At 35.1% G+C, this 72089-nt stretch overlaps 1 protein-coding gene across 1 annotated transcript; it reads left to right on the forward strand.

Annotated features, from left to right (window-relative positions):
- Nucleotides 1–22563: 22563 nt before the first annotated feature.
- LOC143397495 (hyaluronidase PH-20-like) lies at nt 22564–51762 on the forward strand. The gene is made up of 5 exons (XM_076853566.2): nt 22564–23517; nt 23991–24080; nt 28215–28619; nt 30974–31129; nt 51688–51762. Exons 1-5 carry the CDS (start codon nt 22564–22566, stop codon nt 51760–51762), a joined length of 1680 nt encoding a protein of 559 aa, XP_076709681.2.
- Nucleotides 51763–72089: the final 20327 nt, after the last annotated feature.

The raw sequence follows: 72089 nt of genomic DNA on the forward strand, positions 1-72089 counted from the left end.
GCCCAAGGATGCTCTAAACACAGTAGAGGTTATGATGAAAGTCACTTGGGAGAAGGTTGATTAATTGATTAGAAGGTGGATTTAATTATAAGTTGGCAAATTTTCTGGAGAGAATCTGAGACATAGAATTTGAAGGCCTAAGGAAAAGAAAAATTAAGACACTAGCATTAGGAACTGCTTCTTCAAAGGAGATGGATTTTTTTGTATAAATCTATGGAGAAATATATTCGTCAAGGAATTCCTCTGTTGTTGAAAATAATAGAGCAATCGGTACTTTACTAATAGAGCTAAACAACTGGGTGTAGCAGGGAAAGAAGTAAAGAAAGCCCTGATAGCACCATGGTAAACTAAGGCATATAAAAGGCTACCATTCTAAGGAACAGCATCAGGGACTTTACATTGCTGGAGAGATAAATATCACTACTAGAATAATCCAGCCAGTTGCTAAACTAGTAAACTAACAAATAAAAACAAGTCCTGGGGTAGTTATATGGGATAAGGACCCAAAGTTGCCACAATGTATTATCTAAAATATCCCAACAAAAATTTATGGGATGTGCAAAGCAATAGAAAAAAACCTGTACGTACTTTGGGGGAAAAAAAAGAAGGAACAAACAAGCAAAAAGTCTTTCTGTGATATCTGGTCCTATAAGTGATCAATTGTCATAATTCAAAGTAGCCATTACAAATATTCAAAGAACTAAAGTCATGCTTAAAGAAGTAAAGGAAGTAAAGGTGACCTTATGTCTCAACAAATAGAAAGTATCAGTAGACATAGAAATTACTTTAAAAAGAAATAAATGGAGATTCTACAGTTGAAAATGTAATAACTGAAATAAAAAAATCATTAGAAAGATTCAATAGTAGAGGGAACACAGCAGGAGAAATATAAGCACATTTAATAATTAATAATCAACAGAGTTTAAGCAATACTAAGATAACAAAGAAAAAAGAATGATGGAAAATTAAAGAGCCTCAGAGAAATGTTGGACCATTATGTGAAACAACATGTAACAGCAAAAACAAGAGGCCCAGAATAGCCAAAGCAATTCTTAGTTTGAAAAGTGGTGCAAGAGGAATCACAATACCAGACCCCCCAAACAACAGCATGACATTAGCACCAAAATAGACCTGAAGGCCAATGGAACAGAAAAGAAGATACACACCTACATAAATACAGTTATCTTAGCCTAGACAAAGGCACCATAAACATACATTAGGGAAAAGATAACCTCTTTAACAAATGGTGCTGGGAAAACTGGAAATCTATATGTAATAAGATGAAATTGTACCCCTATATTTTACCCTGCCCCAAACTCAACTCTAAGTGGATCAAAGACCTAGGCATTAGACCAGAGACCCTGCACTTACTAAAAGAAAAAGTAGGCCCAACTCTCAAACATGTCAGATTGGGAACCGAATTCCTCAATAAGAAATCTAAAGCACAAGAAGTAAAATCAAGAATCAGTAAATGGGACAGTATCAAAATAAAAAACTTCTTTACAGCAAAGGAAACAATCAATAATGTGAACAGAGAGCCTATAGATTGGGAGAAAATCTTTGCTACCAGTCCCTCAAATAAGGCTTTAATTTCCAAGATATACGAAGAACTCAAAAAACTTAACACCAAAAAAATAAACAACCCAGTCATTAAATGCTCAAAGGAACTGAACAAATACTTCACAAAAAAGAAATATGAATGGTCAAAAATATATGAAAAAATGTTCAACATCTCCAGCAATTAGAGAAATGCAAATCAAAACTACACCGAGATTTCATCCACTCCTGTCAGAATGGCAATTATAAAGAATACAAGTAACAATAAATGTTGGCCAGGATATGGGGAGAAAGGTATTCTCATACATTGCTGGTAGGACTGTAAATTGGTACAACTACTATGGAAAGCAGTATGGAGAGTCCTTAGAAAATTTGGAATGGAACTACCATATGACCCAATTATCCCACTCCTTGGTCTATACCCAAGAGACTTAAACATACTAGAGTGATGCAGCCACACCCATGTTTATAGCAGCTTGACTCACAGTAGCCAAGCTATGGAAACAACCTAGGTGTCCTTCAATGGATGAATGGATAAACAGAATGTTCTATACATACACAATATAATATTATTCAGCCATAAAGAAGAATTAAATTATGGCATTTGCCCTTGGATATAATTGGAGAAAATCATGCTAAGTAAAATAAGCCAAGCCCGCCCCCCCTCAAAAAACAAAAAACAAAAAACAAAGGCTGAATGTTCTCTCTGATTTGTGGATGCTAACCCAAAACAAGGGAGGTTGGGGAGGAATAATGGAAACAGACAAAGGATAAGGAAGAAAAAGGAGGCAGGAAGGGAATAGGAAAGACAGTAGAATTAATTAGTTGTAACTCTCCTAGCCTTGTATTCCTATATATGACCAGGGTAATTCCACATCATGTATGACCACAAGAGTGGGAGCCTAATAGAATAAGTTATACTTTATATAGGCATATTCTGCCAAAATATATTCTACTGTCATGCATAACTAAAAAAATATGTAACAGCAATCATAATTTCATTTTGTTTTATGCAACCTATTTTAAATTAGCTTACTTTTCCAAGTTGTCCTTCATAAAATTAATTTTTGTTTTTTTCTTTCCCCAACATTTTAACTTTTAAAAGAAAAAATCCTTTAAACGACTGAAATTATAACTACCAGAGTAAACTCCCGCCAGCTGGCTGGGCTGACGAGATGAGCTGGGTTCAAAGTTGCTGGCTGCAACAACAAAGAAAATGGCAAAGAAACCACGGAACACAGGGTCGTAAGTTTCAAGGATAGGACTGCTCTTTGACCCCAGGGTCAGCTCTGTGCTGGACAGAGCTGGAAAGGGCAAAAGAGAGAGTGCACCCAGGACCCCCCTAATTAGTGGGGAGAAGACATTCAATAGAATATTCCACCCAAATAAGGCAAGAGACAAGGTTTCAAAAGGTGGAGTCTTGCTTGGTGATGTCTTGTGGTCAGTAGATTGATTGATTGACATCTTGGCAATCACACCCATCTCAGGTGCTGTGTGGGATCACAGGCAGAATGAGAGGAAAGGCACACTTGCATGGCACAGCCCAATCAGCATGCAGAGCCAGACCAGTCACCTCATGTACTCAAAAGTGATAGCTCACACACACAGCCCATGGGTGGCTTGTGACAGTAAACTATTCAAGGAAAGGGGGCGAGGGGGATAAATACTGGTCACCAATCTTAGGGGATCACCATTTCAATGTGACTGTACTATCTGAGAAAACATCCTTGTCATTTACTGAGTCATTTCTGAAACCTTCTCCATAAGGAAGATTGCTAAAAACCACAAGAACATATATAAGCTTCAATTTAGAAAAGCAAGAACCCAAAAGTGATTGGCAGGCTACCTTTAGATCTCATGATGTCAAAAGCTGGTGAATATGATCCCAGCACTTTCATTTTCTTGATCAAAACTGAGCAAACCAAGTCAAAGCATAAAAAATAACATCATTGCTATGCTAAAATTTCTAATCACTTGGGGGTAAATGAACAACAAAAATTGCTGGGTAAAAATTAAGATGAGCCAGTTACTTTTAAAGGAGGTATCTAAATTGAAAACAGGCAAATGTTTTAAAGGAAAGTGCTCTGTACTGGGGTCTAGTTAATGTATACCTTTGAAGATATTTAGACTGAATTTTAATTCCTTTTTTGTTTTTCAAGTGATGTTGATTCTAATACCTAAGTGTAATGATTAACTATGCAGCAGAAAGATTTCTATCACATATTGTATGGGACAATTAAAATATTCAGTCTTCCTTCTCTTGATAATATTCTGTTTGCTCATATTTTTATCTCTGTAATAATGACAGTGACTCAGTTACTAAGAGTAGCTAGAATTGGGTTTTCTAGCTATGAATTGGGGGAAAATTACTGAATTTTTTCTAATGTTTATTTCCTCATTTGGAAAATGAAGATAATTTTTTATCCCAGAGTTTTAGTGCAATATTTAAATGCAATAATTAAATGTTTACTGTACTAGAACTTAGATGGTTTCATAATCAAATGTGGACTGTCAGATTTTAAAATTTGGTAGAAATTGCTTTGTAGTTAACAATGTCTCGATGGAAATTCAATGAAAGAATTGCTGTATTTATTTTAACATTCAAAATTATATCAGATAACACATGATTGAAATAGTTTAGAGCATTGGTTAATGTTACATATAGATTACATTTTTAAAACTACAGCTATTTCATGTTAAGAATTAAAAGCAAAAAAACAAGCCACACACTACTGAATTACAAGAATATATATATTTTTGTCAACCATAAACATCTATTAAGTAGCTAAAGTACTAATTAGATGCAACTACAGGATAATCACTGCCCTGTAATTATATTTACAATTGAGCATGTGCCTTTTGAAGTTTCTTCTTAACCTTTGAAGTTATCTTGCTAGCTATCCATTCTGGGGCTTTTATTTCTATTTTTGTTTTTAAACAAAGGAGTAGGTTTTCCAAAGATCTTGTCTCCATTTTCCAACCTCAAACTTGGTTCAAACTCTTCAAAAATTCCAAAGCAGAAGAGTTCCCAAACCTAACAATATTCTCCTGCATATTTTCACAGCTGATTTCCCAGATCCTCTCAGAGTTCCTTCCTTTTCTGTGCCTTCTCCCAGTTGGTGAGTCTCAGGGACACTCCCATCCTGTCATTAACTAGGCAGATTCTTGGTTGCCTGTTGCTCTAGCAGGAGATCCTGTTTCTCTTGTCTCAGGTGAGAATCATAGGGAGCTCCTGTCATCCTCTGTTCTTGGGGAGGAGACAAACATTACTGTCTGCTCTTCTCATTCCTATGGGTAAATGTCCGCACATATTTATGGAGTAGTGCAAAGGGGCAGAGATAACTATGAGTAAAACATTGAGTTGCAGATAATTTTTGTCATACATTTCTCCTGAATGCTATATGCTAAATGTATTGATTATTTTAATAAACGAAAACAATAATGATTATTGATGATTACTCATAGATGTAAAAAACATGCTAATAGCCAGAGTTAAGTTGGTTTGAGTTTAATATTGAGAAATAATACTAACTTTTGCTTCTTTGATTTTTTCATAGCTTCTCTGCCCCCCTCTTGTGAAATAGAAGCACAAACGGCCTGGTTGGTGATACTATATTATACAACCACCAAACACTGTAAAAATATCTGAATTCTATATCAATAATATGTTTTGCCGCTATTTGCTTTAAATGCCACCTTACTTCAATGTTGTTTATTCCACAAAAACAACTTAAAAGACTAAAGACTTTCCAGATAAGTTGCAGTTTAAATGTCAGAAAAATAATTGAATTGGGCTGAGGAAAGGCAGTTTGAAGTTCGAGCTTAAAGAGGGTGTTTTCTTAGTAGACTCCTCTCAAAGATGCAAAGAGACAGTCAAGTTAATGCAGTTCACACAGAGGTGCAAGTCAGTCTATCTGCTGATAGATTCATGATCCGTGAAGACCCCTCCTGCAGGTTGCCTCTCAGGAACACACTGTGTGCCAAAGCTCATATAGGGCTATGGTCAGATGTGGCTCCACGGCAGTATGAATTTGCTGAGTATTTCATTTCTACAAGTGCAATTTGTTAATGGCTCACATATTGAGATTAAGTTTTTTTTTTTTTAATTCCTAGGGAAGTATTTATGCTACCAGGTCTATATGAATCATTAAATCGTCTTGGGCTTTGTGTAAATTTTGCAAGTATGGTACTACTTTACATATAGAATAGGGTGGGGGCAAGGGATAATAATATTAATAAAGATTAATATTTTTTGGGTGCTTTCTGTTTGCCAGTTGTAAGGAAGAAAAAACAATTTTCCTCTACTCTTAAAATCTATGGCGAGGGTCTGTGCATCCAATTGACAAAAATCAGATTAGCAAGAGAAAAGCATGTGAATTTATTTAACATTTTTATATACCATGAAATCCTTCATAGGAATAATGAAGACCCAAGGAAGCATTTAATGTTAAGAGTTTGTATAAATTTTTAACAACAAAATAATAAATTACATAGAAGTAACAGAGGAAAAGTGATGTAAGTTTCTAGGGCAATTATTTTTTGGAAGGGCTTAGGAGTTATTTGGGAGAAACAATGAAAGATAAAAGTTATATTTGTATTGATCCCTTTCAGCATCCACTGTCTTCAATGATATGAAGATTCTCTTTTTCTTAGTACCGAGGTGGTACCCTGTACATGAGAAAATTTATGGCTAGTCAAGGTCAAAGAGACCTTCCTGCATCTGCTGTTTCTGTCATCTTTAGTTCAAAGGCTAACCAAAATGCCAAAGTGGCATATTTTAGGATGGCATGTTGTGAAGACTTGTGTAATTTTTCCTGCCTGAAACGGTCATATAATTTTTCTCACAATAAATGCTGAATTAGGGCTGTAACTGAGTGTTAAGAGATATGAAAAGGCAGAGAAGAATGTATACTAGAAGGAAAATAGTTCACAGAAAAGAATAATTCAAAGCACATTTCCTCATATCCTGTTTTCCCCTATATCTCCCAAATCTGGGAATGGGTCAGCTCAATAAAATGGCTGAGTCTCACTTGTTTGATGGATGGTGTTAATCTTCTCTGTTCAAAGGTAAAAAATTAGTCACATTGTCTTACATGATTCACATAGAAGCAGCATTTCCCACCAGTGATTACATAAACTTCTTGTTGGGCAGTCATGTATCTAGGATGCAAAAATTTTGGAGCTCAACAGAGGCTAAACTATTAAATTCTGATTGGTGTGCTTCCTGCCTTTTCATAGTGGTACTGAACTGTCAGATTCCAAAACTTGGAAACATGATCTTCAACACTGAAAATAACTTGGAGAAGCAACATACAAGTAAGTCTCAATGTAGGCTCATCTGTTTATGTTCCACGACTTTCTGAATGAAAGTTCCTGAGTTGGAATATCTGGTGACAGAAGGAACTAGGTATCTGAGTCCCCATTGCCCCAACAACTCAGGTAGGAACACTTCATATAGCTTATTGCCACTTGGTAAAAATGTCAGAGTTATTCCTGGGCATGGCGAGGGAGGAGCCTGCAGGCCCCTGGGTCCAGTCTCATGAACTTTGTCATCAGTCGTGTTGGTATCTTCACACCTCCATGTGCCTGGTACGTCGGTAAGAGCAGTACCTGTTGTGAAATATTTGACACCAGACGCCTGAAGTCTGATCTTGACTACGGTAAGACTTGGTTTTGTCACCTGGCCGAGTTAGTCCAGATTTGTGTTCTACCAATGTAAAAATTTTAAATTCTGGAGCATAATCAGGGGAGCAGCAGAGCATAAGAGTGGTCTGTGAACCAGACGAAACATTTGGAGACTTGATAAAAGTTTTTACCATCCAACAAGGTGCTGGAATCATTTGTGACCTCCGAGAATGGTTTGAGGTGCAGTCATAGCATTTGATTGCAATAATGTCTTGGTTTATTAATTAGGAAGAATCCAGTATCATATTTGTGTTCAATACAAAGGGAAGAATTCTCTTCCAGTGTTTTCATCAGGCTAAGGGGCAACCTTGAATGTTCATAAAGGTCTTTCTTGGCCTGATGACCTCTCCAGAAGCACAAGCCGAGTGATGTTTTTCTGGCCATGTATACCCTACATGTGTCCATCTTCTCAGTGGTTCCACCACATGCTGTCACTGGCAGAAATCACAACGTTCTCAGGTGTTTCTAATCTATTAATATGTTGTTGTTGTCAGATTGAGTAGGTAACAAGGCTACAGTTTAGAAAACTGGTGTAAGGGGCAGTGTCAGGTTTGTGCTTGACTTGCTAAGAAAACAGTAAGACTGATAGGAGGCAGACAAGTTTGAGAGCCCACAGTGGAGGATCACAGGGAGAGCAGGTTAGATTGAGACAAGCAAACTCCAGTCAACTTTTCAATAAGCAGGTCGGGGGGGAATGAAAGGTTTTGTTTAAAAAGGCTTCCCCCTCTTTTTTTTTCATGAAATAAAAGAGACTTAAAAGGGGAAAAAAGATAGAAGCAAAGTTTCTTGATCTGTGATCTTGAGAAGGCTGTCTACTTTGTGATGTCATCTGATTCCAGAGCCTTGGAATTGGCTTGGAAATCTATACTATGAGGTGGCTGTAGGGACGGTGTTCTAGTTATCCTTTAAGGGATGATCTGAGTCTAGCTTGGTGTGGATCACATGAGTCCAGAGGATTTTTCTTCCATTTTGATGGCAGTATAGGTGGTTAACGGTACTTCATAAGGTTCTTCCTAGCAAGGTAACAGTATATACTTTCCTCTAAAAATCTTGGTGGATACTTGACCTCTTGGTTGAAAGTGATGGCAAGGTTTGCTAGTCAGTGGAGGCCATTGCTTTTTGATTTAATGAGAGACCACAAGTATAAAAGTTAGTTCTCATGTATAGCAAATCATCACATCACATCACTCAACTCAAGTCCCCCTAACATTCACTCTATACAGAAATGAGAGGATTAGAGATGCTGATTGATTCAAGATCACACAAACTATTTCAAAAGGGGTTAATTTATGTCTCCTAATTGAAGAAATCTGGATTTTTATAAGGTCCAAAGGTAATGCTCTGAACCATTTAAGTCTTATTTCTTGTCAAATATTTTCCCCCCAAATCCTTTTTGTTCAGAGTTTTACATTCTCCTTTGCCCTGATTTCATAAGGTATGAAATTTTAAAGAGTGCCATAGAATTTTTGTGAGCAAGTGGTTTAGTTTTGCTGAAAAAATGAGTTCCTTAGTCTGCTTCCATTTGTAAAAGAATGCTAAACTGAGAAATAATCTCAGTTGTTAATTTCTTTGCCATTGTCATGGTGTCAACATCTAGTTGGATAGCATTCAGTTCATCTACCAGACATGTGGACATCTTCCATTATTGGGAGCAGCCTAAGCCTTGTGGTAAAGCTAGAAAATCCACACAGAGTATCATAAGGGAAGTATGGGCCATGGAGGATTCCTACGGGTAGGTTAATCACTTCTAGAAGTTTGGCAAAATTTATAAAGAGTGCATCGGGAAGTAATTTGGCCAAAAATTCTGTGAAAAATAGGGCAGAATCATTCATCTTTAGTTCCTAACTCTCCCTGAACCACATGTATGTCTCATCTGATGGCAGATAAGAGCAAGCTCAAAGATCACAAGAAAGTAGATTACAGGAAGTCTGTTTGGCCACCATATAAACATTCTGGTAATTATTTGAGAGTCTAATATGTTCAGTTTTTTTTTCAGACTGCCAGCTGATCAATAATATCAGGAATAAAAGAAATCTATGAACTAGGTGGAGAAAGAAAGAAAAGGTGCCCATTTTCCACCACATATTTCTAGCTTGTCAGCCCTTTTGTTCTCAAGAGACATATTATCAGTGTCCTTGGTATGAGCCAGACAGTGAACAAATAGCAATTTTAGCTGGAAGATGAACAGTTTGTAAAAGGGTAGCCATTATATGCCCAAAGGCAATTGGAGTATCAGAAGAGACTAAGAATCCAGAGGATTTCCAGATGATGTCATTGGCATGACAAAATCCAAAAGCATATCTAGAGTAGTATTAGTAGGGAAAGTTCCTTCTGGTCAGTATGTACACTACAGAAGGAGAATAGGTTCACTAGAATAGTAAGGTTCACAATAGGTTCACTTCAGGCTGAGATTCTGGAGGCTGATGTAAGAATTTCACTATTTGAAGGCTCTTGTCAGATGTCCCCCATATCTCAGCTGTAGCCTGTGGAGTAAGCAGGGTATCCCAGGCAGTAATGCCTTATTCTTACTTTCAAAACTGAAGGATCAAAAGATGAATCTTCTGTTGCTGTCCACGGTTCTGTAGCTGGAGCCTATGAATTGAACTGACAAAAGATAGATTAGCAGGAAGAAACCAAACAAATTTTATTTGGTATTTTTACATGTACCAGGAGCCTTCATAGGGAAACAGCAAACTAAGACCCAGAAAAGCTTTTAGGACCAATAGCTTATAACTTATTTAAAAAGCAAAACAAAAAACAAAGAAAAAAGAGGTTTAATCTTTTAGAGGGAACAATTTGTGGGGAAGTGACTAGGAGATATGTGGGGAAAACGAGAGGAAAAAGGGCTATTTTAGTAGGTTTGTTTATGTCAATTCATTTAAGCATCCACTCCCAATGTCCAGTGGTAAGAATGTTCTTTTTGTAGTACAGAGAGGGTACTCTGTACATGAGAAATGTCTTGGAGAAGGTCAAAGACCCATTCCTGCAACTACTGTTGCTATATCATCTTTAGTTCAAAATAAACAATACGCCACAGTAGCATGTTTTAGGGTGGCATTTTCTGAACCCCTTCACATGTATTGTGCTGTTTCCTGAACTTTTAAAATAATTTTATAATTGATTTATATAGTTGCTTTATTTTCCACAATTTACAGTTAAAAAGCATACAAGTAAAACAAAACAAAACAAAAATAGCAACACAAATAAAAATCTCAAAGCATAAAGTACAGTAAAGAAGTCAAGTCAAACAGTTCTGGAAAAGGTAAGTTTTAGATTGACCCAGATACTATGCCATTTGGTTCTAATCTAGAAGATCAAATTATCTAGTTCAGTAGTTTATACACTTATAGACATTACTTAAGGAATCCTCAGGCAGATAAGAATTCTCTTTTGATTGTTGAAGAGATTAAATTAAAGAGATTAAGTAACATAGCTTAACCTAGTTAACTGGAAAGTGTATGCTTTTGGGATTCAAAACCTAGGTGTCTCCAATGCCAAAGTTTTTGTGTTGCAAAATTATTTGATTGATTCTACAGTGAAAAATTAAATATTTTACACTGTCACTCACTATACCCATATATAAATATATAACTTTGAAATTATAATATATAAATTTTAGTTTTCATCTATAGTTCCTGGCTCATAGTTTCCTTCCTAAGATAGACCATGGAAAGTAGAGTTTTTCTTCTTAAGGCAGTTCATAGAAATGATAATCATAGACTGACTTTCTGTCTTTGTGCTCACTATAAATTCTAAGACCCACCCCGTCCAATAGTAAGTCATGTGCCCCTCCTCTTTCCAGAGGTGTCCAGTCCCATAGTATGGAGGAAAGCTGCACAGAGAGAAGAAGAAAAAGAGGAAGAAAGCTGAAACAGCCTGTTCTGCTTGGTTCCCTCACCTAGTTTGTTGGTATTAGATCACACTCTTGTTGTTCAATCACTTTTTGACACAGTTGTGCATTCTTCAACTATGTATGTAATGAAGTCTCTGTAAAAACCCAGAAGGACAGAGTTGCAGAGCTCCTGGGTATCTGAATACACAGAAGTTCCTGGAGGGAGGTGTACCTGGAAGAGTGCAGAAGCTCCACACCCCTTCTCCCATACCTCATGCTAAGCATCTTTTCATCTGTGGCCTTTGTAAGATCCAGCAAACATAAGTGTTTCCTTAGTTCTGTTGGCTGCTCGAGCAAAATAATTAAATAATCAAATCAGGAGGATGTTGTGGGAAACCTAATTTATAGCACAGAGTAAAACAACCCGGCAGCTTGTGACTGAAATTTGAGTGTAGGGGGTGACTTGGGGTCAGAGCCCCCAACCTGTGAGATCTGATGCTATCTCCAAGTTGATGGTGTCAGAATTAAATTGGATTAGAAGATACCCAGATGGTATCCACTGAAGAATTAATTGCTTTCTTGCAGGCAGAGAGAATTCTGCACACCTTTTGAGTTCACATACTTCTTATATGTTTGTTGTTGTGGTGTGTAAACAGAAGGAAAGTAGATACTTTGCTCTCCCAATGCAAGATAACTGAGAGAAGAGCTTTATAGAATAATATCCTTGTTAAATACCACGGCACCTGGTGGTGCTTTCTATCCTATGCCATTCTATTATTCTCTATTTTACTCATTTTTTAAACAAAAACTCATCATAGACAATTAAAGTGATTTTGTGGCAAATAGGTTGTGACCTTCAATTTGACTAAAATGCTAGGTGTAGGCTTATAATCACTTTCTTGGATCATTGTGCTTGCAGTTACCCTCCATTGTGCCTAAAATACATAGGACTAATGCAGTGATATTTATTTAGGGTATGCTCTGAAAGTGCTCTTTGTAATAGGCTTTGGCCAGAGATGATCCCAAATGTGGAAGAACTGACAGAGCCCTCCTGTGGAAGGTTTTACTTCACTATTCTATTTTCCCTTCAGCACAGGCCTGTGATATGTTCCAGAATGTTCCACAATTGTCTGAAACCCTGAATAGTACCGGATTCAAAATATACAGAGTTTTTACATATATACACAATAAAGTTTAATTATAAACTAAGCATAGTAAGAGATTAACAACAATAATAGAACAATTATAGCAACATAGTGTAATTATAGAAATCATTTAAAATGTTCAAATGGTTTATTTCTGGAATTATTCATTTAATATTTTTGGACAATGGGCATTAAACTATGGAAAGCTAAATCACAAGTACGAAGGGACTGCTGTATAATTCACACTGAGTTTCTACACACTGAGATTGATTGAGCTAGGTGTGACTTTTTTACTATCCCTTCTGTTTTGTTGTAAACCTAAATTCTTTAAAGGAAACTTAGATTATTGCTATTATCACAAAACATCTCGGCATTGCCCAACCAGTGTTTCTGGTAAATACTTCTGTGTAATTCTTGGGTTAGGAATTCATCTCCAGATACTCCTAATCTAATCATGTGCATTGAAAGAATTCTCCACACCTGTTACAGCTGCATTGCTTATAACTTGAAGTAAATGCAAATGAACCATGAGAATAAAGCAAGATTTCAATGTATTGGTGGTACAAGGGAAATAACATTGCACTTTAGACTTACATATTTTTTTTATAGAAAATACCTTAACAGGTATCATTTCACACATTATCACAGCATTCTTGGGAGTTGGATAGATCTGTGTATTGCCAATATACCTTTAAAAAGTCAAGTGATACTTAAAGTTTGAATAATTTGGGTCCTCCAGCTATTGCATAATGGAGTTAAAAATGGAAATAAAGCCTCAGTCTATCTACAGGTCTGGTCTCCTCAATACTTTCAGGTATGTGTGTCACCAGTCTCCAGGTTCTTCTGGGCAGATCAAAGACTCAGTTAAGAAAGAAGGGAAAAAGTGAAAAGTAAATGAGAGAAGAGGTAACAAATGATATTGTGAAGAAAGCACTGGTAAATGTTTCTAGTTCTGCATTGCATTGTAGTACAGATATCCAGAGGGTGTACTACATGACATCATTAACTAAGGAGAGTGGTGGCAATTGGGGACTATCTGAAAGAATAGGATTAGAATAGGGGGGGAAATTATCTTTAAAAGCTTTTCAAATTGTAACCTGTAAAGTACATCTTCAAGCCGGGCATGGTGATGCACACCTACGATCCTAGTGACTTGTAAGGCAGCAGGATCATAATTCGGAGGTCAGTTTGGGCAAGTTAGTGAGACCCTGCCTCAAAATAATAATAATAATAATAATAAAAAAGGGCTGGGGATGCACTTTGTAGTTCAGTGCTAGAGACACCCTGGGTTCAATCCCCAGTACTGGAAACACACACACACACACACACACACACACACACACAAAATCTTCCATCTTCCTAACTATATAATAAAATAAGGTTAAAAGTAGCTATTACTAGTTTTCACTTTTCAACTCCAAATCTTGTTAATGTTTAAAATATTGGTCTGAATGTTTATGCTCTCCCAAAATTCATGTGTTGAAACTTAATCCCCAATGTGGTAATATCAAGAGGTGCGGCCTTTTGAGAAGTAATTAAGTCATGAGGCCTGAGAGTTCCTGAATAGGATTAGTATAAAACAGGTAGGAGGGAACTTGCTTGTCCCTTCCATCTTGTGAGGGAGCTATAAAAGTTCTATGAAGAAGAGACATCAAATAAGCTGGCGCCTTGATCTTGGAATACAATCCCAGCCTCTGAAACTGTACGAAATAAATATCTGTTGTATATAAGCTACCTGGTCCATGATATGTTATGGCAGCCCAAAAGGACTAAGCCAGACAGGGCAAACTGCATTGTGTCTAATAGATGTCCTTGTGCTTTGGTAAGAGATTAAAAATAATTTTGTAAAACTGTAGAAAAAGAAAACTCATTTGGTCATTGTGTTCATAGATGAATACTTTCACTTATTCACCCATTCAATTAAAAAATGATGGACTTCCTTCTATGTACCAGGCACTTTCCTGGGAATGAGGGCAATGATAGTGGGCTTACAGATTGTTGTGAGTGATGTTAAGAAAATAGGTACAATTTTTGTGAGAACTTTGATAAATTAAAAGTGGCTTTGGTGATGATTAGAATTAAAGGATTCTGTAGATCTTTTTGGAAAGCCTGCATTAGTAGGAGCAACCTTGAGAGATATATCTCTAGGCTCAGAATAAAGACTAAAAATAAAAAAAAAAAAATCTAGTTCAAAGAAATTTATGCAAGAGGTGGTGCAAGGCAGGATCATGGTGGCAGAAACATTCATTCTTCATTTTAACCCCAAAGAACTTATAATCACCAAATCTTCCTTCCTCTAAGAACAGGAACTTTCATATTAATAACAAAAAATTTGAATTTTTATTTTCCTGTAGATTCTGACTGAAAAGCTGTCCTAGACTCAGTTCCTACACATTTCTTAAAAGTGGGCAAAGATATATGGTAGGAGGACATTTGGTTGCTAAAGATTTTAGCCGTTTTTCTTTTAAAGAGTGCATTCTTCAGGTAGACATCCTAGCATGTTTTTTTAAAAGAAGTTAAGTAATAAACTGGTTAAAAATCTGGCAAAGATTTTTAAATTAGTCCTCTTTTTAAAGAAAAAAAATAGTACTCCATTTATAGGCTAGTATGGAGATAGTCTCCAGGTACTTTATTTAAGAAGACAATTACCTATTGTATTATCTTTAGAAGGTGAATAGGTATATTTTCCTTATTTATTGCCGCATTCCGGCTGCAGCAGAATAAGCGGGGGGTGACGAACTACTGTGTAGATTGATGCAGCAGGAATGGAAGCCGTTTATTGCAGGATCTGAGCGATATTTATACATTTTACACAGCTTATCTAATTAGCATAAAATAGATACAGCAGTCAACCAATAAGAAATATTCACACTTAATGGCTTGCTTTTGATACTTCACAAACCACTCCCTCTGGCATTTTGCCAGGCACTATGCAGACTTGTTTACAGACACTAACATTTCTCTGGCAAAATGCCAGGTACCATCCTGACTTGTTTACAGACCTTAACATTTTATCTTCTACATTGCTTAATGTATTCAATAACACCTGATGAGGTCAGGTCCCTGGTGTCTTTGGGCAAAGGATTATGGGAGATAGATATTTGCTGTTTGTGTTTGACTATAGTAGCCATTTATATCTTTAATATAATCTCAATTTTCAAAGATTTATTAACCACAGCTTTGGCTCTTCTGAGACATAAAAGTAGACGTTATATGAATGGTTGAGAGAAGATAAACAGAGGTTATTATTAATAGACTTGTTAACTCAATGCTCATACTTTTTGGTCTTAGTGCTTTTGTGAATTTCATTGATGCAATGTACCAGTAATAACAATGGCGCTCGATATTCTTCTTAAACTTTTATCTGGCTTGGTACTAAGCCTTCTTGCTTATGAATGTTAGGCAGCTGAGCCATTGTAATCACTGAATTGGTTTCAGGTTTGTGAGGGTAGGATGCTGAGTTCACTGACAAAGTCTGGTATTACCTGGGGCTCAGCAAGTGCTATTGCAGAGAGCATAGAAAAACTATTGTGTTTATACCTACTGTTGTGAATTTAGAGGCTACTGGAGATTTTATAGTCTTTATTCAATTACTTGGGCTGTCATGTCTGGGTGTGTCAGCCTCATGGTTGACCATAGAAGACATACTTGTCTTCTGAATAATGCTGGAGCTGTGGCTTCAGTTTTTGTTTGAACATCTTTCTTTTAAAGTAACATTGTGGCTAAAATTTCGAGTTTACGGGAAGGCAAAGTTCATCAAGTTTATTTAGTTAGTCAACTAATTAATGCTTTTACATGCACAAGAGGGAGAACTGACAAAGATTCTTTCCTTGACAGAACTTGACTCAGGCTCATCTTGCACTCTTTATGATTAGGTCTCAAACCCAGGACTTCTGTGTCCATCCTTGTAGAGTCCAGTTCTAGCAAGAATCCTGCCTTGTCAGTTCAGCAAGAGTCCCAGAGCCTTCATATCAGTCCCTGATCCACTAGAGCATTCTTATGCTAATTTACCATGCTTGCTAATCTGCTCTGCCATAGGCACTCCATAACAGATTGCCCTTATAGGGGTAAGGATAGTTTCCTCATCCTCCAACATCCCTAAGTGATAGCTTATCACACCTTGTCCTCAGCAAGCCAGAACCCCCACTTATCTTAGATATTTTATTTTAGTAACTCTCTATCCACTGACACCCCCCCCCCCCGCTGCTTTGTGGATATGAATCCCCACTTTTCCTTGTTGTAGCTGGAATTGAGCTCAGTTCTAAATTGAGGTTTCATTTTTCCTATTGCAATAGTTTTTGTGACTAAAATCTATTTTTACTACTTTAATTAAAAGCCAGCTGTGTTTCTTTTTTTTGTTGTTGATTGTTTGACAAACCTATGGCTTCTGATTGGCGGGCTTGGATTTTTGTTTGAACATCTTCATTTTTACAGTGTTAGCATTGGCCATAATTTTGAGTTTACTGAAATTCAAAGTACGTCGGGTTCTTTCCAGTTGCTCTGGAAGTTAAACAGTGACCCAATCCTATAAGTAAGTGTATATTATATATCATAAACTCCGAGGTAACAAAGATATTTTGGAAATAGAATATTATTGGCATCCTCTCCAAAAGAATTCCCTCACAAGAATATAATTACTTACTTTCTTATTTTCAATAAAACACCTTTGGTATTGACTACACATGCATTTTTAAAAACTGAAGTATGAATATTTTGTAACATGTTGATTTAATTTGCTTAAAATTTTCAACTTTTTGATTCATGTTTAATCAGACTGTGGTTTACAAGCTTCTTGGTGTAATATTTTCTAATCATATCATAGAACAACAGAATAAACTTACTGCAAAATTCAACATATGTAAATTTTGTTCCATGTTCCATCATAGTCATTAAATACAATCTGATGCTGAGAGCTGTTCTTGAGGGATTTTATTATTTTTCTCCTTCTGTCCTTTACCACCTTAAGGAAAAGAATTCACAAAACAAGTATTTTCCTATGACAACATATCAAGCATGGCTTCCTTTATCATTTTGAAAATACTAATTCTAATTTATAATTTTCTAAGGAGACATTATTTTTACATTAAATGCTGTCCTTTTTTTTTTTGAAAACAGTTCACTCTTCACTTGTATTACACTGCAGAAATCTGTCATTAACAAAATGCTGAGCAATTAAAACAACTGGAATGAGTGCTTGTATACCACTGGCCTCTTAAACTCATTTCAAGTGCTAATAAAAATTTATAACATTCTTATGTTAATTTACCATCCTAGCTAATCTGCTCTGCCATAGGCACTTGAATTTGCTTAGATTAAAACACCAAACACACACACACACACACACACACACACACACACACACTCCCAAGCACACTCACACAGGTTTCCTTTCCCATCATAAAGTAACATAGCAAAAGATTAAGTCTTTCTGTAATTGACTGGACAAAGGGCCACCTTTTCTCACCCAACAGGTTAAATATTGCATAGCTAATAGATTGGAGCAACTTCTGATCTGCTGACATCACAGAAGAAAACTTTGTAATTTTTACTTCATAAGTAAGTCATCCGTTTTTCTTTCTATAGTAGGGAAAATCACGTGTAGTTTGTGGAAAAATATTAGAACTTCTGTAATATGCCACATTTTTTTCTTCAGACAACCTCCTTCATTTTTTTTTAAAAGAGAGAGAGAGAGAGAGAGAGGGAATTTTTTAATGTTTATTTTTTAGTTTTCGGCAGACACAACATCTTTGTATGTGGTGCTGAGGATGGAACCTGGGCCGCATGCATGCCAGGCAAGCGCGCTACCGCTTGAGCCACATCTCCAGCCCCCTCCTTCATTTTTTTGAGAAGCATTTCTGGTATTTCATTATATCTGGTAGTGGTTAAAAAGATTAAGGATTAGCAATTTCTTTAGCTTTGACAATCTCCAGGGGTTCAAAACATGTCTGGTAGACACTCAGAAAGTTAAAACAAAGGCAGGAAAAAAACAATGAAGAGGAATAATAATAATAAAGGATAACAGGGAAGAAAAAGGAGTTGATAGAAAGTCACTTCAAATGGCACTTATTTCTCTTGTTGAGTTGTTTATAATATTAATTTCTGGCCAAATTATTTATAAAATATTATGGTTTTAAGAAAAAAAATTCCTGGAAAAGTCTTGCTGAAATGGTAAAAAACACATGTAAATTTTTTAAGAGAAGAAATCTGCACATTTCCTGATTTTGCTTTTATGCTGACCTCTTATGTTTGTTCAAAATGCTTAGGTTGGATTCCCTGAAACTTGTAACTGGAGGTGATATCAGCCTCCTTATTGAAATTGTGAACCAAGCACTTTGTACTAAATGTGATTAATCTATAAGGATAATAACTGTGGGGCCTGTTGCTAACAAGGGATTTTGTTTTTATATATCATTTTAAAGCATGACTCCATCATATTTATGAAGTAATTTATATTAAAACTACCTTCATTATCCAGAGGCTTCCTAAACTGAGGGCTATTTGTTCAGTATTGTAACTATGTGTATTTGTCCTGGGGATATAGGGTAATGGAGACTAAGGAGGCTCCCTGTGAATAACTTAGACCTTGGGACACTCTCCTTTGCCCTTTGCTCCTTTTGGTAATGCTATGCTTTTTCTTTTTTTTTCCCACCAGTTATAATCTTGTCTTAATCAACATTTTCCCATATTTCTGAAAATTTCCCTTTATGTGCATAATTATAAGTCTATGGTAGTTTTAATGACAGGAAGGTGTGTCTGAATTCAGTTCTTAAGTCCACTGAGGTAACAGATACATAGAATGGAAATACCAAAAGGATAGATTCTGGAGAAAGTGGCCTGACTTCTTTATCTGTTAGTCATGATTCTCAAGAAGAAAGCATTTATCACAAAAACAAATCATTTGCTGTGGAAAAGCAAAGCAAAGAATTAACCAAGAAATTTGGTTTCCTTTATTCCCCTCTGTTCCCAATCTCAAAAATTTGACCCATCCCATAACATCATAATGTATACCTTAAATAAATACAATAAAATTTAATTGTAAAAAAAATACCAATCACCAACTCCTTTTTCATAAAAACATAATCTCCTTCTACAAACATTCTGATGGGGAATAGAAAATTTATGGTCATTATTTTTTTCCTGAGGAAGGCAGACAGTTTGTCCTTGCAACTAATTTTTAGCATTAAATTTTGTTTTGTTTCCTCTTCTTATTTGAGGAAGTGTATGGTAATTAGATGAAAGAAGATTAGATAAAAAATATATAATGGATTCTCAGAAAGTATGAATATTATTTCACATATCTGAATTTTTTTCAGCTCCTTAATTATGGGCTTACATGTTTTTGTATGCATCAATTTAGAGTGTAAGTGCATTTTTTTAACTTTAATTCACACAGTAGTTTAGGTGAATACCTTTGCATGTTACTTCACTAACTTTATGTTGCTTCATTAGCTGCACAAATTCCCTCAGTCTGAAGTATGGCATTTAAGCATTTCTTACCATTAAGTATTGAAATTACTTTTTATCTTTTCTCATTTTATAGATTTACAATACACAAAGATGAATACTACATATGTAAGTATGTACAGAGAGCTGTATAATTTTTATAATAAACTACTTTTGGAATTCTTCAGACAAGACATTCCTGGTTCAAAGGATTTAACCAGCATGAGGTCCAGTGATAAAATTTCTTACAAAAAGAGTCTAATCTTAAATAGAGTTGCAAATATATTCAGTTCTTAAGTTCTTAAATTTTGAAAAAAAAAAATTAAGGGGGTGTAATCGGCTTACCAATGTTTTAAGAAGACATTGCAACCAAACTGCTTCTTGCCTTGAAACTAACTGCAAGACAGGTGCAGCGGTTGGCTGGACATAGAAAGCAGGCTTTTGGACCAGTACCATTGTTGGGGTCTGGTGAATGTCAAGACTTAGCTGGAGCACTTTAGAAACAATTATTCCAAAAAATGGGCAAGGAGGACACTGAGGAGGCAACTTTAATAGATTTAGATTGAGTACAGATCTTAGGATCTTAGTACAGAAACACATGAGATAAGAAGTGACATAGATTCAATGTATATGGAATATATACATTCAGATTCCATATAAATGTATATATACATATGCAATAGATGTATATTAAATAAATATATCCTTAGGGATTGAACCTAAGGTCTCACACAGGCTAGGCAAGTGTTCCATCACTTTAAAAGCTGCACTTTTAAAATAGTTTTGTGCATGGACCAGGTTTCACAGTGTGGAATTTTTTACTTGTAGCTTGCTATTGGTGCTCAAAAAGTTTGGAATTTTTGAGCAGTTTGGATTTGGAATTTTTAAATTAGGGGTGCTCAACCCCTGTGCTAGTGGATAGATAAGGTCAGCTATTATCTGGGGTTAAATCAGTCCCAAGGAAATGAGGTTCTTTAGCAGATACTTTAAATAAAAAGAAGGCACTGTTCTGTGTCTAACTTCTAAATCTGTCCTCAGTTCTGTGCCCTGAAACTTTGTTTGAAGAATTATATTAAAGAGACATTTCATCCAGTTGATTTTTGAAGAAGTGGCGACCCATTCCAATCTTATCAGTAGGTTCATTCTACTTAAAAGTTCATATTTTTACTTTTTAATATCAAATGATCATATGGAGTTGAGGTTTGAATGTTAATTTCCCAATTTTGGTGTTTCCTCTTTCCCTGAGACACAGGAAAGCTAACTCTTTATTTCATTTTCTTTTCCCACTCCCTGACATTCATCTATTGGTGTAGGTAGTTAGTAATTGAATTTTTTTTTTTTTTTGGTGATATTACTCATAAGATTTGTTGAAGCTTTACCCTGAATAAGAAAGTTGAGAAAGGTTTAAATTTTAAAGATCTTTAACTACTCTACCATTCTTAACATGAGGGAAAAATTATAATCTGTAAAACATGACACTAATTGTTGTTTTAAGATTATGACTGTTGTTATTTTTAGAATCTTTTCGATGAATGGCTAAGTGATTTGCTATGTAAGGACAGCATGCTCGGCAACATAATTCTCATTATTTCTCTATGTAGTAGTACTATCTCATTAAAGAGAAAAAGTCTTGTTTTCTCCTCAAACTAAAATTTTTTTGAACAAACAAAACATTTAAATATGTCTTCTTAGGTTGGGGATATGGTTCAGTGACAGAGCACTTGCCTAGTATGTGCAAGGCCCTGGATTCAATCCCCAGCACCACAAAAAACTGAATAAAATAAGTAAATAAATAAAAATTAAAAATAAATAAATAAAAATAATAATGTCTTCTTGCAGGTAATTTTTGCAAATATCAAGGGATGATTAATGCATTATTTCTTATCCTTGCCTCAGACTATTTTATGGCCCTACAAAATTTGTCTATAGCACTTCACTTTGTCTCAATCAGAATAACCACACAATCTTGCTTATCAAATACTATTAAAAGACTAATATTTATATATTGCTTTTATTAGGCTAAAATCAATTCTTTTAGTAGAAGATGTGGAGTAGTAAAATGTTTTATTAACTTAAACGTAAGAGAGAATATTACTGTAAGATTTTGATCCATCAGTGTTCCAAAAAGTACTTTGATTTGCCACTTGGTAGGAGTTTTTGGTTGATTTAATAGTTTTGAACACATTTTTGATTTATTTCTTCTGACAAAAGTAGATTTTCTCATCTTCCTTTCTGTCCTACTTAAAAATAAATAAAAAGAAGAAAAAAAAATAATTAGGAAAATATGAAATTTTTTAATTCTATGAGAGGTTCTTTTCAATATTTGGCAAACCACTAGAAAGTGGTTTGTCAAGAAGCAATAAATAAGAATGAGATTCGATTTGGAATCTATATTCATTCAATAGGCTTTGCTTGGTCCAGCATCTGTACACCTGGAATGGCAAAAGGAAAAATAATTATATTGAACTCTCTGCAGGTTCTGTCATTATTTGGGAAAATGAGACAAATGTTAACTAGTATAGAATTTGTATCACACATAAGTGAAAATCATATTATTGACTTAAATAAAATAGTTGGTCTTTTATCTGCTAAAATGGAATTAAACTGTTTTCACATAAAGTTGAGAACCTGGTAAAGCTTACCATCTTGGATACAGTAATGTATCTTAACAGAAAATATTATATTTCCTTTTTTTTCATTTATAGATGATGCAACTTTCAAAACATTGCTGAAACATGAAACAAGAAGAGTATTTAAATATAACATAATTATTCTACCTCTTTACCCATCAAAGAGGCCTCATTCCACTATATTTCTTCTGTGCTCATATCTTGCATCAAATATTGGATAAGCTAAAGTGTGGAAGAAGAAATCACTGTTTTTCATAGTCATTATTTTGCAATGGGAGTGCTGACTTTGAATCATCTATTTGTTGGGAGCTTTGTTGAGTCCAATGGAGCATCCCTTACAGTGTTCATCTCCCTTCTGATTCCTTGTTGCCTGACTGTGGATTTCATTGCCCCACCTCTTATCCCAAATATGCCTTTCCTCTGGGTATGGAACGCTCCAACTGAAGCTTGTACTGGAAAGTTTGACAAGCCGCTAGATATGAGCCTCTTCTCTTTAATAGGAAGTCCAAAGAAAGGTATCACAGGGCAAGCTATTACAATATTTTATACGGACAGACTTGGCTATTATCCACACATAGATAATACAAACACAAGTGTGCATGGAGGAATCCCCCAGCTGGGGTCCTTACAAAAGCATTTGGACAAAGCTAGGGAAGACATTTTCTTTTACCTACCAGTAGACAACATGGGCTTGGCTGTCATTGACTGGGAAGACTGGAGGCCCACCTGGGATAGAAACTGGTCACCTAAGACTATTTATAGGGAAAAGTCTATTGAGTTGGTCCAGCAACAAAATTTACAACTGAATATCACAGAAGCCACTAAGATCGCCAAAAAAGAGTTTGAAACGGCAGGAAGGAAATTCATGGAAGAGACTTTAAAATTGGGCAAATCAATTCGGCCAAACCACTTCTGGGGTTTTTATCTTTTCCCTGATTGTTACAACCATGACTACAAAAAATCCCATTACACTGGAGCTTGCCCTGACATAGAAAAGAAAAGGAATGACGATCTGCACTGGTTGTGGAAGGAAAGCACCGCCCTTTTCCCATCCATTTATTTGAACACCAACTTGCAGTCATCCTCACTAGCGGCACTCTTCTCGCGAAATCGTGTACAGGAAGCTATTAGGGTTTCTAAAATGATTAATGCTAGAAACCCACTTCCAGTTTTTGTATATACCCGCCTGGTTTTTACTGATCTTACTTCGCAATTCCTTTCTCAGGTAAGTAAATCAAAGTAGCAAAGTTTCAGAGTTATGAAACAGGGTCCATACATGGTGTGCAGTGAGACTGAATAGCATTTTTGTGGGAAGTGAAGTTTAGCTTCTAATGTCATTTAGTCATATGTACAAGAGTAGTTCTAAGTCATTATATGTATGAATGCAGAATGAGAATATTTTCTCTCTTTCATGTAACATTATCATGTAATCTCTCAGCAACCATGCAACATTAGGTAGTATACACAATATAGAAGCTCTCTCTCTCTTTTTTTTTTTTTTCCCCATGGGTCTGCTCCCTTGTCAGTAGAAGTAATTGAGACAAGAATTCTCTATTCTTTTTTAATAATAGGGATGTGGATGGAGAAATATTTAAATTACTGTTATCAAAGCAGCAGGCTCAGCTTTGGAGTTAATGTTCTGTGCATAACACTTTCATTTTGTTCCTCTCTGCTCCCTCTTTCTGTTACTTTCACCAGGTTGACCTTGTGAATACAATTGGTGAGACTATTGCTCTGGGAGCCTCTGGAATTGTAATTTGGGGAACTCTTAATTTAGCGCAGAGTGTGGTAAGTTGGACTGGTAAGAAACAGATGAAGATATTTCTACCTTTAATGTTTTGGAGAATTGTTGTGTGTTAAGTAAGAAAATCAGTGTTATGCTTGGCAGATAGTAAGTAGTAGGTGCTCAATGAATATATGCAGAATTTTGAACTATCTTGCATTCGTTTGGTTAGGTTATAAGGCAAAGTATATTCCAGTGAGAAATCAGAAATTCAATGAGATTAATTGAAATTCTCTGAAGCTAGATGGCTTGTTAAGAAGCAAAAACAAAGCCATGATTTCAGTGTTCGGCATGGAGTTTGGTGTCAGAAGATGCGTGTCTATTTTCATTCTTGTTTAATTTTCCGTATCAGGTCTTTGCCCCTTCTTCAATCTTTGTGACTTAATGAAAGTGAAAAGCTATATATGTGGACACTATTAAATTGGAGCCAAACTTTTCCTTTTCTGATGGATATGAAAATACTAATGATGAATGTCCCATGGAGAATTTCACATGCAGTTCATGGCCTGAGGTCCTGTCCTCAGAGCATAGACGTTGTACTCTAAGACGGGTATTATGTCTGTCTCATGTCGTTTAGATAGACTGGCAATATTCCTACTTTGTTTAAAAGTATAATAACACTTGTAAAATTGTTGTAAAGTAGTCTCAGAACTTTTACCTATTTTATATAAATATATTATCTCCAGTTTGATGTCTAATGGGAAAGAAGAAACAAAATACAAATTCAGGGAAATATATATGTCTCTAGGTAATACCTTTTATATGTGAGAATATTATCTTAAAATTGTGATTCTTCTAAGTATATTCTCAACTTCTATTACTTGTTTTTCCAAATCCATGAACCCCTTTCTTGGGGATACTATTCACTCTATGATGGAACCTTTCATGTATACTCCACATAACTTCCTTAGGAATAAAACCACCCTTAGTGTTTCTTTTAAAAAATTCCACCCTTAGTCTGATGAGTAATGAATCAGACATTTCACAATAAGTAGGATTTTATGATATACTATGTAAATATCACACTTGTTTTCACTTTAATCTTAGATTCATATTCTTTTATTGTGCCTCCCAAATCATCTTCAATATTATTAATTCATGCAAGGGGCAATGGTGAACATCTATAATTCCAGGCACTCAGGAGGCTGAGGCAGGAGGATTCACAAGTTTTCAACCACCCTGGATGATTTATTGAGTCCTGTTTCAAAATAGAAAAGAAAAAGGGCTGGAAATATTGCTTAGTAGTAGAGTGTCCCTGGGTTGTATCCTGAGTTAAAAAAAAAATCATTCAGGGACAGTCTTTAGACTTTAATATGACTATTTAATTAATTCACTACTTAATGGCACTGTCACAACATTGTCCCTTATAGATACTGTTCTATACATTTCTGCCACTTTTCCCAATTTATGATCATTTTGAAAGTTAGTGTTATCATTACTTCCCCCATTTTACATGTCAATAGACACACAGGTCACTTGTCATGTTTCCTCTGATCCACTGAGAAATTGAGAAACTGGTAACTGTAGATTTACTTGCAGTTGCTGGAATTGACCGAAAACAAGAGTTATGTAAACCATTTCTTTCCACTCCTTTTCACTAGACCCAGCAGTGTGATACGGAGCCTTTTTAACTGGCCCCAGCTTGTGATACTTGATTGACAAATATTCAGAAATTTTGTGAGCCAGTTGTTAAACAATGTCACTATTAAAAAATTAAATTATACAAACTTATAATAAAGTAAATTATTTTAAAAACAAAGGTATTCAAAATGCACTGATTAGTATATTAATAATACATCTCTGAGGTTATTTATATCTGTTGGAAGTATATCTATTGCCTCTACATAAAAGGAAATATGTAATAGTTGCTACCCCATAATGCACACCATACTGTGCAATGGTGGTGTACTCAGTTCCCAGTTCTGCATTCAATGGTATCAGATTAGTACTTGAAATTGACCATTGTAAGAGTATCTACAACATGATAAATTTTCAAATGCTGTAAACTAGCCCTTATTAATTAAAGAACCAGTTTTAGATCTTTCCATAGGCTACACCTTATTTAGACTAATGAGTTTCAAGTTATTCTCATCTTTTTCCTCCTCTGTTTACCTACCCCTGTGGATTTGGGGGAAGCAACTGCAATGTCACTTGAACTTGGTATAAATTCTTCTATGTCCTTGATATTGGGAATGTAATACTGAAGAATATTAACAAAGTCTTTGCATGCTTAGAGTTTATGAGTGCATCAATAAAAACATTTGGTATGATAAGTACTATACAGAGAATTAATAGAGAGATATGAGTTAACAAGAAAACTTTCTGAGAAAGGTACTGTCTAATTATAGAACTGTCAGAAGGACAAGATGGAGTCAACTATGGTAAAAATTGGGGGAAAGAGCCTTCCAAGCAGAGGGAACAGTAATGTGGTTTGAAATAAACCTGGTATGCTAGTGAAACAACCACTGTATTGAAGGAGAGTGGGTGGGGAGGGTTGTACAAAAGAAGGAAGGGTTACACCATGAAAGACCTTATGAAGTCAAGAGAAGTTTTTATTCTGAACTCCATGCAAATCCATTGGAGAGTTAGAAGGCAGATGGTTTTATTAGCTTTCTATTGTTACCATAAAAGTTACAATACCTAATGGCTTAAATAACAGATACATATCACCTTTCAGTTTTGTAGATGGGAAGCCCAGCAGGGTCTCCACGGGCTGAAATTAAAGTGTCTGCAGATTGCATTTCTTTCTAGGAGGTTCCCCAGTTGCTCATCTGGGTATTCAGTTGATTTAGTTCTTTAGGGTTATAGCAATGAAATCTCTATCATCTGACAGGCTATTGGCTAATGGCCATTCAATCTTCTAGAAGTCCCTACATTTTTCAGCTCCTGCTCCTTTTCTTCTAACTTCAAAGTTAGCAGTGGTAATTTAAATTTCTTCTACATTTTGAATCTCTCCCCTTCGTTCATCTTATCTTTCTAACCCAGCTACAATCATTTCTGTACTTTCAATGACTCACGTCATTAGATTGAACTCTTCCAAATAAGTCAGGTTAATCTCCCCTTCACATGCTACATTCACTCAATCATATCTACACAGTTTCTTTTACAGGGTACATTAACATCATTACATGTTGTGGGGTTAAGGTGCAGCCATCTTTGAAAGGTCATTATTACTCTAACAATAGATGGTATCAGCTCAAAGAAAGTAATAAGAAATATTAAAAGGATGAGTGGGAGCCAGGGTACCTCCACCATGCCCTGTGGTCTGCTGAAGGAAGAACAGAGCCAATTCACTCAATGAAACTGCTGAACATCCAAGTGACTATCTTTGATGTCTTTGAAAGGATGATGTCCAGATTTTAAAACATCCCTGTCTCAAGATGAATCATTTTAGCCATTCATCATTCATTCTCTGCCAAATTTATAAAAGAGCTGTCATTACTCACACAAAATTTGACTCTATGTAACATTTAATCTAAAATATACTCAGTTGAACCTGTTTGGTTATTTTGAGCCATTTGGAATTTCTTTTCAGTGCTGTTTAAATGTGTCTGACAAATGCGATTCTTATTACATTTATTTATAACTTATTGAAGGTTAATTGAAAATATGTTAGGCCCTGTCTTAAAATTCATATACCTCTTTTCTTTTTATCTTCAAAACAACCCTTTGAGATAGGTTCCAAAATTACCATATTTTATAGGTGATGAAACCAAAGCATAAAGAATAACCAAATTAACTAATCAAGGTCACCAAAATAGGAAACTTAGAAGCTTGAGAATCCCTAAGTTCATAAAGTTGTTATTGATGAAACCGGGACTGCAGTCAGGGCAAATGAACCCCAGGGCAGATATTCTAACAGCTGTACAATACTATCTGCTTGATTAATTTATGAATTATTGAGGAAGACCAAGGCTTGGATATGTTAAGCTTCAACAGATCAATTATTCAGTGGCATGAAATGGCATGTGAATGTTACAAAAATAGTGGAAATAACTTTGTTTTTTTAAGGTAAAAAGAGAAAATATTTCCTGTCTTTTGGTGTGTCTGGTTTACTTGTTCTTAAAAAATGCTTATTGCTGTAAATTAATTTATATGCGAATTAACTTATATCCTGATATTGTCTTATAATTCTACAGAAGGCTTGCTTGAACCTACAGGATTACATGAAGATTACACTGAATCCTTACTTAATTAATGTAACCCTAGCAGCCAAAATGTGTAGCCAAGTGCTTTGCAAGGAGAAGGGAATTTGCATTAGGAAAAACTGGAATTCGGATGACTATCTTCACCTCAATCCAAGTAACCTTGCTATTCAAATTGGGCAAAATGGAAAGTACATAATACATGGAAAACCCACATTTGAAGACCTACAGCATTTTTCTGAAAAATTTCATTGCAGGTGTTACACTGACTTGAATTGTGAACAGAAATCTGATTTAGAAGAGGTTAAGTTTATTAATGTGTGTGCTGTTGAAGACGTTTGTATAGACACCTCACTAAACCCAGATTCCACTATTAAGACTCCCCCACTTTTAGCCTATGTATCACTGATAACACCTTTTGTCACACTGGTTACCTTTGGACTTTCTAGAATGTCATATGAATAGCATTTCAATGTGTTTTAAATTAAATTTGTGCTCAGCAAGTTTTTTTAGATTCATTCACACTGTTGTATATTTGTGTGTGTGTGTGTGTGTGTGTGTGTGTGTGTGTGTGTGTGTGTATAACTAATACATTATGGTGTGTTGTATTCTGTTTTATAGATATATCACAATTTATTTTTTTCAAGTGTTTGTGGACATTTGGGTTATTTTCCAGTTTCAGTTATTATAAATAAGGCTGCTAAAAACATGTGTGTATAGTATTTCTGTAGGAATAATATTTTATTTCTAATACCAAAAAATGGAATGACTAGTTTCTATGGTGAGAATCCATATAACCATATAAAAACTGCAGAACTATTTTTCCAGAGTTGTTGCATTTTATATTCCCATCCATGGAATGAAAGTCCCAGTTGCTCTATACCCTTACCACACTGGCTATTGTCAATCTTTCTATTTTAACAAACCCTAATGTCTTACACTAGAAACCTACTGAGTTTATAATGTATAATTATATCTAGTTAACATTTATAACTAATGATGTTGATCTAGTTTTTGTGCAGTTTCCTGCCATCTGTATATCTCTTTTTGGTGTCTGTTAAAATCCATTGCCTTTTGGTTCTGATTAAATTTTTTTGTCCTCTTCTTATTGAGACATTTTTGCATGTTCTCAAAGCAAATTTTTTATGGACATAAGTATTTTAAGTATTTTCTTCTAGTCTGAAGATTTTCTTTTGGTGTTTTGAAGTAATGGTTTGAAAGAATAGAAAGTATTACAAAATTGAATAGTGTTGGTTTAGATAATCTAGCTAAAAACCACATGTTGATAGGTGGATAAAAGCTAGCAACATATAGTTTAGTATAAAGACACAGGTAGTTTGAAAGCATATGGATAGACAAAGATATACCATGTAACAGAAGTCTAAGAAGGCTGGAGGGGCTATTTTAACATGTTATAAAATGGTTTTCAAGACAAATGGTATTTCTAGAGACAAAGGGGGATATTTCATAATGATAAAAGGGATGACATATCAAGAAAAGATCATTATATGTGACTAATTACAAAGTCTTGAAGTACCTGAAACAGAAAAAACAAGTCTTTGCAGAATTAAAGAAAGAATTTGGCAATTTTATAGTTGTAGTAAGAACTTTTAATAATTGTCCTTAGGTAATTGACAGGAAAAAAAAATCTAGACATAAATCAATCAATTGATCAAATTGAATTAAGTTGTATAAAACACTAGTCCCAGCCACTGAAGAGTACATATTCTTTTCTGGTTCATGTGTACATCCATCAAGTTTTTATACTCAATGAATTGAAAAGAATCAAAATTATATGAAGTGTATGTTCTGGCCATGCACAGAAACAAATTAGGAATTAACCATAATAAAATATATAGGGAATTTTCCATCTGTCTGGACATTAAGGAGCACACTTGTAAATAATTCATAGATCAATTAACTTTTGACAACTTTGTGTCTCAAATCTTATTTGATTTTTTTAACAAAGGACAAACTAATAAGACCTTCCCCAATTATTTTACAGAGCTATTGAAGGATGAGATGAGGTGATAGAGATAAGATTGTTGTTTGGACTATTCAGCATTCTCCCAGATAAAGACTTTGAAGCCTTCTCTGATTAATAGCAAGCCTTTTGTAGCCAAAGTGGACAACAATGTGCCAAAGGGAATAAAGTCATGGCCATCTTTGCCCCTGATCAACTCTTCTGGGCTTCACCATCTGCAGCTGCTGTCCAACGCTGTGACTTACAGTGGCTATGATTTATAGCTGCTTTCTGAACTCCACCATCACTACCACCACCACCACCACCACCTTCTGTCTGGATTCTTCACATCCCCTAAAGGAAGAAGCATCCTTCTTGAGGGAATCAAGTAACACCACGTTCTAAAGTAGAAGTCGGGGAAGTTAAAGCAATTGATGATGCTTTTTAGGATCCTTCCTGGTGTAATTCTCTCATATTTATTATTTTATTTTCCTATTCTTTCCCTTCTTGTTCTCCTATACTGTTCTTTTCCCATTCTCTCTCATTACCTTCCCATTCACCGCCATTCTAGCTCCATGGTGGAATTCAGAACCAAAGCTGTTTCTCTTAGTTTCCTGGAAATCAATGTTTTTTACTTTAAAGATTGATTTTGATGCTGAGGTCCAGAGTAGTTAAGCGACTTTAATTTGCTATGATCTGCTCCTTTGAACACAAATTATACCTCTGAATTTTAAGATCAGGTGAAGCTTATATGAGAATTGTCTTGGTGGATGCTTTTCCTTTCTCTGAGAACTTCCTAGTAGACTATATTTTCCAGCGCTTCTCACTTTTTCTTTTGTTAATGACCTCGAGTTTGGCTCTAAACCTTCATGATGTCATCCACGATCTCTTTATACCACAATTTATGTCACCTTCTTGGATCTGTCTCCCCTTGACTCATTCATTGGTCAGCCTCTTCTATAATTTCTCTCACAATTTTGCTTCTCATTCTCATTAGGTTGGATGCCTTTTTTGGATTCTTTATTCTCCCATATCCTAAATGTGAACATTGTATGAGAACACTCTTGGCACTTCTCTCTTGCCTGGTTTCCTGTCTATACTCTGTCAATTCTTAAGGAATAGGAGACTGCTCCTCTGCTCCTCAGAAGGAACACTCCTGATGAAAAAGCCATCTGCATAAATACATTACAGTCCTACAGAATATTGCAGCAACTTTAGGCAAAATTCATCTTATGTCAGAAGACAATAGAGAATAGTGACACCTTTTTTATTTTTAAGTGAATTTACTCTACAGACCTCAGCTAACTGAAGCAGCTTAAAAGTATAGACAGCACCAACATCAGCACATGATGCAATTTGAGAGGGAAAAGAGAGGAATAAAAATAACTAAATATTCAATTCTTAAGAATCCCTGTTACCTTTTCTGGAATAACCTCTACAAAATGGAGTCAACAAGCTCTGACCAACATGAATTGACTCTTTACCCTGATGTTGCTTTCCTAATTCAGGGTCAGTCATTGTACATGATCTGGAATCTATTAACTTAATCTATATGGATATAATCTATATGCCCATAACAAGGTGCTGTTATCTTTGTTGTGTAGATAATGAGCCAGTTCTAGATTGATGAAATTTGATATACCACACATGACTGGGTCTTACCAATTTTCTGGATAGTTAATGTAGGACAAGTTACTTGTTTCAGGATCAATTGCTCATTAGAAAAATTGTTTGATTGGCAAAAGAGACTATTTTATGAACAAATTCAATGAATTTTCTTGAAAGGTTATTTGAGTAAATCCCAGTCATCAGAAATGTTTATTTAAGCTGTACCTATTCTGGTTCCCATCCCACATACACACCTTTAGAAAGGTATGAGGATAGTCAGTGATGACATGGACTTGGTACTTGCAAAGAAAAACAAATGAATTAAATGTCATAGTGTGCAAAGGCAATGAGGAAAATAATAACTATATGAAATATACCCTACATAGATGTGGTCCTTAAATATAGATGCCAGTGTACCACAAATGAATAAAAGTACCAGCCCTCCTTGAATTCCCAAGAAAATCACACAAAATCCATGGGCTGTCATTATATGCAGTTGGCATGTAGATCTTGCTATCTGATTACCTGATGTTGTTAATCAAACACAAATAACCAGAGGCCAAGTTTAGTGAAGACCAGGGATTTACTGACTTTGTATATTTTTAATACATATGAAATTCTGCTATGTACTAGATTTATTAATATTTAAGATAGACAATACCTAATTTCATTGTGTGTCAGTGGAAAAAAGATTGATTCTATTTACAAATAATAATAAGTTATGAAGAAGTAACCAAGTGTGCTTTGAAGCACAAGAATGGGGGTATCTTAATTAATAGATTCATTAGAGTTCAGGGAATTTTTTTTTTTTGGTAATCAAATTTAAATTGGCATAAAGCATAAAGATAATTTGAATCATTATTTTTTTTTCTCTAAACATGTGGTATATTGCAAGGAACATGTCAGTTTATTTTATCATAAGTAATAATGGAGTTAAAAACTGATTGACATTCAGATCAATAATCAATGAAAATTATCAGAAAATTTATTGTCTTTTTCCTAAATGGGAAAACAGGTCAATTTGTTGGATACCACATATCAAGCAGGGCCTGAGATGCTTACAGAGACATGATTTCAAGCCTTCCTCAACTACTATTAAACAGTCTTTGATAGCATATCTGAAACCCTATTTCTTCCCTTTTTAAAGAATAAAGAAATAATAATACTATACCCATTTATATTATAGAGAGAAAATATGGCTGAATAAAAAGTAACCAAATTTATTGAATATTTTAAAATTGTATAGTAAGGTAACATATGGCCATTTTCCTAATGGGTAGCAATGGTCCTTTTTTTAAAAAGATTAAATAAGAAAATTTTGCATTACACCCATGACAAAATACTTATAGTTTAGGTAGTCAATGTTATTTTCTTCCTGATATCCATTCTCTTTCTTGAGGAGTGAAATATGCATTCAGACAGAAAATATCTATGTCAGAAAATGTGGAGAGTAGTCAAAAGTAAATTAGCAGACCTTCATGAATATTTAAAATAGTGTGAAAGCCCACTTTTTTGTGCTAATTTCTGTTATTATAAAAGTCATATGTGAACAAAAAAATCAGTCATACGTGGTTCTGGTCCCTGGAGGATGAATCTTAAAGAATTTATTTCCCTGCACAGCATAATCAGGTTTCAAAGGAATAATCAATAAGTGACTAAAAAGCATTTTATGACGTCAGCATTAATATGAGAAAACCTGATTTTTAGTCATAGTAGCCTATCCTATTCGTAGAAGCTTCTTATTTTCCAATCTCAGAAAATAAAAATAAAAACTCCTCCCTCTTGATCTTGAGAGAGAGAAAGACAGAGACAGAGATGGAGAAGGAGAATGTTCCTTCTTGTCGTACCTATTATAATGGTCAATGGTAATCAAAGGTAAAGTCTTGAACAAACAGTAAGGAAAAGAAATTATTGATGCCTGAAAGAATCCCATTATGTTGTTTCTCTTGGGTCCTAATGTATCTCTCTCTACTGCTTAAGAATGAAATATCTGATCTGGGTGTGGTATTTCTGTTTGGGAGTAGGGCACCAGCTGTCTTCTTAAATTTCCATGCCACTTAATCTAGCTCTAAGCTTGGTTAGCTTTCGATTTACCATGATGGCAACAACATCTACACAGGGTCAAATTTTCAGCAAGGTCTCTGAGGTAATGAAGTGCACAAAGAATGGTGATAAGAGAGCAGCCAAGTTAATTCCTTGAAGCAGGTGCAAATTTATAGTCTCAAGAATCATTTTTGGTGTGGTATAAGGAGTGACCTGTGAATGGGAGGAGTTAATATTGGAAGCCAAGAACTTCAGAGTTTCCCAGCATTGTTCAGGGATTATCATTTAATTAGATTTGCTAATTCTAATTCTAATTTATTACCCTAGTGGTCTGCTTCCATCCGCCTAACCATCAAGAAGGTCAAATTCTCCAAGATAGTCATCTAGAGAATTACTCAAATCAAAATTATTTGCTGTATCAGCCATCTAAATGCACAAACTAAACCAGTGCCAGATAAAATACTCATATGTCCACTCTAATTACCACTAAGATTTTTCACAAGCTACTTTTATACTTTGCAAAATTTCAGAGTCTTTCATGCCTATATTAGGTCAGAAGAATAAAAAGAGATATTAAAATGTACTTTTTGTCAGTCCCTTAAAGAAATCAAATAATTTTGTCATTATATGATGTAATTTACTGGAGTTGACAACAGTCCCCTGAAAGTGATTTTACATTGTGCTCCCTAATATTCATGTGTCAGAAAAGGTATTAATGCGAACTTATCACACATAAGCACATGCAGCACATGCATGAAAACAAAACTGTAAATGTTACCAAGAAGTCACACTATCACTTGTAGATATAGCTTATACCTTTTTGAAAAAGAATAAATAGATCATATATAATCCAGAGAATACCACAGAATTAAAATCAGAATACTAATGTCATAAATTTTACTACTGTATTGCTCCTCATTTGCTACTCTAATGCTGTGTGACTAAATGCCCCAAAGCACAATATCCTAAGATGTCAATCATTTGGTCTTATTTCAGTAAATTATTTGTCCTGGTTCTGGCTTCATTGCTGGATGTGGGACTGCTGGATCTCTGCATCAGGCTATGAATCAATGTCTCCTTTAGAGGTCTCCTTCTAGGCCTCACTACCTTGGAATATCTAACTGATTGCATTTAGAAGATAGTGGATGAATGAATAAAACCATGTAATGCTTCTTATATCTTAGAACTCTAGTTTTTTGGAACTCATACATGGTTACTTCTCCCACCTTGCATTCGTGGGAGTAAATCACAAAGAGGAGGCAAAATATACTCCTCTCAATGAGTAGGCAGGGACAAGATAACTGCTGAACAGTAAGTAATTTTACTAAGTTGTAAACAATAATCTAACTTCCTTATTTTACAAGGAATAATATTGGAGATGTGAGTGCATGCATATGCGTGCACATGTGTTGATGTGTAGTGTGTGTGTGTGTGTGTGTGTGTGTGTGTGTGTGGCGGGGAGGGGTGGGAGGGAGAGAGAGAGAGAGAGAGAGAGATATTTATCCAAGGGAAAACTACATGTTACTTTCAAAACTGGAATATAACAATATACTACATATTTTACAATGAGAAATTCTGCAGAATTTGAATACAATGCTTTATATTATATACTGTACTCTTTTTGAAATTGACATTTTTTAATCAAGTAATATAATGAACAATTGCATCTTGAATGCTCATTGGAGGCAGTAAGAATATGTCTTGAAGATGTTTTTAAATTGACAGCCCCCTCCTCCATACCCAGAAGATACACAGACACACAGAAATATCTACACATATCCACACATAAACAGTAGAAGGAGGGGGAGGGGAAGGAAAGGAAAGACAGAAAATATGAATGCAGAGATGCAGTTATTTACAAAATTCAAAGATGATCCAGCCCTAAATGAATTTGGAGCTTCAGAATTTATTTTCTGAGGAGTTTGGAAATTTCATGGAAAAAATGGAAACTGCTGGGTAATTCCTTTTCCAAGTTTGTTATTTTGTTAACATGAATGTGAAGTGTGGGTTTGGGTAATCAGGGCAACAAACTCAGTAGAGCCAAAAATGTGTATTCCTTCTTCTTTGTTGGAATGGAAAGAAAATCATTCCTTTTAAAAATTTACAAGACTTTTTCTTTTTCCTCTTAGGAAAGCAGAATGTGCTGACAAGATAGGTTAATCAGAAGCTATAGAAAGTATGAATATTTTCTTTCTTGACATAACCCCATGAATATCAAAAAGTGAATTGCTACAACAGAAAAAAATACTATTACAGCTGTGACTGGTAATATGTACTGAACAGCCTGCAAATCTCACCTCGTATCACTCCGGAATTCTCACCACACATTTACTGAGCTGCAGATGGTCTTGCTTTTCCAATGGCAGATAGCTCTACACTGTTAGAATTACCAAGACTTAACTTTTCAAGCAAGTTTTTGCAATCTTCCTACAGATCCTTTAATATAATGAATGTAGAAAGACAGACAATAAAACTACAGACCCTAAGCAAAGTAATCCACTTTAGTTGACACATGTTGTGTTGTCTTCAAGTAGACATGGTATATGGAATTAACTCTATACAGAAAAAGGCAAATTCATACTTTCTTGACAATGATGATTCTACTCTTTTTAAATTTTTGTGTTTTTTCTTTACAACTTGTGATTTGAATTTTCACAGGTTTATAGTTGAATACCATGGAGTTTATCTGCCAAATATTTTCCAACTTTGACCTCATATTAAAAATTTAAAAGAGAATTGACATATAACTTCAATAAAAACCCAGTTTCTCCCTATTGGCATAGTACTGGTATAATTTCAGAGTACTTTCTTCTCAGTCCATGGGACAGGTGGGAGGTATGGGGAGAATATATATATATATGTTATTCTTTTTCCTTTTTATTTTCCTATCTATTATAATGATTGATTTTTTTCTATATGTTTCCTGCAATGTGAAAAAAAGGAAAAGGAATGGGTGTACAATGACACTATTCCTTACATAGGAACAAGGAATCTTAGACTGAATTTGAGCATTTTTAGGGCCATTCTTGAGCCTTAGAAACTCTAGCCTCAGATGAAAAGATTGCTGTAACATTTTTGTCACTCAGCACCATCTCCATATGAATGATGGCTAAATTCTCTGCAAGATGTGGAAAGACCCTTGTTATAACCACCTGACATTTTTGAGCAAGGAAGTTGCAACTCTAATTCCTGTTGTTGTCAGTCAATTATTATTGGCTCCTTAGCAGCAGGTATCGGTCCTCAAATACAGACAGCTATTTATCTTTTCCTTTTTATTAGTCAGAAAGTAAGGGTAAAACATTTGGATATGTGCAAGCTTTTTTCTAACATTTTACTGGAAGGGGCAAAACTTAAGTACATGAAAACCTCTAAAGGACTATCTTATTGCACATAGGGCAGCATCTGTTTTGTAACAGTCATCTGGAATAACAGGGCTATGGGCATCTAAAAATTAAACATGCCTTATTTTCTGAAGTGTTTAGAAATATAATTTTTATGTAAGAAATTCAGCAATCTGGCAAAAGGAAACTTTATTAAAAGACAGTCTACTCTGTTAAAATGTCCCAATATGGGACAAATTTGCAATCATTCCAATGTAGTCATTTGGAAAAGAAATAGCTACAAACATTTAAAAGGAAATTATATAGCTCTGAGCCATCATTGTGGGATACTATTGGAAATCTTTGAAGCTGGGATTCTTGAGTAGCAGAAAGATTCACAGAGCAACAGGTAAACGGAAGAAAGAAATAAGGTGACCAAAGGTGTAACAATTACTTATGAAAGAAAAAGAGTTTCTCTAGTAGCCTTGTTACTACTTGTCATAAAGTGAAATTGCCTTAATAGAATTTATAATAAGGATATGAACACAAATCCACCTTTGACGTGCTCCATCAGGCTTGTTATGGTGCACACAACATAAGCTTATCAACTATTCCTCCACCCGCCATTCATTTGATATAATTATCTGTATTAAATTTATTAAGGTTAATGGATGGTATATCATGCCCACTGAATATCTTCCCAGTCCCTCCTCCTTGGAGCCTTCCGGCCCTGCCCACAGAGATGAACCTTTCTTACTTTAGTTATACTATATTTCCCTTTCCTTCAGATCATAACTGATTGTATCAGAACTAGATACCTGATCTATGCATGCTTACTTTCATTTTCTCTCCCCAGAATTGGTTATGATTTAAGTTGACTAAGAATTTACACATGGTAAAGTTTATACAAATGTGCTTGAACAGTGGTGCTGAGGGAAGGATGTATTATATCACTTCACATCCTTAAATTGTAAAGGTTTTGAGAGCTTAAAATAATGAAATAAAAAAAGGAGTGTTCAAAAACAACTAAACGTGATTCTTCAAAAAACTCTATTAACTTCCTACTAATGGATATTAAAGGGAAAGAATAACATCTGTACAACATTGACGTCAGAGCATTTTTACTAACAATAATTGTAATAATGGGATTTTTAAATTATTATTAAAATCAAAGCAAAAATGGTCTTTGCTATATTCTTCATGATTAAATAACAGTGCAAATTCAGATAGAAACATATTTTTACTATTGATTCTGCCTCTGAGAGCTGAAATGATGGATCACTAAATCACCATCCAACTGATATCTCCCTACCAGGACTCCCAGAGCTGTCTGCACAGGGTCCAGAACTTAGACCCATTGTGTATTAGTACAAATACTTAGAGCCAGGGATGGAAAAAAATTTAAAGAGGATCTTTACCTCCTCTGGTAAAGGCCTTTACCACTTTTCTTGTTTTTGGCTTTGATACCAAATCAGTCAACCCATCAAGCAAACAAACCTTGGGAAATCAAAAAAAAATTTTTAATGAAGAGAACAAAATATTACCCTTGATGATTCACACTCTGGGGTCTAGTTGGCATTTGATCAAAGTGTTTCTAGAACTTAGACATGCAAATAAATCAACTGGATTTTAGTGAGATTCAGATTCTGATTTTGTAGTTTTGGGTGGGACCAAGAGTCTGCATTTCCAACAAGCTCCCTAGCAAAGCTAATGGCCTTAAAATAAGTTGCAAAGTTGTACAGTGAGAATACAGTTGGAGATACCTCCTCCCTATCTATGAAAATGCTTTGGACTATGCTAACCAATAGGGGGAAAAAGAGTAGAAGGCACTTGTTAGGGTTTGATTGTGGGATGTCCCCCAAAAGCTCATGTGTGAGACAATAAAAGAAAATTCAGAGGTGAAATGGGATGGGATGATGAGTGCCTTAACCCAACCCGTGAATTAATCCCCTTACAAGATTAACTGAGTGAGAAATGAAGACAGGTAGGGTTGGCTGGATGTAGGTCATTGTGGGTGTGCCTTTGGGGTATATATTTTGTATCTGCCAAGTGGAGATTTCTCTGCTTTCTGATCATCTTCATGTGAGCTACTTTCCCTCTGCCTCACTCTTCTTTCCTGATGCTTTGCTTTAACTTGAGCCCTGAGTAATGGAGCCAGCTGTCTATGGATTAAGACCTCTGAATCCATAAACACCCACCCGAATAAGCTTTTTCTCCTCTAAAAATTGTTCTTTTCGAGTATTTTAGTCATAGCAGAAAAAAAAAAAAAAAAACCTGATTAAAACCATTCTTACCTGAGAACTTCACCACCAAATGTTGTTCGCAGAGGGCTCATCATATGGGTATAGGAATAGGGAAAGGCTCCTGAACCTTAGGTTTTATGACGTTCTGGATTTGAACAAATAGCTCAATTCTAGCTTAGAAAAAATAAAGAAGAGGGGTTCGATACACTCAAGGTCATCCTTACATAAAATTTCTTATCAAAATAGTTGCTGGAAAAATTTTTAGGACACAAATTCCTATGACTCAATAAAACCACTGAACAGCATCTTGGCATGACAAGCCAGAGCTGTGTGTGTTTACACAACCGAACAGGTGATTTTAACACCTTCTTCTGGCTAAGAACCCTGAAATAGAAATTAACAGATATTACCTCTGGTTTACTATGACAAGGCTCTGTTTACACAAGAGTCATTCTGGTACTTATGTTGAGGAGGTTAATGGTAACCTGAACATACAAGAAAAATCTAATAGGAGCCTCTCTGCCAATATATGGAAAAATATTTCAGTACATTATTAATGCATAATACTTTGATTATATTTTAATGCAAAATAACTAGTCTAGAGATAAGGATTATTTATTTATTATTATTTATTTCCTATCTTTGTTTTTTGCTTTATTTTTCTTTTTCTGTGGTGTTGGAGATAAAAACCAGGGGAACTTCACCACCAAGCGATACTCCCAAGCCCTTTTAATTTTTTCAGACAAGATGTCAATGATTTAAAAAAAAAAAAAAAGATGTCAATGATTTGCCAAGACTGTCCTTAAATTTGTGATCCTCCTGCCTAAGTTTCCCAAGTCATAAGGGTTACAGGTGTGTACCCCCACACCCAGCTAGGTCCCTTATATTTGAATAATTTTTAGTAGTTTACAATTTATGTCTTCATATAATGCCAACTTTAATCCTGCAACAAGCTGATAAAATGGGTACCATTATTTCCTCTTAACAGATGAGGAAACTGAGACAGATAACTATTTACCCAACATCACACAATTAGGTGGCAAAGCAGAACTTATATAAGTTTTGTCAGATATTTATTCTTGAACTCTATAATGTACTACTAGCTTCTAGTCACTATAAATAATGTTAAACAAGTCTATTGTTTAAGTCTTATTAAAAACTGTTTTCATTTTTTTTAAAAAAACTTATATGTTTGATTTAAAATTTACTATCTTGAACAGGAAGAGAACTGATTAATACTTTGTCCTTCTGGCATTAAAATTTGCATCTCTGTTCTCCATGCAAAGGCCAGATTGAGAGTTGAGTAGCAGAAGGAGACAGAACCAGAATAAAATAGAAACCATTTCACTGGTAACAGGGAACTTTCAGAAGAAGAAATTTTAAAAGGGTTATTTTATCACCATCTGTGAGAAATTCATCTTCAATGACAGAAAAAGTTTCAAAATAATTTATGGGGAAAATTTTGCTCTAAACTGTGAAAAACATTTCTTAACAGAAGGATGTGGAAATTGATAGAACAAGTCAACAAAGTCACTTTTTTCCTATAGAGTAGACTTGATGTCATTGAAGAACATTGGGCCTCCACTTGGTCTGTGGGAGAGGAGAAAAATTCACTCACATCTAACTCATGGCCCCAGAGATTTTACCTCTTAGAATTTATTTATATAATTACAGAATTCTTTAAAGTAGCTGAACGCCATTCGCTTTCGCCTGACAGCTGCCTTTCACATTTTCTTCTCTATGGAGCCAATGTTTATTTCTGCTAGAAGACTCTAAATCACAAGTCATTTGACACTTCTAGTTTGTCTTCCTTAGCTGGAAAGGTTAACTTAATGCTTTTTCACTGCACAGTAGAAATAGTTCTGAGAGCAGCATCACAAGGTTTGGTCTCAGAAGCCAGGCTCATTTTGAAACCTATGCCTCTACCCATTCTGCCCATGTCCCCAGATTAGGTTCTTATGAGCCATGAACCCAGCTGGGTATGCTGAACTCTGAAGGCTCATTCCTGAGGAAGAAATGAGCTGTCTCATCCAACATTCCATTTGATCCATGAAATAGTAGGATCAAAGTCTATGGAGATACCAAGGCTTAATATTCTTGCCTGGGTTTGGGCAACTATGTGGTCCAACCCACATCCAGGTATACTGCTGCAAACATATCACAGTTCAACTTCTCTTTCTGCCCAATCCTATTTTCCTGTTTTCTTACATGTAGCATTCCCAAGAACCCTCTCCAATAAAATTCTGCACAGAGACCTTAGATACTCAAAGTCTTGGGTCCCATTCTGTACCACCACCAGTGTTATGAATACTTTACCTTAGGGCAAAGACATTTCTCAAAAGTCCCTTTAATTAACCCATCAAATATTTACCAGGTCCCTACTCTGTCAGGCATGGTGTTAATTTCTGGGGATACAATGGTAAATAAAACAAATATAGTACATGACTGTGGAGATTGCACACTGGTTGGGTTTATAAAAAAAAGAAACAGGTGTATGTGCTATAGTAGGGGCAATTCAAGGTGGAAGTACCAAATCAATTACTGGAGAATTAGGGGAGAGTCTCAGAAGGCAAACATCTCAAGATGAGAACTAAAAGATAAATAAGATGGCCCATGTGTAGGCGTCAGGGTATATTCCAGGTAGAGAAAACACTAGGCTTTAAAAGCCTGAGAGCAGAGATAGAAGCCACTAAAAATATTTCATGTATTAAGAATTTAGAGTACAACACATAGGAGTGGCAGGCATGAAAGTAACAGTTAAACATTCCATTTAAGGATTTTATACACATATACCCACAAAGCTTCATTGAGGTATGATAGACAAAACAAACTGTATATTTAGCATACAAATTTTAAGTAAAAAAATAATCCATGAAATCACCACCACTATTATAACAACAAACATATCTGCCACCCCTCGTGCTTCCTCATATACCTTTGTAAATGCATCTTCTTAGACTTCCCCAACCTGAAAGCAAATAGTAATATTCTTGTCATTATAAATTATTTTGCACAGTTTAAATCACATATGGTTTTCCTTTTATTTGGCTTCTCTTACACCATAATTATTTTGCAACTCATGTATGTTATTGCACGTATCAATATTTCATTCCTTTTCATTGCTCAGTGGTATTTCAAGTCATGGGTATACCACATTTTGTTTTATCCCTTCACTTGTAAGTGGGCATTTAATATGCTTCTAGTTTTAATTTTCACAAACACAGCCAAGAAAAACATTCATGGATAAGTCTTTTGTGGACATTTGTTTTCATCTCTCCGAGGTAAATACCCAGGAGTTGGATGGCCATATGGAAGATACATATTTAACTTTGTACAAATCCACACACACAAAAATGTTTTCCAAAGTAGTTGTAAAACCCCACAAGCAGAGTATAAGGGTTCTGCTTCTTTCAAATTCTTATCAACACTTGTTATCATCAGTGTCCTTAATTTTAGATATTCTAATAGTTGTATAATGGTACCTGCTAGGATTCTGGTTTGTGTTTTCATAGCTATATCATTTTTTTAAAGATTTAGTGTTTTTCACTGGTTATAAGATACATGATTATCATGTTTCTTGGTATGGTTTTCTTCATTTTTCTTATTCTTGGTGTTTATTGGTTATTTGGACATATCAGTTTATACATTTGAATAAATTTGGAAAAATTTTTGAGGATTATTTCTATAAAAGAAGTCTCTTTTTCTACCTCATTCCCCTCTCTGTCTTCATTCATAGAGTTCAAGCGCACCTATGGTTGGTCACTTGAAATTTTCCCATGACTTTGCAATGCTCTGCTTACTCCTTTAGGTTTTTCCTTCTATGTCTCATTTGGGACAGTTTCCATTGCTGTCCTCAGGATTGCTAACATTTTCTGCAATATATATACTTCCATTCATCCCATCCAGTATATTTGTCAGCTAAGATGTTGTATTTTTTTATCTCTAGAAGTTCTACTTGGTTTTTCTTAAAAACAATTTTCATATCTCTACTTAACACATTCAGCCTTTGTCCCAGATTCTCCAGCCTGTGGACTGCTATTACAATTACCTGCCTAATATATTTGTCTGATTATTTTAATGATGGTTTTAGTTCTGCTTCTGTTTCAATTGACTAGTTTTTCTCCTGATTATGGATGCCATGTAACTGACTCTGTATGGTAATTTTCTATTCTTTACTGAAACTTGTGAATTTGAATTTGTTGTGTGCTACATATTTGTGTATCTCTACAAATATTCTTGAGGTTTATTCAGGGATGAGGTTAAGTTCATTTTATTCTTGGTTTTAGCAGTTGTTAGGCCAGTCCAAAGCAAAGTTCTGTCCAGGGTTAATTATTCACTACAACTGAGGATTGCCCTTCAGGTACTGTACCCAGATGCCATGAATAGTGAGTGTCCAGTCTGCCTGTAGAAATAGGCACTATTCCCAGCCCTGAGTGAGTCCCATGTACTCTTTGCTTCATTCAAGTAGTTTTTTTATGTTTTTGTTTGTTTGTTCATTTTTAATAGGCTTCAAGTAGAGTGTCCAGATGCACCTGCTGACCTATGAAATACTCAAGGTAGCAGGAATTCTCAATATCTCTCTAGAGTTTTCTTTGTGCCCTCTACTCTCCACAAATTGCCAGCCATGCCTCCTTAGAATAGGGAGTCTGGTAAGATGCCCTGGGATTTTCCTTTTCTGTGTTGAAACTTGGAAACATTCTCGTAGCAGTAAGTTGGGGTGATCATAGAGTTCATATCATTTCCTGTATCTTGGAAATCTCTGCCTTTTTTGTTTTCTTTTGTTTTTACCTCATGTCCAGTGTCATAAAAACCATTGTTTCATATGCTTTTTCTATTTTTATGCTGTTTTAGGCAGGAGGATTAATCTCTTTCTTATTTTTTCAAATGTGACTGAGATTATAAACTTGGAATGACTGAACTGATTTTGAGAAACATTAGAATATAGCATGGAGAATGTTGAACTCCAGGCAGAGAGACCAGGCAGAGGGGAGGTAAGGCTGGAGGTCAGGAGAGAATAGTGGCCATTCACCCCATCCAGTGTGTGTGTGTGTGTGTGTGTGTGTGTGTGTGTGTGTATACACACACACACATATATATATATAGTGAGCTGTAGATTAAATGGCCCTGCATTGCCAATTATTGTTAAAAAGGAATCACAACAGTTACCATTGTATGAAAGAAGGAAGAGAAAGGGTGTTTATGTGTGTGTGTGTGTGAGTGTGAGTGTGTGTGTGTGTGAGTGTGTGTGTGCATGTGTCTCTGTAAGGACCAAAATAAAAAGAAAGGAGTTGGGGCTGGGTGTGTTCTTCAGTGTTAAAGTGCTTGCTTCGCATGCATGAGGCCCTCGGTTCAAAATCCCCAGTAACACACACATACACACCTACACATATCAACTTCCAAGCCCATCTCCAGTACAACATGATGTAGAGTCTTTCATATTTTATATTGCAAAAAGTACACTGAGGTGTCATTCTGTATGTTTGTTGCATATTTTCCCCCTCCTCTACTTGCTCATATACATCTCAAAGACATAGCTCTCCATTTCAAACAGCTGTAAGAAAAGAACATACAAAGAAGATTTAAATACAGGCGTAGAGAATGAGTTTTTCAGATAATATGGGGCTGGGAAAGAGGATGCATAGAAGTGTGTGTTTGAGTGTGTGTGTGTGGTGCGGGTGTTATTGTATGAGACTCAATCTGAGGAGGAACTGGTGGAACAACCAGGTTTCTGGGAGACCGGGGGATCAATCTTCTGTTGTAAGGAATGGAAAAAGCATAAAGGACTTAACACTCAAACCATTTTTGAGCATTGAGAAATTATTATTATTACACACAGGCTATACATCAACCCACTGTCCTGTTGGTTTAAGATCCTGGAATAGAGGGTAGGAAATGGGACAACTTAGATGCAGATGGAGTTGTGGGAAAAAAAAATTGTGTCCCATGTCAGTATTGGAACTAACTAGACCAGCTGGGCCTTCTGTACGCACTGTACTACCACTATAACCTGTTAATGTGTGTCTCCACTCTTGGAGATAACCTCGTTTCTCTCCCATTACTTTCCTGAATTTTCCATCTTCTATACTATGAAAATCTGCTCATAGGATAGGAAAAACATGAATGATCATGCAGTTATCCTAAGCAGACTACTACAGCAATATCAAAGAATAATTCATGAAAAATGAAGATTATTTTTATTGAAAGAGAGCTGTGAAAGCATAACAACCAGGTGATTTTCTTTCTATAATTTTCATATTTGTGTTTGCTATTCCCTGGAACCAATTCTGAGCTCTATATCCCTTGAGCTATACCTTCTTTCCATTGCAGTATAAGGTTTCCTACATGAAAATCCTCAGTAAATGTTGACTCACTGTCAAAGACTTATGGAATGACTTAGGAGAAGCTTCTAAAATGTCTAAGTCCGTTTCCTTCTGTAAATTTTTTTTCTCAATTACTTCAGTTCACATTTTTTTAGAGACAATATATGCATAGTACCTTAAAATATAAAAAACCTTGGTCCTAGGACTTGAAAGGAATACCATAGCAGTTCCTCAACATCTGCCTCCATCCCAATGCCTCTTCCTGGAAATCAGACCTTTTAATGTCATTCAAACCAAATGAACTAGAGTAGAAGGAAACCCTAAACCTTTTCACATCACAGTGGTAGGAAGTTGCATAGTCAATTGGAGTAGTCCTTACCCAAGAAGAATATGTAAATGGATCCTGTTAGGTACAAGGAGAAAACCAAGTAGACACGGTGTTTTGTCCATTTATTACCAAAGTCATTTTTGTGTGTGTATGTGTGGTGCTGGGAATTTAACCGATGGCCTTGTGCATGCGAGGTAAGCATTCTACCAACTGAGCTATATCCCCAGCCCCCAAAGTCATTTTTATAGTTAGCAGAGCCTCTTAGTAAGTCCGTCAGTCAGGCCATAGTCACTTTTTCCCATCACCCTCCTCCTCCCTGTCAAGCTAAGGCTCTCCTGCCCTTTAGGGGAATGTCCATGGCACACCCATTCTAGTGAGTTAAATATTTGAACCAAAGGACATCTCTCATGGCCTTAGGCTAAAGTTTGGAGGCCAAATGTCCAATGCTTGGAATCTAACACCAACTTCTAACCACTCCCTGGAAACAAGAAATGCCAATATTGCACTATTTGGGGCATTTTATTATGCACTCCACAGACATTGCTTGAATTAATTTCACAAAACACTCTGAGCTAAGTAATCCAGAGAAACTGAAAATTTAAATAACATATCCAACAGGGTGGACCTAAGTGTAAAGAGTATGCCCAGAGACAGAGCTTTTGACCAATATGCCTCCTCTCAGCTGGCAAGAATTCCCATTTGGGAAAACACCTTTGGTTGTTATTCCACTCCCTAGCCCCTTTCCATGCAAATATCCTTACCTACAGCTGAAATTTCTATTGAATCAAATAGTGATGTTCCTTACTACATATCAAACGTTTTTAAAAGCTGATTGCTCTTAAATTAGAAATTCAAGAAAAAATTATAGGCTAAAGAACAGAATGAAATCAAACTGCAAATTAATAATTTCTCTAATAACAGGTTAAAAAACAAAGTATTATGATCGATTTAGTTTACAAAGATGCTGTTGAGTGCCTACATTTTTGTCAGGCATCCTGTTGTACATGATTGCAAAAATGTGTTGGCCTTAGGAAACTAATGAAGTTACCTGGGAGTTCTTTCACTTTAATGGAAATAAAATATAGGACAAGGTATCACAATTTTTTTTTTACTTACTTTGTGGTAGCTTGATAACTGATAATCTCAGTGAACTGATTTTATTGAACCACTTTCAAGAGCTCAGAAAGTGATTCTGACTATGCACAGTTTTCTACAACATCAGAGAAAGGTTTAGCTGAGAAGTAGCTATTACCATTAACAGAATTTATACCACTCAATTTCACCACCACCAAAAGGTCAAATTTGAAAGGCTTTCTTAATGTTAATTCCTTTCAAAAAATGTGTTTCTGTCCAAAGAATAAATTAGGGAATTAAAAAATGATCAACTCCTCTTTTAATCTATATTGTTTTTAATCTCTCTAGTCCTGCACCACACCAATGATAGAAGTCTAATAACACAAGTCTATGTAAATTTATCTCTAATTCTCTATCTGCTTATCTGTCATCTGTCTATCTTTTTATATAACTAACTATCTATCTATTGCTAGGATGATATAGATGCTAGAAGGATGGGTAGATCTTACAAGAACGATTGCAGATGAGGTTTTGTTGTTCGTTTTTATGAAAACCTTTTAATTGTAGAAATTGCCTAAAAAATGAGGTGGTTGAGGGCATAGATTCCCTTTGAAAAACGGGTATTTTCCATTTAAGTGCCTTCTAATCAACAATCAGTAAAAGACCTTTTAGAAGCTTTACCATGGGCTCTTCTCAGTGATAGATAGTCTCTCAGGGCACTTAGTTAAGCAAACCAAGAACAGAATAAAAGCAACAGAAAAATTACTTGAACTTCAACACAGCCCAGACTGCCTGTTCTCTATTAGGAATGCATCTGTTAGCAACCCTTCCTCATCCCCATCCTCTCCTAGTATTTAAAGTTTTAGTTGTGTTCTTTGGTTAGAATTGACCAAGGGTAGCTCTATTTGTTAGTTTGTTTTCCTGAATGTACTTACATAAATAGGCCAGTATAATGAGCAAAAGAAAATACAACCACCTACTCACCTTCAGTCTGCCTTACCTTTACAAAAGAAAGGCTGATCTTGGCTGTGCCTCCATTAGAAAAGTGACTCTCTGTTACTAATTGCAGAAGTGATAGTTCTCCCAAATTTTACAAATAACAAATGAAGATTAAAAAAAATATAAAAGCCTGGATTTTACTCCTACATGAGGCACACTAAAAAATAGCACCATGGTGTGCAGGGTTATTAACCAAGTACATTAAACTGCCAGAAAGTTGAAATCTCACTGCACTGTTGGCAGCCAGCAGGATTTCTCCTGGCAATCTGGGGCTGTTGTAAGTGCAGACAGGAATGGAATTGCACAGCCAGCTTTCCCTTATGGGGTAAGAAAAAGGCTGTGCAGAGGTAAATGCAGAGCCTAAGTGCTTTAGGAAATGAGCTCTAGCTCTTCTTTCTTGCCTCAACATCTAATTTGCATGCAGAATTAACTGGGTGCTCATAGCAGAAATACATTGAGATTAATGAGCAATGTCCATGATTAAGAACTCACATTATGAGGGTCAGATTGTAGGTTTGCTATTTGGGGAGGGAAATGAATTTATCTGATGCATGATAATAAAAGAGCAGAGGCATGCAGTAAATGCATGTCCAAACACGGTACATATATACAGTATTCTGTTCCCTCTAAATACAATGAGCACATCTTTCTTTCATATCTGCAGGTAGACTCGGGTGTCCGCTTCTGACTACAGTGTGTGCGTGGACCTAGGCTGAAGGACTATTGCTAGCTGAGGAATATCCTGACAGAGGTCAGGTCCCACTATAGCCATGAGAGATGCCTCAAAGTGAGATCTGATTCTCACTCTAGTTACATCATTGACAGTGTAATGCTTAAGTTGCTTCTTCGAGTCTCAGTTTTAACATGTAAAATGGGGATAATAATTGGGTTTCCCTCATATGGAGGGAAGATTAAATGAGTTACTTCATGTATATAAAATAGATCTTACAGCATGATAAATGCTCAGTGAAAATTAGCTGTTCTCCATAACACAATGTGGCAGAGCTTTATCTTCATGTGTTGGCATGTTTATTTTTCATGCATTTTCCATACCCTGCTCTCTTTGGCAACTCAAGTGTCTCTTTTACACCCCAGATATGCCTGAAGCAGAAATAAAAACTTCAAACAGAATACTGGCATAATGCAGGTGAGAAAGATTTGGATACCTGCTTACAGAATGGCAGAATCTCCTAGAGGACCAAGGAGCCTCAATCAATGGTCATCAGATATTTTCTAAAATAAATTTTGGAAGACTATTTATCCTCTTCTACAATTTTAACTTGACATCTAAAATCTTTTTATAATGAATTTACTAAATATAATTTCTGGCATTTGATAAATATGAATGTTTTACAACATGGTTACAGTACTCTTTAATATACTCAATTTTAAAAAGCACTTCAACAATTTCCCTGTTGATGTTTAGCAATTTCAATCACAGGGATGTACCATCAGAAAACTATTTTAGCCATTTTAAATTAAGTCTCACTTCAAACTGGCAAAACAAAGTCTTGGAAACCTCCTGACTTGAAAAATAAAACTGTTTTTTTTTGCACAGTTATAACAGTCCGCACATTCTCAATATCTGGAATGTAAATTTTTTTAAAAAAGCTTTATAAAGACATAGCTAATTACAATAAACTGTACTTGTTACCCTTTTATTTAGAGATATTTTGATTCACCTGATATATTCAAAAAAGTGCTAGGAAAGAATCAGAATTTTATTTAACTATACTATTTCCAACACAATGTTTTAAAATTAAATTATTTTATCTTATTATATGCTTTAAGTATACTTTATTTATACTTTGGTGTCACAGAATAACTGATTCAATTTATGGAGAATAGCTATCCATAACCTAATCAGCAAAGTGTGTCCAATTTTATCAAACTTATGTTCTGTCAGAAAAAAAAAATTCACTGTGTGTTTCAATTCTAACAAATTTATTAATACACTTATCAAGGGTTATTATAAAAACCTGTGAGAAAACAAATACTAGTTTACTTTAAGCAGTCTTTATGATTAAAGTGATGTCATTTAAAAGTAATTCATGTGTTATCAGAACGATGTAATAAGTCAGTAAGTTACTTTTTAATTTAATTTGCAATAATTCAATGAAATGTCCAGCTAAAGCAGTAAGATCTTACTATGTAAGAGGTATAACATAAGACTTGATGATACTCAAGTACACATAAAGATTCATTAGTCAGCTACTGATAAGGTGTTAATGTTTAACAATCAAACAAATCAGGTGTATGACATCAGCATCCTACGAAAATAACTATTTATTTCTAACATAGTTCTGGTGTCAGCTAATCAAGGTCAGCGTGGATGGGGGTCTCTTGCATTCTTGGTGAGGTCTCTTAATTTGGAGTTAGCTGACACAAGCTGGGTGCAGAGGCTGACTTGGCTATTTTGCATACGTCTTCTCTTGTTTTCCTGAGATGAACAGGTTAGCCTGGGCATATCCTTCATAAGAGGATGACAGGATCACAAAAGAGCAAATATTTCCAAGAATTTGAGTCTCTCAAGGCTTAGGTTAGGAACTAGCATGCTATCTCTCATTTTATCAAAGAAAGCAGGTTATAAGGAACAGGAAATCATGCTGTACCATAAGGAAAGCACACTGCATAGTCACCCAGATAAGGAGATGGACACAAGTCAGAAAAGAGGAGGGAGGTCAATAATTCAACCTTCTGTTACTGGGGTAATAAATGCTGAATTTTAGCTTTTGAGACTTATTAAACATGAACCACATAAAAAAATCACACACAATTTAATTGAGTTCTTCAGCTATCATAATCAAACTTTTCCTGTATGTTGAAAAGGGAGAGAGAAACTTATACATGATGAAAGCTAAACAGCCTGATAACTAGCATGTAGTTTTGTTTTTGTTGATAAAAAAGAAAAACATTGAATATTTTATAACATGAAATAAAATTAAGATCACCAGTAATTGGTATAAGTATCTCATTATATTTGATAAGATGGTTCTAAATATCTCGCTGAATAAGTTGTATCAAATTTGAACTAAATTATTTAAAAATCTTACCTCTGAGTTTCAACCAATTTGAATTGAAAATGTTGACTGACCTATAAAAATATTCCTGTTAAAAGAATTGACATCATTCACATATTCTATTTTGGCTATCTGAAAGTTATTCTCTTTCCAACTAAATAACATATCTTTGGGATGATATTTGAAAAGAGTTGGAAAAAATTGCTTACATTGACGTAAGTGTTGTTTTGCATTTATTTCTCACTTTCTGCTTTACTTTGTTTGCAGAACTTTAGTTTTTCAATAATGATGCATCCCTTGATACTGGTGAGGGAATGAGAAGCAAGTTCTTAAATAATCATCTTTACTTCACATGTGCACTACCATATGTCTGAATTCAAAACATCCCGACATGACTCAAAATGTCTATTTCCTACAAAAACACAACATAAAACTGGATGCATTAACTATTGTAGTTTTAAAAAGCAGTTTATGAATGATATGTAATGTCTCCATCCCTGTATATTTCTTTATTCAGATTAATTCTGTGTAATTTTTTTTTTCTTCTAGGTGGATTTTGAGTTCATTCATCAAGTTCAGGCAATGTCTTCAAAAATTTTGATTCGACCATGTTTAAATGTGTAGATTAACTTGAGGTCATTATCTCAACTTTACAAAACTGTTTTTCTATATCAGATTATGACATTGATATATGTATTAGTCACTGGTATTCATAAGCTAATACTTGCTTCCTCTCCATAAATCCTTCACATTTCTTTCTGAGGTTCTTCTTTGACATTGTTACCTCTACTTCTGAGAGTAAAAATAGTTTTAATTGTAAGTATTGAGTTTTTTTTTTAAGTGAGAAGGAATCTCAGAATACATATTTTCTAGGTTCAGAGCATTTCAAAAGATGACCTTAGGTTTTTTTTTGTGACAAGAGAATTTTTAAATAAAATACACAACTATTAAATTATAGTTGTGAATTGTATTTATCAATTTTATATATATTTGATAATTTCGGTACTTTCAGATGTTTTTCAAACCTTAAAACTCACCCACTGCTAAGTTCATTATGTCTTTAGTTTGAAAGGTCACTGTTATCTACTTATTATTGTTGGTATAATAAACTATTCAGAATTATAGAGATCTAAATCTCTCTATGAATAAAGTATGTAGATAGATTAATCAGGCTATGTTTGTCTGGTTGCTGTCTCACTGACATATAATTTCCATTGCCCACCTTTAAAAGGATATTTTTAGCAATTCACAATGGAAAAAAAATTTTTAAATAACTTTGGTTAGAAATTCCCAATGTCTACAGACAGAGGGGGATGGAGCATGAATTAGAGAATTACTTTATGAATCTGTTCTTCTCAAGACTTTACTTCTATCACCACAGTAAAATATATGTCAGATCTATATTTTGATGTACCTATAAATAAATTAGATCTATACTCTCTGGTTAGAAGAGAGAAATTTATATATTTAATGTGGATCTAAGTATAAGAGTCTATGGGCAATTTAAGTGGATGTCATACAGAGACACAAAAGACAGAATTTTGCTTTAATTTTCATCCAGAAAATAATGTGTTGTTCTAAATTATTTTTAGTTCAAAGATTGATGGAATCAGACATTGTTCAAAAAGTACTGTCAATCCTCTGAAGTCAACCACAATAATAGAACAAAAAGAAGTATAACCCATTACCAGTGCTATTAGCAGTCACCTTACTCAGTGACTTGAAAATGGATGGCCAAAATAGAGGAATGACTCCTTTAATTTGCTCACATTCATCTTGAAAGTCAAAAGGACAAATGGACTATTTTCAAAGGATGGGAAGAGGCAATTTATCTTTGTTCATACTGGACAGATTATCTCTCCTCATCAGTCTGTATACGTAAAGTAAACAGATGCAATTGGAGGGAGAAGGGAAGGATGAAACTGGGGTAGGACAGGTGAGAAAAAATAAGATTTAAGGAAAAGAGAACAATATTAGAGACAGAATCTTTAAAAGGAGCACTTTGGGGAGACTGAGAAGGAAAAACTAAAAGAAGATTTTTGTCAAACATATATGTTACTATGAGCCAGAGGAAAAAATACAATCTTTATAATAAAAGGAATTTGTGGAACTCAATAAAGATACCAATATGATTATAGGTTCAAATTCTGAGCCATTGATGTTACTAGATTATAACCTCTAGACTAGCATAAAGTCTATGAGCTCCTTCTTATATAAACAATTGAATACAAAAATAAATTGGGAGAAGAAACTGCTTTTTTTATTAACACAACTATTAATAAATTAGTAAATGTAGAAGGAGCTATTTTAATAATTCTTTTAAATAAACATATAACACTTGTACATATTTTGTGGCATAGTACAATAACTCAATATAGTATATTATGTGCAATGATCAACTCAGGGTAATTAATATCTCCATATTTTCAAACAAAATTGCAATTGAGCAAATGCTATGATAATAAATTATATGTAGGCATGACCCACCAACAAATACTGAAATTAGTTAATGAAAATTTGAGAGGATATTTGCATAACCTCAAATATTTTCCTCAAGACATTTACTGGTTACAAATGGAAAAAAAAAAAAAGGTAATCTGCAGTAAAAACTCCAAACAGAAATTTGGCCAAGCAACCACTGGTAATGCCACTAATAAGACTGTAATATAAAGTATGCAAATTCACCTCTGTGATACTCTTGCCAAACACGTATAACTCCATGAAAAACAAAACAAACAAACAAACAAAAAACAGGAAAAAACCCAAGAGCTATTTTATAAAGTATCTGACAATATTCTTCAAAAATGTCAATAAACTGAAATATGAGAAAAGACTGAAGAAAGGTCACGGGTTGGAGGATATTAAGGAGACAAGAAAACTAAGTGCAATGTGGAATTCTGGATCAGATCATGGAAGAGAAAAAGGACATGAATAGAACACTTAAAAAATTTTTAACATATATATTTTAGTCAATGATGGTGTACCATTAATAATTTCTTAGATTTAATGCTTTTGTTTTGAGGATGTAATATTAGGGAACAATGGTTGAAGAGTATATAAAAGCTACTATTTTAATAAAAATAAATCTAATGTTGTTACAAAACAAAAATTAAAAAACATTCTAGAATTCAGACAAAAATATCAGACAAGACTTCTATGGTAGAAATAATGTACTTATACATTCCTTTATTGTGTTTGGTCTTATCTGGTTTGTGATATATAAAGTGGTACTTTTTTTCTTCTATGTGAATCTTCTACTAGGAATAACAAGGTCATTTTTGGTCCCTTTCCTCAAGGGTGACTACATCTATTGGAATTCCCAGCTCCCACCAAGATTCCGGACTCCATCTGTGACAGCGTAATATACACAAAGGAGAGCAACCACATTTCTGGCACATCTGTGGACTCATGTAATTGCCAGAAATAGTTACTCATAAGACTCATAAGACTCTTTGCTTATGTACACCTGGCTGCAGGTGGTCTAGATCCCATGTTATGATGGGAGTGAGGAGGGAAAAAAAACCCCAAATTTATATGTAATTTTATTAAAGAGCAAATGGATGTTTGAATCAAATCTAATTTATTTAAAGAAAGTAGTAAGACATTTCTTGCATGTTTCATGGAGGATTAGATTTATACTTAGGACCTCTCCTAAATCTGTTAATTATTAAATAATAAAACAGTCTTAAGATAAATACCCATCCTTTTGGAATAACCTAAACTACAGAAGTTCTCTGACTCAAACTCATGTTATTATTAAATTTCCACCATTAAAGACTTTGGAAAAATCCCTCCTGTTGATTACTTGCCTCAAGTAGCTTTAACCTAATGCTCTTTAAATTCATTTTTATCCTTTTTATGAGATTTGGAAGAGCTGGCATTTCCAAACCAAAAAGTGCCATGTTTGTAACTTTGAAGGTTCAATTGGCCTATTTTATGGCAAAGGATTTGGAGAAGGCACATGACAGTCTCCTCAGACAGAACAGGAGGCACTTAATATCCACTTCCCTCTGCTTAGCAACCAGATGACTATCTCCCAAGCAAACTGTTCATTTGCAGAGGATTCTGATTTTCACTCGATTTCACTAAACTTGAGAAAAAAGAAGTTCCCAGGGTTACACTCCATCACCACCAGTTATTTTTCTCCACAGTGCTTCAGTACATCTCAGTGTGCAATGAAGAGTTTGATAGATGGCTTATCCAGAAAATAAATAACATTGTTGGCCAATTGCTGCTGTCTTTTATGCCCGGGTAACCTGGATTTGCATTAGAATTCGGCCACAATTTAACAGCATAATTTACGGTGCTTCTCAAAGGCCTGATTTTTTTTTTTTTTTTTTTAATTCCTTGGACTGATCGTTCAAGTGCATTCTATGACTACATTAGCAATTTAGAGGTTTCTATTTTCCTCTTGAAATTGTCAGTTAAAAAATTTATAGTTGTACCCAAAGTAAATATTCTTTAATTTAGTATAAGAATGTTTATAATGCCTTTACTCTTGACTTGCATGACTTTCACTAAGTTTTTGAGCCAGAGAAACTTTGATTCTCCGATCAGTACTTAGAAACCACATGAACTAAAACATTAGGATTATATAGTTGTCCTCTGAAGTTTTAACTGTGATATCAACACTATTCAGTTGGAACATAGGTTGACAACAACAACTTAAAAAGCGAAGTTTGAGACTTGGTTACAAGTCTTTCTGGTAAGCAAAAAAAAAAAAAAGTGTGATAATAAATATAAAATGGTTTGTCCATCAGTAATGAAATAACAGTGATCTTGGACTAAGAGCAATAAGTAACTCTTCCTCCTTAAATTTCACAATCTCCAACACATCCATGATTTCCATTTTGTTCTGTCTGAAGCAGGCCTTTCCCTTTGTTATATACTGTGCCAAGTTCTCTGTCATGGCTTGATTTCTTTTATAAATTTTAAGTTCAAGAATATAGAGAGGCAATATTATATACCATATGAAGACTAATTCTAGAAAACAAAGGAACTGTTTGTATATAGAAACTAAATAGTAAAATAGCAGCTAAAAGATGTTTAAAAAAGAGGAAAGAAGATTAAACATGAATTTTGTCTTCAAAAACTGGGCCAATTATTGAATGGTAAATGGTGTAAAAAAGAAAAATGACACAATGAAATGTTCATGTTGAGGCAGTGACATTCAAACTATGAAATAAAGTGTCCATGGTTGATGCTAATTTGAAAACATGCACTTATTTTTATGTGCAGCGAGTGCTCTGTATTAGGTGAAATGAATGGATAAAGGAGAGTGAGAGTCTCTTCCAGGAATGAGACACACACAGTTGAGTCTGATGTGAATTCTTTGTGGCTCAAGCCTGAAGCAACTCCATTTTTTCTCCTCAGGATTTCTGTAATGTACCTCTTGCTCTTGACCAGGGTTCACTTAATCTTTTGGAGCATAAATCTGAGACTTCCTTTTCACCACAATATTTAGCCATACTCTTTTTTTTTTAATTTTTATTGTTGGTTGTTCAAAACATTACATAGTTCTTGACATATCATATTTCACACTTTGATTCAAGTGGGTTATGAACTCCCATTTTTACCCCGTATACAGATTGCAGAATCACATCTGTTACACATCCATTGATTTACCTATTGCCATACTAGTGTCTGTTGTATTCTGCTGCCTTTCCTACCCTCTACTATCCCCCTTCTCCTCCCCTCCCCTCCCCTCCCCTCTCCTCCCCTCTTCTGTCTCTACCCCGTCTACTGTAATTCATTTCTCCCCCCCTTTTTTCCCCTTTCCCCTCACTTCCTCTTGTATGTAATTTTGTAAAACCCTGAGGGTCTCCTTCCATTTCCATGCAATTTCCCTTCTCTCTCCCTTTCCCTCCCACCTCTCATCCCTATTTAATGTTAATCTTCTTCTCATGCTCTTCCTCTCTGCTCGGTTCTTAGTTACTCTCCTTATATCAAAGAAGACATTTGGCATTTGTTTTTTAGGGATTGGCTAGCTTCACTTAGCATAATCTGTCCTAATGCCATCCATTTCCCTGCAAATTCTATGATTTTGTCATTTTTTAATGCAGAGTAATACTCTATTGTGTATAAATGCCACATTTTTTTTTATCCATTCATCTATTGAAGGGCATCTAGGTTGGTTCCACAGTCTTGCTATTGTGAATTGTGCTGCTATGAACATCAGTGTAGCAGTGTCCCTGTAGTATGCTCTTTTTAGGTCTTTAAGGAATAGACCGAGAAGGGGAATAGCTGGGTCAAATGGTGGTTCCATTCCCAGCTTTCCAAGAAATCTCCATACTGCTTTCCAGATTGGCTGCACCAATTTGCAGTCCCACCAGTAATATACAAGTGAACCCTTTTCCCCACATCCTTGCCAGCACTTGTTGTTGTTTGACTTCCTAATGGCTGCCAATCTTATTGGAGTGAGATGGTATCTTAGGGTGGTTTTGATTTGCATTTCTCTGACTGCTAGAGACGGTGAGCATTTTTTCATGTACTTGTTGATTGATTGTATGTCCTCCTCTGAGAAGTGTCTGTTCAGGTCCTTGGCCTATTTGTTGATTGAGTTATTTGTTTTCTTATTGTTTAATTTTTTGAGTTCTTTGTATACTCTGGATATTAGGGCTCTATCTGAAGTGTGAGGAGTAAAGATTTGTTCCCAGGATGTAGGCTCCCTATTTACCTCTCTTATTGTTTCTTTTGCTGAGAAAAATCTTTTTAGTTTGAGTAAGTCCCATTTGTTGATTCTAGTTATTAACTCTTGTGCTATGGGTGTCCTATTGAGGAATTTGGAGCCCGACCCCACAGTATGTAGATCGTAGCCAACTTTTTCTTCTATCAGACGCCGTGTCTCTGATTTGATATCAAGCTCCTTGATCCATTTTGAGTTAACTTTTGTGCATGGCGAGAGGAGGGGATTCAGTTTCATTTTGTTGCATATGGATTTCCAGTTTTCCCAGCACCATTTGTTGAAGATGCTATCCTTCCTCCATTGCATGCTTTTAGCCCCTTTATCAAATATAAAATAGTTGTAATATTGTGGATTGGTTTCTGTGTCCTCTATTATGTACCATTGGTCCACCCGCCTGTTTTGGTACCAGTACCATGCTGTTTTTGTTACTATTGCTCTGTAGTATAGTTTGAAGTCTGGTATCAATATACCGCCTGATTCACACTTCCTGCTTAGAGTTGTTTTTGCTATTCTGGGTCTTTTATTTTTCCATATGAATTTCATGATTGCTTTATTTCTACAAGAAATGCCATTGGGATTTTGATTGGCATTGCATTGAACATATAGAGAACTTTTGGTAATATTGCCATTTTGATGATGTTAGTTCTGCCTATCCATGAACAGGGTATATTTTTCCATCTTCTAAGATCTTCTTCTATTTCTCTCTTTAGGGTTCTGTAGTTTTCATTGTATAAGTCTTTCACCTCTTTTGTTAGGTTGATTCCCAAGTATTTTATTTTTGGGGGGATATTGTGAATGGAGTGGTTGTCCTCATTTCCATTTCAGAGGATTTGTTGCTGATATACAGGAATGCCTTTGATTTATGCGTGTTGATTTTATATCCTGCCACTTTGCTGAATTCGTTTATTAGCTCTAAAAGTTTCTTTGTAGACCCTTTTGGGTCTGCTAGGTATAGAATCATGTCATCTGCAAATAGTGATAATTTAAGTTCTTCTTTTCCTATTTTTATGCCTTTAATTTCTTTCGTCTGTCTAATTGCTCTGGCCAGTGTTTCGAGAACTATGTTGAACAGAAGTGGTGAGAGAGGGCATCCCTGTCTTGTTCCAGATTTTAGAGGGAATGCCTTCAATTTTTCTCCATTCAGAATGATGCTAGCCTGAGGCTTAGCATAGATAGCTCTTACAATATTGAGGTTATCCCTAGTTTTTCTAGAGTTTTGAACATAAAGGGATGTTGTACTTTGTCAAATGCTTTTTCTGCATCTATCGAGATGATCATATGGTTCTTATCTTTAAGTCTATTGATGTGGTGAATAACATTTATTTATTTCCATATATTGAACCAGCCTTGCATCCCAGGGATGAATCCTACTTGATCGTGGTGCACAATTTTTTTAAAATATGTTTTTGTATCCGATTCACCAGAATTTTATTGAGGATTTTTGCATCTAGATTCATAAGAGATATTGGTCTGTAGTTTTCTTTCTTTGAATAGTCTTTGTCTGGTTTAGGAATCAGGGTGATGTTGGCCTTGTAGAATGAATTTGGAAGTTCTCCCTCTTTTTCTATTTCCTGGAATAGCTTGAAAAGTATTGGTATTAGTTCTTCTTTAAAGGTTTTGTAAAACTCTGCTGTATACCCATCCGGTCCTAGGCTTTCTTAGTTGGTAGTCTTTTGATGGTTTCTTCTATTTCCTCAATTGATATTGGTCTGTTTAGGTTGTCTATATCCTTCTGACTCAATCTGGGTAGATCATATGACTTAAGAAATTTAGCAATGCCTTCACTATCTTCTATTTTATTGGAGTATAAGGATTCAAAATAATTTCTAATTATCTTCTGTATTTCTGAAGTGTCTGTTGTGATATTGCCTTTTTTATCCCGTATGCTAGTAATTTGAGTTCTCTCTCTTCTTGTCTTCGTTAGCATGATAGCCATACTCTTGAATGACTTCACATTCCTGTTGACACCTCACTCCAAAGTCCCTAGATCAATTTCAATGGCAAAAGCAGATCAAAGCTTCATGGGATGTGAAGCATGATGCATGTCCTGTTTTAGAAAAAAAAGTATAACCCAGCCTGGGAAACTTAGTGCAACCCTGTCTCAAAACAAAAAATGAAAATTACTGGGGATGTAGCTCAGTGGTAGGGTACCTCTGGACTCAATCCCTCATACTATAAAAAAAAAAGAGTCCAATTTACAAATATGAAATGAGTACAAAAATAGTCCTTTAAATGAGAAGACAAATCCACAAACAACAAATTGTTAATCTTTTTTAAGCTATACAAAGCCACATCATAAAAATACATAATAGTACAGTATTTTAATTAACTAAATCCTTGAGTGAACTTTTTATAACTGTGTTCTTTGTATTTAGAGCTATTCCTAATTCAAGGTCCTGTGACTTCTTTTTCTGTAATGATCCCCAACTAATGCACCAGACAAGCTTGGAATCCTGTGGTTATTTGTTCACATAATTCTTTCTCTCTTTATTCTTATATGTTTGTCTAGCAAACTGCAGACCTACTATAAATCTCAAAACCTGGGAGTCATCCTTGATTTCATTCTCTCCTTTAGCCTTCAGTGCAATAAATCCACCCATCCTTCTAACTCATATACATCTCTCAAAGTGTTCCCGTCATCACTACTACCAATAATTTGGGAAATAATCCTCTATCACCAGTACATCTGAATCTACCTCCTGATAAGTCTTTCTGTCTCTAGCCTTGTGTCCTCAAAGTCATCCTTAGTACAATTTCAAGAATAGTTTATTAAAAAATCCAATTGTGACCATATCAAGCCTCTACTAAAAAACACACAATAGCCTCGCTGCCTTCAGATGATGCCCAAGTTGTTTGCTAGTGCACAAAACCCACCAAAACTGGTCCTATCCTCTTTCTTTTATGTCTTTCCATGCTCAGCTCATACTTTATATTTCAAAACAAACAAACAAACAAAAACTAAAGTATATGTAATTCTCTGAATATGATATCAGGTTAAAACTCAGAATTCCCTATCTTAAATATTTGCACCCACCTGCTCCAATTCCCCATTAATTTTTAAAGACTTGATTTAGATGTCAGCTTATTGGGTGGATGTGGGAGGCCAACCTTAGGGGTCACTGAGTTGCACTCCCCAGCTGGGTGCTGAGGCACTCAGTCACAGAAAGGGGTGTGTCTTGCTACAGCCCCATGGGTGAAGCTATGCTCACCTGTTCCTTTGTAATATAACCCCTTGCCCTGTTTAGGATAGAATATTCCATGGAAGTGCCTTGTGTGTGTCCCCTCCTCTTACTATGCCCTTGGGTGTGGCCTACCCAGGTGTCAGTCAACCTGCTGACAGTGGACATCATGAAGATAGACTCAGCCCCCTGAAACCTGACCCCTTGCCTCATTTGAATAGCTTCTCCTCAATAAAAGGGGTCAGCGCGTGCTCTCGTTCTCTCTCTTTCTGTGGACCCTTAAGGTCAGAGGAACAGTCACAGCAACCCCAAAGAAAAAGGTATTTGTGTCTCTTGTGAGGTTATTTCGTGCAACCCAGTTAGCCCAATTTAACTAGAGTGACCCCCGAGCCTTTTAGTCTCCAGAACAGAAACCAGGCAGGTGGACTTTTCTGGGGGCTCCAATACTACACAAGTTTCCCTCCTCTGGCCTCTTTTACTCTGCTGCAGATAGTTTTATTTCTAAACCCACTAGATCATTTTTTTTCTCCCCAATTATTGTGCAGTATATTGAAGGAAGAGACTCTGCCCCATTCATCTTTGGGTCTCCATTGTTTAGCAGGGTGCCTGACAAAGAGAAGATATTCAAAGAATTTGAATGAATGAAAAACAAAACGTGATACCCAAGGATGCAGGTGAAATAAGAATGCTGGAGAAGTTCAGAGGAGGGAGACTTGACTCATGAATGATGCTGTGAAGTAAGCAGCATTTGGAATGGATCTTGAAAGGTAAGGTGAAGGGATAGTGCTTTTAAGGAGAGATTTAATAAACCATGACTAAAGATCAAAGAGCCTCCCTGCAAGAGTGCATCCAAAATTAAACTAATGAAGGAGAGGCTGGTAAAAGAAACGAGAACAAAATAGTTTTTAACTTCTGACATGGTTGATAGGTTTCAAAGGATAATCAAGAAGAACTAATTAGCTGAGCAAAGGAATGCCTTCGTTTTTGAAAAAGAAACATGATCTTTTGTGTTTGCAGAGGACACAGGAATAAGAATGCAAAAATGCAAAACAGCTTTCTAGAAGAATGAATGTATTTTCAAAAGTGCAAATTAAAATATTGTAAATATGAGTCATATTGGTCACATTTTCGTATTGTAAATTTCTGCATGAATTAAAAAACAATTATGTGTAAGTGACTGAAGAAAATACTACTGAATACAAAAACATTAGGAACTGGGAAATGTTGGTCAATCAACAATTCATTGAGCCACTTCTCTTTTAATTACTGTAGAACAGAAAATAAGATCCTTTACTTTAAAAAGCCTAAAATCCAATTAAAGGAAGTAGCACAAAAATAGAAAGTAAAAGTAAAAAATCATAACAAGAGAAAGATAAAAAAAAAAATAAGGCTTAAAAAAAAGTTGTCCCAGAGAAGATGTACTCAAAATGTGAGTATTAGGGGAAGGAAACCCTTTTAGGGTAAAAACACTACCTTAGCAAAGGTGTGGATGTTCTGACAAGTCAGATAGACATATAGAATGCCAAAGATGCCTGCAGAGGTAGCATGAGGATCCTTGACAGCATTTAGGGAGACATTTGTAGCAATGTGACCATCAGGAGAAGTCTGTAAGACTAAGACATTTTAGATACAAACTCACAGATAATATGAAGAAATCATAAACTTCTGAAAAGGGAAATCAGATAAAAACAATTATTCATCAGTATACAATGCTATCTGGGCTGAACATACAATGAAAAAATATATAGTTTAGAGAATATTATTAAATAGCTATTAATTAATTTCTGTATACCTTGATCTTATATTACTTGATTCTTATATCACTTCCCCTTTATCCATAAATATCCATAAATATGAATATTTCCAATTTTCTATGTTTTTAATTTTTTAATTGTAGGTGGACACAATATTTTGTTTTGTTTATATTTTTTAATGTGGTGCTGAAAATCAAACCCAGTGCCTCACACATCACTCTACCACTGAGCTACAACCCCAGATCCTCAATTATCTATGTTTTTAATTTGTTTGCCTTGTAATATTTCTTCTAAACCCATTGTGAATTTTACTTTTAGGTGTGTTTCTTAGTAGTTTCTAAACTCCTATGGGGATTTTATCCTCATATTTTTCTTTATTTTCACTGGTAGAATTTAAATGCCATCATAAAGAATCACTGATTTTTTTTTCAAAACTTTCATTACACTTTGCAATTTGTTTATGCCTACCATCTTTATTTATACTTACCATTTTAATTATCAATAATAACACTGTCACTGATAACTAAGGGGAAGAAAAATAGTTAAAAATGAAGAAGAAAATCCCAAAATATATAGATAGTACAATACAACTGTGTACAGTAAACTTTTGCATTTCTTCATTTATTTTTATTGATTAATTGATATAGAACTCTATCCTAGGCACCCTGCAAAAATTTTATTACCCTCATTTAGCACTTATAATAATCTTATAAATTAGGACCAACTATTATCTTCACTTTTCATATGAAGAACCGGGTAATAAGAGAAATTAAGTAATTTACCAATGGTTACACAGGCTTCAAGACCAAGCACACCTTGATCTCTCTGATTTCGAAGTTGCTGCTTTCAACTGCTGAACTGCACTTTTTTAGTCTGATGTGTCTCTAACTCTATCCAGAAGCATTTTTAGAGTACACAAAACTAAAAACAATCAGGATGTCTTTTTCAGTAATGTTATTTAGAGAAGTTATGCAATTATAATGATTTCCATGGTTTACATATTTCACCACAAAAAGGAGATAACTGAGATTTTAAAAACTAGAAATGCTATTTTGAAAAGATATGCTTTGTATGATGAATATAATACAAAAGTTTTAGAAAAGGCAGATATGGATATTTAGTGTATCCACTCACTCAAGAAGACTTATGGCTCAAAAAAAGGAAGGAGGAGAGAGGGGAAGGAAGGAGAGGGAGGAAGAAAGGAGGAGAAGTGACTAGAGGGAACAAGGGGGAGGGGACAGGAGGCAAGAGGAATAGGAAGGGGAGGGGATGGGAAAAGGAGGGGAGGGAAGCAAAAGAGTGAGAGAAAGGAGAATGGGAAGGAGAGGGAAGGTCAACTGAAATAAACTAGAGGATTACTGAATGACTACAGGCAAATAGCAAAATGGTCTATGAGGAAAGTAATTGTAACAGAAAACTTCAAGGAAAATACTAAGCTCAGAATCATAGATTAAAAGCAACAAGAACGCCTGCACAGAACTTTGTGGCATAGGGTGCATTTGGGTGTGGGGTGATTCAGTGAAAATATAGCTGGTGTTAAGGGGAAAGCTGTAAGAAGAAGAAAAAGTAAAAACCACTGGAAGGACTCACCTTTTGCTGTTTTCTAATTCTATCATGCTTAATGTTCTGCCCAAATCAACCCCGCCCCCCAATATCTCTCAATATTTTCTCCTTTAGTAGTTTCCATTCTAGAATAATCTGATCCCAGATCTTTCTCTTATATTCAAGAAGATGTGTCCTGTTTCCTGGGACAGGTGTGGAGGGAACCAGAGGCCAACTTCTAGAGCAAAGCACCTCTTCCTCACCCGCCTGGACTCTGCTCTCCATTCACCACCAGAAGAGGTGAGAGTTGTGTGTGGCTGTTTTTCTTTCACCCAGGGCCCAGGATGCAGTATGTGACAGTGTTTTCTGCAGTATTATGCCTCAGAATGGGAGGAAGGATGGAAAGTTACAATATGGTTTTCTTTAAGGTCAGATGCAGCACAGTGGGAATAAAAAAGGAATTAGAAATAGATGATAACAAGCTTTGGTGGAAATGACTTGTATTTCTATTGAGAAATACCACTGCACAAACAGGATACATATACCATGGAGAAGCAGAAAAAGACCCCAAGAGAGTATTAGAAATGATAGCCTGCAAAGGTTAATTCATGCAGAAAGGCTAGAAAAACATTATATTTTGGAATGTCAGTTTCTATTATGTTATAAACTGAGCAATGTCAAAATATGGCATATTTAAATAAAACTCAAAGCTTACATTTTTTTAAATGGTTTCCAAATTCTAAATCACTGTAAATTCTCTGGATAATCATGTTATTCTCATGTATTTCTACTCTTTTTCTTTTAAAAATCTCAAAATATATCCATTTTAAAGCATAATCTAAGAAAGTATAAAATTATTCTTCTGATCCTACTTAACATATAGAGAATCTCAAGGGAGCCAAATACTTTTTTTTCCCCAATTATAATAGAAGGTGAAAGGGATAAAGCAAAGACAATTTGGGGATCTAATTTCCTTCTACCAGATTAAAAAAAAAAAAAAAAAAAAGATTCTTATAACAATAGAGCAGGAAATCCCCACAGCAAGCTTACTGGGAGGCTAATTCCTGACATTTGTTTTTGCTTTAATGAAGCTCCATTATAACCCCAATCTCACTCTGTGTCCCAAATCCTTTTCTTCAACCACTTTGAAATGTACTTTTAAAGAAATATATATTTACATATAAAACTTTTGATATTATAATGCTCTATCATGGATTTTTGTGATATCCTTCATCTTCTTACAGTTCTCTATACATGACACTTTTTGCAAAATTATCTTTCATCTCTTTTGCTAGAATGCCAGGATTAAGGAAAAAACATCCCATAGTTTAAATCACTCTCTCTAAGGGTATAATACTACATTTATTAATTCTTTCTGGTTTTTTGCAGCCTTCTAGCTGCTTTTGTTTGACTGTTATCTTTATACTCAAGTCACTGATGTCACAATCCTGGGACAGGTGTGGAGGGAACCAGAGGCCAACTTCTAGAGCGTTTATTTTTAGATTTGAAATAGATTGATGTTAGCTATGTTTTCTATATGAAGCAGCATTGAACAGTAGTTGAAGAGCCCACTCCGGAGTCAGACTGCCCAGATTTTATTTCCTATACCCCCAACTAGTTAACATATGCAATCATTGCATAAGCAAGACATTTCTTTGCCTTAGTCACCTCATCTATAAAGTGAAAATGTTAATGGCACTAACCTGTCAGGATTTTAAGATAAAACCTGATAGGGAAAGAACTTAAAATAGAGATGGCATATGCTATTCATTGTGTGTTAGCTATTACTATTTCAGTCCCTTCACATATTAGCTCCAGAGATGGAAGTTCAGGTATGGACACGGCATATTTTCAAGTCTTTCACATTTGATGTTCTCTCAGATTCTAATCCACAGAAATTTGACACCTTGATTCTCTGGCCAACAGCAGCATGTGTCTCTGGAATTGGCTCATTTGAAGATATCTTGCTGATTTTATATCTAAATTTGGGCAGCACTGTGTGAGGTACAAGGTGCCACCATAGCCTGCAGGCATCCTTCATCATAGGAAAATGCCAGCCGGATCTCCTATTCATGTTGGACAGCAAACCAGACACCAAGTGACTTAACTCCTTTAAGCAAATAGCATCCCAATATGGATTCTGCCTAGGAATACAAACTCTCCTGGGCTATTTGTGGTCAAACGAACTGTCATCAGTGAATGTCTATAAGCTTCCATCCCCTCTGCCCCTCATCTCTTTACAATGGCAATAAGCTTAAGTTTTTGCATAAAGCATCTATATCAGGACTAAGAAACTTGTTCTCCCCACAGTGTTAATACTAGTTGCTGAGCAGTTTCTTCTGAGGAATTGCTCTAAAACACTTATGTTCCAAGAGGATCTTACTCTTTGCCCAATGATATGTTATTCTAGGAAGGAAGGAAGGAAGGAAGGAAGGAAGGAAGGAAGGAGGGAGGGAGGGAGGGAGGGAAGGAAGGAAGGAAGGAAGGAAGGAAGGAAGGAAGGAAGGAAGGAAGGAAGGAAAACTATTCTTCTATGGGATCAATGACTAGCTATTGATGAAATTCCAGAGAGTGATTATGTAGAAATTCTACTATCCAGAGTCCTACAAAAAATCGTATTTTGTCTTTGTTTTTTGTTTCTGTAACTGTTGTTTGTTTTTGGTCATGGGAACATTTTATATTTTTAATGATTTGATAAAAATTTTCTGTACATGTAAAACTTAGTAAAAAATGAAAGCGCTCCAATTTCTTTTTTTGTTGTTGTTATTTAAATTCTTTTATTTATTATGGCCTACATGTGCTGGGTATTTTTTAGACCAGAAGAAATTCACTGTGATGCTTTTCTTCATAAATAATCTTTCTTCTACCAGGACAGGTATTTTACTAAGGTACATTCATTACAGTCAAACGCTTCGTTCCAATCAAGTTGTTCACTACAATTTTTAGGAAATAAGGTGTGATTCTGCATCAATATAGGGTTATTTGTTGAACTCTTTATATATTTTTTTATTGGTTGTTCAAAACATTACAAAGCTCATGACATATCATCTTTCATACATTTGATTCAAGTGAGTTATGAACTCCCATTTTTACCCCAAATACAAATTGCAGAATCACATCAGTTACATATTCACAATTTTTACATAATGCCATATTAGTGACTGTTGTATTCTGCTGCCTTTCCTATCCCCTACTATCCCCCCTCCCCTCCCCTCCCATCTTCCCTCTCTACCTCATCTGCTGTTGTTCAATTCTAAAGTGCTCTAATTTCAAGTGTTTTCACAAAGAATTAGCAAAAATGATCATATATAAAGATTATTTATACAGATAATGTTACAAGAAAGCCCTATTATTCTGTCAATGTGGTGAATAGTATACTATATTATTTTATAAATTTAGGGCCTGGACTATCATATGGCAATTGAATTTTCCTATTTTAATTTATGGAATTGTCATACTGAAATAACATAGATGCTTAAAAAACGCTTATAGAGTAAATAAATGAATAGCAATCTAGGCATAATGTATATCTGTGTTTAGTATCATTGCTTAAAATTAATACCCTCTTATAAATTATAATCAATATTCTTATTAAAAGGATAGTTTTAAACACATATTTCCTGAAATGAAATACTATTCTTATTTATATTTTCAGGTCATTATGTACTGGGTTACAAAAAAACCTATTCTCAACAATATCACAGGAAAGCTAAATAGTTCTTAAGTTTAAAATCAATTCTTGTTTCTAAGAGATACAAAAATAGTTTCAAAGATGAATTAAGGAGGACAGGGGTAGCATAAAAATATTCTAAAATGTAGCTAGGGATTTATGAAAAAAAACTTTGTCATGAGTTGGTAGCATTTTAACTTTTAGAAAAATGATTTGAAACATTTTTACTAATGTTAATTTTTTCATGGAAGAAGGATCTCATAAATATGCCACTTCAAATAAAAAATAAAAACTAAGAACACTTAGTTTTTAGATGCATAACTTGTATCTATAATGTACACTGATTTCTTGTTTTAGAAATGTTCCGGGGAAGCAATGGAACTGTTTCAACCTTCAGAGGTACTGTTATCATTTCTAGCAGTTCCTTTTATCCTATTTGAAAGTCTATTTTGTATAACATTGTTAAAATCAAATAAGCATTTAAATCCTGTAATTAAAGCCCAGGATTATAATAACTGAGAGAAAATTTATGAAGAAATGTTGTAAATTAATCTTTCTCACCTCAACAATATGTGTGAACCGAATGAACAAGGAAGAGCTAGAAGGAAAGGAAATCTGTAAATTGTAACTCCCATGTGCTGATAAAGGTTTAATGATTTCGAAACACAACTTGATGGGAAGCTTTAAGGGGTTTTAATGGTTGTAATGACTTACTTTTAGAATTCAATATTCTTCAACATTATACAACAAGGTATTCTTTAGTTGTTGAACACCTGCCACCAGTGGTCTGGGCTACATTTTAACTTTTGGAAACTTAGTGATTTATTTGCAGTGTCATGTCAAACAACTTATTAGAGGGTTGATGTTTGCTTCAAGATGCAAAGAAGAAAGGAGGAAGAGCAGCTATCAAATGAGTGTGCACCTTCCTCTAAAGTATTGCTCATGACATCAACTGAATGTCATAAACAAAGAGTAAAACTACCAAGGAGGATTTCCTCCAAATTCATACTTAATTGATCTGAATATGGCTTGGGCATCAAGACATTTTAAAAATTCCCCCAGAAATTCTAATATGTAACCAATTTTGAGAATGACTGTTCCAAAGCAAGTAGGGAGAAGGATGTAAGAAAGGGCCAATATTTTAAAACTCCTTTTCAAAGAAAACTAATGCAGTTAAATTCTTTGTTCCCTCTTATATTGTCAGAGACCAGAATCATTGCTTATTAGGCCAATTTGGAGCTTAAGGCAATGGATAGACTTGCACTGAAAACAATTTTTCCATTCATGACTTATTAATAAGCCCCATGCTTTCAATTCTGTGAATGTTTCAATGAAATTGACACAGGTGAATTAAAATAGGTTGGAAATCATAACCTAGAGCTTATATATCCTGTGTGTGTGTGTGTGTGTGTATGTATGTGTGTGTGTGTGTGTGTGTGTGTGTGTGTGTAGTCTAATCATTCACCTGTTACTTTTCTCAAAAGAATAGAACTCTAGAAATAATACTTGTTACAAAGTGACCATAAGGGATGTAGTTATTGCTTAATTTAAGTTTTGTTTGTTTGTTTTGGGGTACCAGGAATTGAACTCAGGAGCCCTCAACCACTGAGCCACATCCCCAGCTCTATTTTGTAATTTTGTATTTTATTTAGAGAGGGGGTCTCACTGAGTTGTTTAGAGCCTTGCTTTTGCTGAGGCTGGCTTTGAACTTGCAATCCTTCTGCCTCAGCCTCCCAAGCTGCTGGGATTACAGGTGTGCACCACCACACCCAGCTTAATTTTTTATAGGTGCCATAGGATCATAATAAGTTTTAAAATATTCTAATCTATTTTACATAATTCAACTTATTAACTGTGAAAGATTGATCCTACTGTTGTCAGACATTCGTAGATGAAAACAATCTGATTCCCTTTTTCAAATAGCAAGTTAACTAGAATCAGAAATAGCAAATAAAGAAGACCTGGAGAAAAGTTAATGGGTTTTTGAATAACAAATTAGTAACCCATAAATTCTAATAACAAAGTTACAAGACGTGTTTCAAAAACAACATTAGCCTATAAGCATGTAGCATGGTGACTGATAAGGCTGGAGAAAGTAGGAAAAAATGAGCCATTTACCTGATGAGCTGGAGCTATGTATTACTTGTCAAGATGGAGACTGTGGGTGTGTCTTATTTTCCAGCATAGGATTTGTGATCTGAAAAAAGTCAGTTAAAAGCCTCAACATTCTACTGGGCTTACCTGTGAAAGTATTTCCCAGTACCAATTAATATTTTTGAAATTCAAATTAAGAGCATAATCAATGGAATGAGCTTAAAGATTTATCAGATGACTGTTATACAGGAAAATCTGGCTTAGTATCTCAGTATGAAATATATTCTGATTGATAATGCAGTCATACCAGTGCATGTGTGTGGGTGTTTATATGTTTATGTGCTACAAGTTTGGTTGTTTAGTGATAGTATATGTAACATCAGAAAGCAGAGCAGAGATTGCAGGGGTCTGGACAGTATAGATGCACAGTAGGGCAGGCATAAGGGCACAAATAAACTTTTGGAAGAGATGCTGTGTTTACTACCATGATGATGATTTTATATATATATATTTCAAAACTTATTTATTATATTCCTTAAGACTTTAAATATGGGTAGTTTACTATATTCTTAATCAGAAAAATAAGACTATGCTTTTTTTAAAATATCTTTATTTATTTTATTTATTTTTATGTGGTGCTGAGGCTCAAACCCAGTGCCTCATATGTGTGAGGCAAGAGCTCTATTGCTGAGCTATAACCCCACCCCAAAGACCATGCTTTTTTATTGATTATCATGAAGCATCTTCATTCCCTGATATCATAGAGATATTCTCTTACATTAACTTTTACACTTCAGACTTTGGACTTTACTCAATTTTGGAGTATATTTAGTATGTAAATGGTAGGCTTAATAAAATAATTTTATTTTTTCAGATGGAAAGTAAGTTTTGTCAATCACATTTTTAAAGAAAATAACAGTTTATTCTATTGGTTTTCCATGCTTCCTCTCATATCTAGGTCTGACATATGCTTCTGTTTGTCTGTTTTTCTTTCCTTGTACTCATATCACACTGCATGAATTACTAGTGATTTAGACTGTGTCTTTGTATCCATTGGGACAAGTATTCCTTTCTGTTCTATTTGAATATTCTCTTTGTTATCCCGGAACTTCTGATATTCTACATGAATGTTAGAATTTGTATAAGTCAAGATAAAAATATCACATTCATAGTGTACCCCATAGATATATATGTATGTGTATATAATTATTGTCAATTTTTTAAAAAAATAGAAAAGAATTTGTGTAAATAATTTTACATTTCATGCTGAATTTTAGGAAAACTCTTGGCTACAGTATTGAAAATTATCACGAAGGCATGAAGAGTCATCTATTCCAATGTTTATATTTGCTTAGTTTTAATTTTTTTTCTTTCTATGCATTACATAATATGTCACTGAATGTGTACTACACACCAAAGTCACTCAGTGATTTTCCTATGGATTGTAGATCTGGGTGACAAAAGGACCAAAATGAAATAAGGAAAGGAAGATAGGAAGAAAGAAGCAAGGAAGAAAGGAAGGGAGGGATGGAGGAAGAGATGGAGAGAGGAAGAAAGATGTCTAGAATGTGGAACAGTAGGAAGTTTTATTCATTGCTTATGGCAACCAAAATGGTAAAGATACTTTGGAAGACACTTTGGTGTTACAAAACTAAGCATGCTTTTACCCTATGATCCAAAATTAATGTTTCTTGGATTTTAACCAAAATGTTGAAACTTGTATCCACACCATATACACGTTTATAGCAACTTTATTCATAATTGCATAACTTCCATACAATTTGAAACTGTCCTTTAAAAAAGTCATCTCTTTTTAAACCATGTAATGACAAGGAGAAGTTGAAATGCATATTACTAAGTGAAAGAAGCTAATCTGAAAAGGCTACATATCTATGATTTCAAGTGCTTGACATTCTGAAAAAGGCAAAACTATGGAAGCAGTACAAATATCAGTGGTTGCTCATGGATTGGGGGAATGAACAATGAAAGACAGAGAACAAGAGATTTGCAGGGCAGTGAAACTATTC

This window comes from Callospermophilus lateralis, chromosome 1 (genome assembly GCF_048772815.1).
Source record: "Callospermophilus lateralis isolate mCalLat2 chromosome 1, mCalLat2.hap1, whole genome shotgun sequence".
NCBI classification, from domain to species: Eukaryota; Metazoa; Chordata; class Mammalia; order Rodentia; family Sciuridae; genus Callospermophilus; species Callospermophilus lateralis.

Coding starts and splice junctions, on each gene's coding strand:
- LOC143397495 (XM_076853566.2), top strand. CDS start 22,564: ATGGGAGTGCTGACTTTGAATCATCTATTTGTTGGGAGCTTTGTTGAG. Junction 23,518..23,990: donor CTTCGCAATTCCTTTCTCAG/GTAAGTAAATCA, acceptor TACTTTCACCAG/GTTGACCTTGTGAATACAAT. Junction 28,620..30,973: donor CTCCCCCACTTTTAGCCTAT/GTATCACTGATA, acceptor CCTTTCTCTGAG/AACTTCCTAGTAGACTATAT.